This window comes from Schistocerca cancellata, chromosome 8, assembly GCF_023864275.1.
Source record: "Schistocerca cancellata isolate TAMUIC-IGC-003103 chromosome 8, iqSchCanc2.1, whole genome shotgun sequence".
Lineage (NCBI taxonomy): Eukaryota > Metazoa > Arthropoda > Insecta > Orthoptera > Acrididae > Schistocerca > Schistocerca cancellata.
In genome coordinates, this window is record NC_064633.1 from 35,250,171 (window position 1) to 35,322,259 (window position 72,089).

The 72,089-nt window shown below is 39.9% G+C and overlaps 1 pseudogene; it reads right to left on the reverse strand.

The window, feature by feature from the left end:
• Positions 1–71,180: 71,180 nt before the first annotated feature.
• On the reverse strand, positions 71,181–71,298 carry LOC126096133 (5S ribosomal RNA; annotated as a pseudogene).
• Between the last annotated feature and the right edge of the window lie 791 nt (positions 71,299–72,089).

Consider the following 72,089-nt stretch of genomic DNA (forward strand, 5'->3'; position numbering starts at 1 on the left):
GCTGACCTGGTCGACGCCCCGGACTCATCTACCTGGTACACTCTAGCCAAAGAGACAGTTCTACATCGGCTTGCACGCTCAACTGAGGCAGCAATACGGCAAGTGCTCCACGCTGAGCAACTAGGCAATGATAAACCTTCCCAGCTCTGGCTACGCTGGTCAGCGCCAATCTATTCCCTGACACAGCTCTTCTCGCCATCTGGTCAGATAAACTATCGCCTCACATCCGCTTTGCTCTGGCTCAAAGGCCTCCTGAACCTGTCGAGCAAAGAATGACGATTGCTGACAAGCTACATGATGCATCACTGCTCCACTTCGCCAGCCACTGCCTATCTGACAAGTCTCAGGTTCAGGCTCATCGCCCTGCAGCCAGATGTGGCCGGGGCCGTACTGTGCCGACCGTTCCGGGAAGCAGTAAACAAGCAACTGGGACAACACCAGCTCTTCGCGCAGTCATGCCCCCTCCTGCAACTGAACCTGCTGCGGCCAACATCACTGGCAACGAACTTTCCGCAGGAAATGCAACCGCACTACCCGTACTGTTACTTCCAACCATGGTTTGGTGAGGCGGCACAGAACTGCAGATCACCCTGCTACTTCCCAAACGCCAATCGCAGGTAGGTTCGGGTGCCGCCTCCTACACACAACATGACAGGTGCCCACCAGTGCTCCATTCTGTCTGGGGACGACCGGATAATTGTGGACGACTTTACATTAAAGGCATTTCGTCGGGATACCTTTTCCTAGTGGACACAGGCGCCGAAGTTTCACTGCTGCCCACGTCCTTAGTGTCGTTGAACATCCACCCTCATCATACTTCACTGCAAGCCATGAATTGAACTAAACTACAATGCTCAGGTTCAACTTCATACGTCGTCTCACTCTCTGCAAACTGCAAACTCAAGTGGACTTTTTTAGTGTGCAAAATTGACAAACCTATACTAGGCATTGACTTCTTGAGACACCATAAACTTTCACTGGGCCTAGTGCAAAACACTGTGTTTCACCATCTGTCCAAGACACACTTCCCCTGTGCTCTGTCGAGCAATGACGTTACAAGGAACAACGCATAAGTGCCTTGTCGAGCTTGAACACGTCACTCGCCTATGCAAGGGAAACTTTGATCTCTCCCTCTGGCTCCATGAAACACAGCTCCAGCTCTCTGATGCAGCAAAGGAATTACAGGCACTACAGCAAGGACAAAGCAAGGTCAGTAAGTGCGCCAAATCTGCTTGCAATCCCAGCAATTGAGCTTCCATGTGTTTACCTCCTGCTACCCCTCACAACTGTGCTATCAAGACTGCCATAACGTGTATTGACAGTTCCGGAAGGCCACACCCTCCTAACACGGCAGCATTTGACACTCGGCCAGACACAAGTGTGCATGCGCGACGAGCGTCACGTGTTCTCGAACTGACAACTCCTACCCCATCCCACGTGGACAGCATCTCAAACTATGCAACTTGGGCTCCTCCGCACCGCTGTGTGACCGCCACTGACAACACAAACAGTGCACTCGTACCAAGCGTTTTGCCTGTGACCGTGCTGCCACAGGCCACGCCTTCGGACAATGGACTCACTAGATTCACAAGCTCTACCGAGCTCACCCGACCATAGTGCCACTGCTTCGGGCCAGCGGCCATCTTGTCACGTTGACTCCTGGGACACTTCGCTGCCTCAGCTCCCGTCGGATCTGCCACGTGGCCCCAAACACCACAACCACGGCTCGCCAGCCCTACCCGCCACACATTGTAAACAAACCGCCTCCCGTGCCGCTGGCAACATTTCCATCGTCACCAACGGCACGGTTCACAAGCTTCGGCTCATGCCAGCTCCCCCGATCTCCAGTAAACCACGTCGACTTTGTCCCGAGTGCCTCTCTGACCTTAAAAAACAGATTTCTGAACTAATAAGCTCTGGCATCCTTGAACCCTATGCCAATAGCTGGTCTACGCCGATACACATGACACCCAAGAAAGACAGGTCATGGCGCATGTACAGAGACTACTATCGATTAAACGCATGAACAATTATGGACACCCAACATTGCCGAATTTACCAGTTCCCTTGCAGGTGTGACCACATTCTCTGTCATTGATTTCAAATGGGCCTACCACCAGATCCCCATGGCACCTGAAGACATCGAGAAGACAGCAATCACCACCCCGATTGGGTTATTTCAGGTTCGAATCATGCCCTTTGGTCTGAAAAACGCAACCCAGACCTGGCAACGCTTCATCAACGAAGTGCTATTCGAACTAAAATTCTGCTTTGCATATCTTGATGACATTCTTGTGTTCAGCTCCTCCATCGAGGACAACATTCGACATGTGCAAACTGTTATGAACAGTCTCACGGCAGCAGGCATCGAGACCAACCAGGACAAATTGCAGCTACATCAACCCGCTGTCACTTTTCTTGGTTTTCAGGTCTCTGCCGACGGCATTTCACCACCCCCTGAGAAAGTACAAACAATACTAAACCTACCCAGACCTTCATCATTCAAAGAGCTCTGGCACTTTCTGGGGACAGTTAATTATTATCGCCAACATCTATCTTGAACTGCGTAGATTCAGGCTCCACTGACAGATACCTTGGCAGGCACCAACACTTTTGGATCTTGGCCCATTCCATGGACCCCTGCTATGACTGCCTCTTTCACTGCCCTCAAAAATCTTCTTGTCGAGGCCTGCACCATCGCGCATCCTCATCCCAATGCACAGCTTTTCATCACCACAGACACCAGCGATACTGCCATCTGCGCTGTCCTTAGCCAGACAGTCGACTTCCAAACTTCGCCTCTGCAGCTCTTCTTGTGCATGCTCACCAATGCACAACAGAAATATTCTGCATTCAACAGGGAGTTGCTCATGGTCTACGAAGCAATCAAGCATTTTAAGACTGACGTTGAGGGACACCCCGTTCTATGTTTTAATGGACCACAAACCCATGGCTGCAGACATTACAAACCCGCCAGATGATCCGTCTCCACGCCGCTTCAGATACATAGACTTCATATCTCAGTTCACCACCGATGTCAGGCACATAAAGGGTGCTGACAATATAGTTACTGGCTTCCTTTCACGAGTTGATGCCGTCCATTCACTGTTAGACCTCTCTGAACTGCCTAACCTCCAACCCGCCAATGAGGAAACACAAAACCTGATTTCAGACTCTACCTCTTCACTACATGTAGTCCGTACCACATTTCCTGGCATTTCTGGTGAGATCTGGTGCGACGACAGTACGGGCACATTACGCCCCATCATCCCAACCACATTCCGTTGAGCTGTCTTCAACACACTGCATAATTTAGCCCACCCTGGTGTTCGTGCATCCACATGTCTCATAGCAGAGTGCTTTGTGTGGAGAAATGTCAATAAAGACTGCTAGCAATGGGCACGCTCCTGCCTTGTGTGCCAATGCTGCAAAGTACACAAGCACACTTCATCCCCCCTCAGCGCCTTTTCAATCCCTCCTGGGCGTTTCCAGCATATTCATATTGACATTGTCAGCCCTCTCCCCTCCCCTCTAATGGCTTTCGTTATGTTCTCTCATCTATCGACCGAACAACTCGCTGGGTCAAGGCTGTCCCCCTCCCCAAAATTACGGCAGAAAATGTTGCTCGATTTTTCGTTGAGTCATGGGTATCGCATTTTGGATGTTCAGCTATCAACATGACTGACCAGGGCAGACAATTTGAGTCAGCCCTGTTCAATGAGATTTGTAATATCTGTGGCATCCGGCGAATCCATACCAGAGCATATCACCTGCAAAGTAACGGGCTAGTTGAGTGCTGGCACCGCACTTTCAAAGCGGCTCTTCGATGCCATGACTCTCTATGGACAGAAGCCCTTCCCCTTGTGCTACTCGGCATTCATGCGATCCATAAGGAAGACCTCAAAGGTACAATAGCTGAGTTCATATACGGCCAGAACATTGTTCTCCCTGGTGAACTTGTGGCGCCAATGTGGTCGACACCAGCATCGATCTGAGTATCGTCTTTGAACTAAGCTAAAATTGTCTTTGGGCAGTTCCACCAAGTTAGTTCTTTGTAAGCCTTTCATGTGTTCAGGTGAATAAACGAACTACTGCAAAATGGGAGTGTTGTTTGGTGTAACCGACCCAAACTTCCCCCTCAAACTCAAATCCACTGTAGTAGAAATTGAAGCTGCATGTGAGATTGCTTGGGGAAGATTCAGTAGCAGAGGTGGGCATAAAATGATAATTGGATCCTTCTGTCACCCACCAGACTCAGTGAAAACTGTAGAGAAAACCTCAGTTCACTTGCTCACTTGCACATCGGAAATATATTGGATCTAATGGCAACAAATAGACCTGACCTCTTTGAGGATGTCCACCTGGAAACTGGTACCAGTGAACATGATGCGGTTGTGGCAGCGTTGGTTACCAAAGTACAAAGAACAACTGAAACAAGCAGAAAGATAAATATGCTCAGTAAACTAGATAAAAAATCAGTAGTGTCACATCTCAATAACAAATTCAAAACTTTCAGCGCAGAGCAGGAGAATGTAGAGGAACTCTGGCTCACATTTAACAGAATAGTTGACCATGCACCGGATAGATATGTACCCAGTAGAACAGCTCATAATGAAAGGGAATCTCCGTGCTCTTTCACAGAACCCAAAGAAACACTGGTCGCATGTAAAGGCTGTTAGTGGCACCCAACTTAAGTGTCTAGGCCCTAGAAAATGAAATGGGGACTGAAACTGAGGGTAGCAAAGCAAAAATTGAAATGTTTAACTCTATTGTCAAATGTTCCTTTGCAAAGGAAAACCAAGGAGAATTGCCCCTGTTTAATCCTCATACTGAAAAGATGAATGAAATAAATATTAGTGTCAGTAGTGTTGAGAAAAGCTGAAATTGTTAAAATTGAACAAAGCTCCAGGCCCGGATGGAGTCCTGTCAGATTCTGTACTGAATTTGCAGCTGAGTTAGCCCCTCTTCTAACTATAACCTATTGTAGATCCCTCAAGCAAAACACTGTGCCCATTTCTTGTCAAAAGGATAGGCCACAACCTTCTATGAGAATGTTAGTAGGAGTGATCCACAAAACTACCATCCAATATCTTTGACATCAATTTGTTTTAGAATCTTAGAACATATTCTGAGTTCAAATGTAATAAGGTATCTTGAATAGAATGACATCCTCAATGCTAACCAGCATGGTTTTCAAAAACATTGATCATGTGAAACTCAAACTCATGATATACTGAAAGCTTTGGATCAAGGCAACCAGCTAGATGCAGTGTTCCCTGATTTCTGAAAAGCATTTGGCTCAGTACAGTACCTATTGCCAAAAGTATGATCATATGGGATATCCAAGTGCTATTTGTGATTGGACTGAACATCTTTTGATAGGGAGGACACAGCATGTTATCTTGGATGGAGAGTCATTGTCAGACGTAGAAGTAATTTTGGGTGTACCCTGGGGAAGTGTGTTGTGACTCCTGCTGTTCATGTTGTATGTTAATGACTTTGCAGACAATATTAATACAAAATAATGCTTTTTGCAGATGGTGCAGTTATCTATAATGGAGTACTACCTGAGAGAAGCTGCATAAATATTCAGTCAGAACTTGATAAAATTTTAACATGGTCCAGAGATTGGCACCTTTCTTTAAATGTTCAGAAATATAAAATTTTTCGCTCCACAAAACGAAAAAATATAGTATCCAGTGACTATAATATCAATGAGTCACTGTTGGAATCGCCAACACATACAAAACCTGGGTGTCACACTTTGTAGGGATATAAAGTGGAATGATCACATAGGTTCAGTTGTGGGTAAAGCTGTTGGTAGACTTGAGTTTGCTGGTAGCATACTGGAGAAGTGCAATCTGTCTACAAATCAGTCATGTGACTGACCCTAGAGTATTGCTCAAGTGTGTTGGACCCATAGCAGGTAGGACTAATGGGGATATTTAATGCATACAGAGAAGGGCAGCACAAGTAGTCACAGGTTTGTTTAATCCATGGGAGAGTGTGAGAAAGTATATAAATTTTTTTTGATAATCGGCCTTAAGTGGTTACTCTAGGGATATACTTCGACCCCCGTAAGTATTTCTCACACAGAGATAATGAGCATAAGATTAAAAAAGTTACTGCATGGGCAAAGGCATTCAAACAATTGTTCTTTCCATGCTCCACACATAAATTGATCAGGAATAAACCATAATAACTGGTACAATGGACACACACACTTCCACGCACCTTACAGAGGTTTTCAGATGTAGAAGAAGTCAGTTCAAACCAACAAGCATTGAATTTGTGACCTGAACACAGGCCTTATACTATGTAGTCACCACCAGAATGAACACATGGTTTCCTCCTCAAGGATATTTTTAATGAATCACCAATACTTTGATTTCTTGGAAACTGGTAGATTGTAGACCTGGTATGTAAAATGAACAAAAATTCTTGTGAGAGTTGCTTTTGACTTGCCTCTGACTAGTATGGTAAAGCTAATCAAAACTGATGGATCACAGGTTCTGGCATCTTCTTGTTAAATGTTTGGTTTCCAATTTAGGTTCCTATAAAAATAAAACCTATCAATTTAGAATATTTCATTTCATTTACTAATTTTCCAATGAGTATTAATTGTGTCAATGTGGTCACACACTGTGTGATACATAAAGTGCTTATATTGTGGTTTTGTCTAAGTTCAGTGACAATCTATTTTCAGATAACCAGTTAACTAATTTGAAGTACTGAAGATAGTCCTGATTATGATGCATAAAGTGCACAGACAAGTATTTTTGATTATTTGATATACAGTTGTAGAGCAAGTTTAACCCCAATTTTGTGTTTTCGTGCAATCCAGGCTTAATAAACGCAAAACTGAGAAAAATGCAGAATTGAGGAAAACCCCCAAAATATGAGCAAAAACTTATGTAATTGGCATTCATGATTAAAAATCGTAACCCTCTCCAATATAATGTACAAAATCTGTATATACACTATGTGATCAAAAATATCTGGACACCTGGCTGAAAATGACTTATAAGGTCATGGTGACCTCCATCGGTAATGCTGGCATTCAATATGGTGTTGACCCAGCCTTAGCCTTGATGACAGCTTCCACTCTCGCAGGCATACTGTCAGTTATGTGCTGCAGGTTTCTTGGAGAATGGTAGCCCATTCTTCACGGAGTGCTGCACTGAGGGGAGGTATCAATGTCAGTCAGTGAGGCCTGGCATGAAGTCGGCGTTCCATAACATCCCAAAGGTGTTCTATAGGATTCAGGTCAGGACACCATGCAGACCAGTCCATCACAGGGATGTTATTGTTATGTAACCATTCCATCACACGCCATGCATTATGAACAGGTGCTCGATCATGTTGAAAGACGCAATCACTATCCCTGAATTTCTCTTCAACATTGGGAAGCAAGGAGGTGATTAAAACATCAATGTAGGCCTGTGCTGTGATAGTGCCATGCAAAACAACAAGGGGTCAAGCCTCCTCCATGAAAAACATGACTACACCATAACACCACCATCTCCGAATTTTACTGTTGGCGCTACACACTCTGGCAGATATGCACCAGGCATTTGCCATACCCACACCCTGCCATCGGATCAACACATTGTGTACCATAAATCATCACTCCACACAACATTTTTCAACTGTTCAATTGTCCAATGTTTATGCTCCTTACACCAATTGAGGCGTCGTTTGGCATTTACTGGCATGATGTGTGGCTTATGAGCAGCCGCTTGACCATGAAATCCAAGTTTTCTCACTCCTGCCTAACTGTCACAGTACTTGCAGTGGATCGTGGTGCAGTTTGGAATTCGTGTGTGATGGTCTGGATAGATGTCTGCCTATTACAAATTATGATCCTCTTCAGCTGTCGGCAGTATCTGTCAGTTAACAAACAAGATCAGCCTGTACATTTTTGTGCTGTATGTGTTCCTTCATATTTCCACTTCACTACCACATTGGAAACAGTGGACCTATGGATGTTTAGCAGTGTGGAAATCTCGCGTACAGACATATGACACAAGTGACACCCAATACCATTTAAAGTCCTTGAGTTCTGCAGAGTGCCCCATTTTGCTCTGTCATGATGTCTAATGACTACTGAGGTCGCTGATATGGAGTACCTGACAGTAGGTGGCAGTACACCTAATATGAAAAATGTATGTTTTTGGGGATGTCCAGATACTTTTGATCATAGTGTATATATGTGAATGAAATTAAATGTACAATAGAATGTTTATAGAATAATTTCTGGTAATGAATTTCATCAGTTTTAAACAATCACAGATGTGTAACAGCAAGTAAAAACTAAGAAAAAAAGATTGACAAATATGGTGAATTCATCCAAAAACTTTGAAGTACGGTAAAGGTGTCAGAATCTGACATGTGGAGATGTGAATTTTTGTACACTGTGTAAAATGTACATTTAAATGAAAGCTCAATCGCTACAGTTTCCCTTCATGCCTTCTATTGCCGCTGCCAGTCTTTACTATATTTTCAGCACATTTACAGGATTGATTTTCTTGTCTTAATGGTCTACTAGAGACAAGTGTGGCTACTACTGTGCGCCTGACATTTTGTCGCCGTAGTCTCATGTCGGTTTTGATTGGTCATTTTTGTTTACATGTTAGTGCCAAAATTACCAATGTGATACATGTCTGGTGTGCAGTGTGGCATCTGAATAATGAAAGTGAAGTTATAAGAGACTATTCTTTTTATGTAACAATCAAAATGTAGTAACAAATAATGACAATAGAGTATATTTATGACCAAAGCAGAATTCATAGTGCAAGTTCTTGGCAAAAGCCATTTGATAAATTCTCTACACTTCTGAGAACTGAAAGCTTAGTAAAAGTGTATTTTTGCTAGAAATATCTACTTGGCAAACACATCAAACAATAAATAGAATGTAATAGCGCCCTTTCACTTTGTCATTTGTATCTTGTTTTCTTGTTCAGTGTCAAATAAGAATGAAAATTATTTTCTTCCAGTATTTCTGACTTTTTCACTATTGAAGTAATTTTCATTAAAACATGCTTATCTATTTCTGGTCTTATTTATGAATAGTGTAGATTTTTTTCTGTAATATGTAAATGCTTCTGGCTTCTAGATACTTCATCTCTTCTGTGGAACACTAGTAGGTAGGAAAAAATATCAGGATCTTGTGTAACTTTTCATTGTGTCACAAAAACAAAGCAAGCAATGTAACAAAGATTAAGAAGATATGAAAGCAAAAACTCCATTTCTATAATAGGAGTGAGCTCGACCATATTACATTATAACTTCCAACGCTCCATAGTCCCTTGTCTCTGCTCATGTGCAGGGTGCAGCACACACAGAAATTTAGAACTCCACATTCAGCACAATCTGACACACAACAGACACACTTGCGTCATGGTTGGTTACAGATTTTCATGAGGGCACGAAAGGTGCTCACACTTCGAATAGTTGATTTTGACATGAAAGTCGCTCGTGTCAAACGAGCTTAGCATGGTGTGGTGGCTGCACTGAATGTGGGGAGATTTTACTGTGATCAAGCACAGTGAATGAAGCGTGAAAATAGCCTGTCTGTGCAGAATTTATTGCAATGTGTAACAAAATTACAACTAGTGGCAGACAACGATACACACACAGAATAAACAGCAAACAGCCAAAGGATCTAAAGACTGGAAGATAACACAGATCAAAGAAAAACAATGTAGCTTCTTTAAGATAACATTAACATTGTACCATTAACACCCTCCTTCAACGTTAATTATCAGCATTACAAAAACTAATTACAAGCTCTTAAGTAAGTCCTAGAAAGGCTATAATTCTTTCAAATTTTATTTTACTTAGTGGATTTGTTAGAACATTAGCTTGTTGGTCATTTGTGATAATGTGTGATAGGAAACTATGTCGATATCCTCATGGGTGCCCACGCTGGACTTTGGAGCATCATATTCAGTCATTTCAGAGAAGTACAGTCGCCAGTTCCAGAAAACCATATTCATCAACAACAAAACATCTCTGCTGAAGGTGGCTAATGGAAAATATGTAAAACCTACAGGAAGATGTGTTATTTGTGTTGGTATAAGGAACCATACACAGCCCTTAGAATTCATCATCTTACAAGAGTGTAGTCATGACATCATTCTCGGATGGGACTTTTTGAAAGCTTCTCAGGCAATTATAGATTGATACTTTACTAAAGTAGTAACAAACTGAAAAACAATTCTTATATGTGGAGACCTAAAATGGAGACAGATTCAAAATCTGAGTTGATGAACATATTAACAGCCAATAATCTGGAGATTACAATCCACTCCCCTACATGTGAAATGAATCATTCTAGGACTACTATAGACCAAATAATAATTAGTTACAAAAAAAATTAAATCAGCTGTAATTAAAGCTGGACTGGCAGACCATCATGCAGAAGCTATAAGCTTTTGTGGAAACAATAATTCATCCTTTAATTTTATGAGGAAGACTACACACATGGGCAGTACAAACATTCCAGATTTATCTCCAACAAGAATCATGAGTGTATAGTTGTTGTTGTTGTTGTTGTTGTTGTTGTTGTTGTTGTGGTCTTCAGTCCTGAGACTGGTTTGATGCAGCTCTCCATGCTAATCTATCCTGTGCAAGCTCCTTCATCTCCCAGTACCTACTGCAACCTACATCCTTCTGAATCTGCTTAGTGTATTCATCTCTTGGTCTCCCTCTATGATTTGTACCCTCCACGCTGCCCTCCAATGCTAAATTTGTGATCCCTTGATGCCTCAGGACATGTCCTACCAACCGATCCCTTCTTCTAGTCAAGTTGTGCCACAAATTCCTCTTCTCCCAAATCCTATTCAATACCTCCTCATTACTTACGTGATCTACCCACCTTATCTTCAGCATTCTTCTGTAGCACCACATTTTGAAAGCTTCTATTCTCTTCTTGTCCAAACTACACTCCTGGAAATTGAAATAAGAACACCATGAATTTATTGTCCCAGGAAGGGGAAACTTTATTGACACATTCCTGGGGTCAGATACATCACATGATCACACTGACAGAACCACAGGCACATAGACACAGGCAACAGAGCATGCACAATGTCGGCACTAGTACAGTGTATATCCACCTTTCGCAGCAATGCAGGCTGCTATTCTCCCATGGAGACGATCGTAGAGATGCTGGATGTAGTCCTGTGGAATGGCTTGCCATGCCATTTCCACCTGGCGCCTCAGTTGGACCAGCGTTCGTGCTGGACGTGCAGACCGCGTGAGACGACACTTCATCCAGTCCCAAACATGCTCAATGGGGGACAGATCCGGAGATCTTGCTGGCCAGGGTAGCTGACTTACACCTTCTAGAGCACGTTGGGTGGCACGGGATACATGCGGACGTGCATTGTCCTGTTGGAACAGCAAGTTCCCTTGCCGGTCTAGGAATGGTAGAACGATGGGTTCGATGACGGTTTGGATGTACCGTGCACTATTCAGTGTCCCCTCGACGATCACCAGTGGTGTACGGCCAGTGTAGGAGATCGCTCCCCACACCATGATGCCGGGTGTTGGCCCTGTGTGCCTCGGTCGTATGCAGTCTTGATTGTGGCGCTCACCTGCACGGCGCCAAACACGCATACGACCATCATTGGCACCAAGGCAGAAGCGACTCTCATCACTGAAGACGACACATCTCCATTCGTCCCTCCATTCATGCCTGTCGCGACACCACTGGAGGCAGGCTGCACGATGTTGGGGCGTGAGCGGAAGACGGCCTAACAGTGTGCGGGGCCGTAGCCCAGCTTCATGGAGACGGTTGCGAATGGTCCTCGCCGATACCCCAGGAGCAACAGTGTCCCTAATTTGCTGGGAAGTGGCGGTGCGGTCCCCTACGGCACTGCGTAAGATCCTACGGTCTTGGCGTGCATCCGTGCGTCGCTGCGGTCCGGTCCCAGGTCTACGGGCACGTGCACCTTCCGCCGACCACTGGCAACAACATCGATGTACTGTGGAGACCTCACGCCCCACGTGTTGAGCAATTTGGCGGTACGTCCACCCGGCCTCTCACATGCCCACTATACGCCCTCGCTCAAAGTCCGTCAACTGCACATACGGTTCACGTCCATGCTGTCGCGGCATGCTGCCAGTGTTAAAGACTGCGATGGAACTCCGTATGCCATGGCAAACTGGCTGACACTGACGGCGGCGGTGCACAAATGCTGCGCAGCTAGCGCCATTCGACGGCCAACACCGCGGTTCCTGGTGTGTCCACTGTGCCGTGCGTGTGATCATTGCTTGTACAGCCCTCTCACAGTGTCCGGAGCAAGTATGGTGGGTCTGACACACCGGTGTCAATGTGTTCTTGTTTCCATTTCCAGGAGTGTATTTATTGTCCATGTTTCACTTTCATACATGGCTACACTCCATACAAATACTTTCAGAAATGACTTCCTGAGACTTAAATCTATACTCGATGTTAACAAATTTCTCTTCTTCAGAAACGCTTTCCTTGCCATTGCCAGTCTACATTTTATATTCTTGAGTGTATAGTATAGAAAATATTTCTGATAAGTTTCAGACATTCATGAACATAATTAAATATTATTTTGATCTTATTTATTTATTTATTTGTTTATTTATTTTTTTCGTCCTGTTATTACATATTATACAGCCAGTGTACAAGTAATATAGAACAAGTCAATTGATGCAATTACGGTAGTACATTAACATTTATACATCACATGGCCCAGACATTGGTTTATTTTACAAGAACAATTATTCCTTGAGAAGAGGTTCAAGTGAATGCTCAAGAGAGTGGGATACATGGGAGTTCACATTTTCTCATCATGAAACAGATAAATTTACATGTTATCACCACAATTTCAGTTAAACTACAAGTAACAGCATCACACTTTATCTTTAAGGGAGTGCTTTTCTTAGGCAGTTTCCCCCACTCTTGTACATCATCTTGCTTCTCCATTGAAAGCCAAAACAATGCAAACCACTAAATGCAACAAGTGGATTACTAGTGGTATAAGGAAATCTCATGCTAGAAAACAGTACCTACACAATATTGCAAGAAGTTACAACACAACCCTGAAGTTTGATAGTTACTTCCAAAAATATATATCTATCTTAAATAAAATAATAAAGAATGCAAAGAAATGAGACAAAGACAAGTACATGGAAAATGCTTCAAACTGAACCAAAGCATACTGGCAAGTTGTAAAGAAAGAAACCAAATCTGACAAAAATAGAGTTAATAATATTCTACTAAAGGCCAGCTTGGAAAACATTAATAACCCAGAAGTAGTAACTAATATGTTTAATAACTATTTTATAAATGTAACAGAGAAACTACTACAACTGACCTCCAATAGAAAGCAGCATACAGAAACAGGGAAAAAAGTCTCAAGCAAATCAATGTTCCTATACCCAACAAATGTAGAAGAAGTACAGGTATAATAAAGAGTCTCAAGATGAAACACTCTGCAGGAGTGGATGATATACCTGATTTCATTATAAAGAAATGTGGGGACCTGATTACTGGGCTGTTAACTAACCTATGTAACCTATCTTTTGCTGCAGGAACTTTTCTTTGTGTTTGAAAATAACAAAAGTAAAGCCTTTGTACAAGAAAGGAAACAAAGATGATATGTCCAACTACAGACTATTGGAATTTTTGTCTGTTTTCTCAAAAATATTAGAAAGGCTCTTCAATAAGAGAATAACAGATGTCTTTGAGGATAATGGCATTATGTCAGAATCTCAACATGGATTTAGAGCAAAGTGCTCAACCGAATCATCAGTTCACTCCTTTCTATTAGAGGTGCTGTTAGCATTAGACAACAAAAAACTTACCGTGGTCATATTTTTAGATTTGTCAGAGGCATTTGACACCATAAATCATGACAAATTGCTACACATGCTAGAAAATCTTGGCATTAAGGGAACAGCTAACAACTGGCTCAGCTCTTAAGAACATGGAACAATATGCGTAAATAGATAAGGAAAGGGAAAATGTCATTAGGAAATATTTTTCCAAACTACTGACTGTTAAATATGGTGTGCCACAAGGATCAGTAATTGGTCCTGTTCTGTTCTTACTCTATGTAAATGACCTAAACATAAGCAATGACAGCAGTAAAATATTACAATTTGCTGATGATACGAGTGTTCTAATTACAGGAAACTCAGAAGAAAATCTTGTAAAACACTAGCTATGGATATACACACAGCACTAACAAAAAATCTGATATCACCCAGATAGAGCTATATGGACAGACAATTACCAGAACACCCTGTACCAAATTTCTTGGGCTTCATCTACTAGACAACTTGAAATGAAAAGCACATATTGAGCAAATGAACAAAAAATTAAGTACTCCTTGTTTTGTGTTGCTTACATTAAAAAATTGTACCAGCTACAACACTCTTCAGTGTGTGTATTATGCAGTCGTACAATCTCACCTCTGGTATGGGATTATGTTCTGGGGAAATTCTGGAGATACCATCAAAACATTCAAAATTTAAAAAAAATTATGAGAATAATGTAAGGGGTAGATAATCGCAAATCATGTAGACCATTGTTTCAAAAAAGGATGATCCTGCCTCTTCCTTGTATATACATACTTAAAAATATAATGCATTTAAAGCAAAACTTACACACAAAAGGATGACTCAAAATCATACAATACACAGCTATGATACAAGACAAAAACTGAATGTACATGTTCAATGTGCCAACACAAAGTTATTTCAAAACAGTTTTATAAATCCTAGTATCAAACTATACTATGCCTTACCAGATATCATTAAACACATACAAAACATTGGTCACTTCTAATCTAAATTGAAGTCGTCCTTGGTTGATCAATGCTTTTACACGGTAAATGAATATCTACAAAAAAAAATTTTTCTACCTTAACCCAATGTTGTCTCATACAGAAGAACATTTGTGTATTATCTCCTTGTATATAGCGTAACAACATTTATTTAAGTATTCATCATTATTGATGTTTTAATGTGTATTGTTATGTACAAAGGTATGCTATATGTAGAATTGTTAATATTAACATAAAAATCCGCATATCTCTTGCGCATTGTGCAGCTGCAGATTAAAATGGACCAATCAATCAATCAATCAAGAACATTGCGCACATCACACTCAGGAGCCATTTCGTTTGAGTACATACACATACCGGTAGTTCACTATTTCTAGACTGTCTTTCTGGACACTTGAGTGCTAATATTACACACAGTGCATTTAAGATTGCAGTAAACACTGATTTTTTATGTATGTCATACATTTTTTGCTCATTTTATGTTTATATTTGTAGAGCTAACACACTTGAAATTTATGCTGTCTGCCATATTGGCTGTTTGTTAACATCAGTTGTTATATGCTTATGGTGAAATTTTATCGCAATTTTGCCATGTCACCTGTACCTGAATCAAACGACTTAAGTTATGTACATTATGAGACTAATAAACCACAATTTACAATTTGTATAAAGTTGTGACATCCCTGTTTCTATGTGCATCTCTGTAGGATAGGAATGACAGGTTCTTCCTAATCATACCCAAATCTTTCATTTTAAAGTTATCACCCAATAACAGCTTTAAATTGTCAATTTCACTCTGGGGAGGCTATCAACAGATCATCAGTGTAAACAAGTAAGTATAATTTATCTCTATTTTCTGTCTTTACACACAAGCAATACTCAAAATCACTTCTTACAAATCCTAAGCCAGCTATTACTGTGTGAAATTTAATATTCAAATTTTTGGATGAGCCTTTTAACCATACAGAGCCTTTCTAAGTTTACAAACTTTACGATTCATTTTACTGCAGCATCTGGTAGGTAATTTAACATAAAAGTCTCCAACTATCTCTCCTTAGAGAAATGCACTACAAACATCCAGTTGATAGATGGGAAGTTATTCTTATTACAAAAACCGGAAAAATCCCACTGAAGTTAGTTTTGCTACTGGATTGTATATCTCTGAATAAGACAAGCTTTGTTGGAAACCTTTTGCTACAAGACGAGCTTTATAAGAAACAACATTACCTTTTTCATCTCTTTCTCATCTAAAAACCCACTTTGTGTCAATAACATCACAGTCATTAGGCTTACATACATAATCCCATGTGTTGTTTTCTTCCAGGGCTTGCAGTTTTCTTGCTATGTCATCTTTTGAATTTTTAGCTTCACTACTTGACAATGCTTCAGTGTAGGTGCTGGGTCTTCATCATTCACTGCTGACAACAGGTGCAACTCATAATCCTCCACGTAATTTGGGTGTTGAATTTTCCTCCTTGGTCTGAGATTATATGTCTTCTTGTCAGCAAAAACTACATCTTCCTCTGCATCCTAAAAACAAATGTCTCTGTTTTCAATGTCTTCACTGATTTCTTGTTCTTCTCTAGGCAGACTTTTACTTTTTTCCACAATGTCAGTCCTCATTTCTTCTTTCCATTCCTCTGAATAAAAGCTTTATCTATGCTCTTATCATCAGAACAAATAGCATCTGACTCTTTTACTTGAACATCAGTTTCCTTCTTTCTTTCTGATACTGCTGGTGGTAAGAAAATTACATCTCGATACACTTTAATTCTCTTTGTGGAAGATACAAATATTCTGTATCCCTTCACATCATTATCACAACCCAGAAATAAACCTATCTTGTTTTTGGGGTCTAGTTTCAGTCTATTTTCTTTGGATACAAAGACAATCACACAAGTTCCAAATATTTTCAAATCTGCTAAGGGTAATTCTCCAACATAAAAAGCTTCAACAGGAATTTCACCTTGTACAGGAATTGGACAATTTCATTTAGTACATAAGCTGCTGTGTTAATAGCTCCAGCCCAGAAATGTTTGGGCATTCATGAAATCACTAAATGAGTAACTTCTACCAAGGTGCTTCTTTGATGGGTTATGCCACTTCCACTAAAAAATGTACCTATGTCAGTATTCATAAACTCCAGTCCATTATCACTCCGTAAAATTTTAATTTTCAGACCAGTTTCTCTCTCAGTTTTTGCAGTGAAATTTGTAATCAAACCTTTAAGTTCATTCCTCTGTTTCATTAAGAATATTTTTCAATTACAAGAGTACACATCCTTCAAAAGCAAAAACGTCTTGTTCCTTCAAGCAAATGTGTATCCATGGGCCTGCAGACATCTGCATCAACCAGTTCAGATGAGGCATTAGCTCTTGACGAACTGACAGGGAAAGGCAAGTGATGTTGTTGATCTGCCAAACATTCTTGACAAGTGACAAAGTCATCTATGAAGCTCACTCTTTTATGTGGCAGAAACTCTTTCACATGTGTAATGCTCTGATGGCACAATTTCTTATACCAGACACTCAAGTTTGCAACACGTTTTGATAAATTGACCAGACCACTATCAATATTGACTGGCAAAAGCTCACTCACATCATTACTGTCAGCCAGGTGTGTGTTATACCCACATATGCCAAACAAACTATTGACATTTCTGATTGGGTTCTGTTTCATGAAAACAACATGTGATAAATTTTCTTCGACTGTGTGGCCATATTGTCCATAGTTGCTTTATAATTCATGAGGGTATATTTGTTCTATCATTGCAACTATACAAAATGCATGTTTTTTCACATGGAATATTTTGATTTATTGAGGTATGCTATCATCAACTTGTTGTTGTTGACACATTTGGATTATGAAGGAACTTCATCTTCTCTGTTCAAGAATTCTTACTGTACCTAGTTGACACTAAACACATACCTTTGTCTAACACAGCCCCTACAGAAAGCCAACTGAATTTCAGTACTCCACTAAGTACTGTTTTGATAAATTTATCTCTGTTCCATTCATACAATTTCACAGTACCGTGCTCAATCACATCAAGAAGCTTACCGACACCTGCAGTAACTTTCATTGAGGTTTGCACAATGTACAGTTTCTTAAACAGTTCTCTCTTATTGCACAGCACCTGTATCCATGATCCAATAATCTTTTAGGTCAGAGCCTTGATTTATACACATAAAGGCATTTATGTCCTGAACCTTTTTGCCTTCCTTTGATTTCAACAGCCTGCAATCTGACGTCAAATGACCTCTGTCCTTACAATAATTTCTCTCTTTGCTTTACTTTTACAGTCCTTTGCATAATGGACATCATTACCACAAGCATAACAGGTAATATTTTGCTGCTTGCTTACACTGGTCGGACTGATCATTTCTCTCTTCCTCAATGAGAAATCTTGAAGTTAACTCATTAAGCATTTACTTCTCAAAGAGGATGGACTCCCACACTGAACAGAAATGTTTATATCACTCTGGCAATGACATTAACACTTTTGTTATTATCATTTTTATCCAAAAGTAGTCTACCCACTTGCTTCAATTTTGTGTTGATTTCTTCTATTTTTGACATAACTGTAGCCACCAAGTCATCACCAAACTGAAGCAAGAAAAACATTTGCTGCTGTATGTGGATACTGGACTCTTTTTCATAGAAAGTCTTTAGTTTCTTCCACATGCCAGCTAATGCCATACATGAAAGCGGGTGAGTGAGTGGTGCTAATCTGTGACACAATATGTTCTTGTGCTTTTGCATCCTTTCGCAGCCATATTTTTACTTCAGCTTCATTCTCCTGTTGTGGCTTAGTAACAGTGCCACTCACAATATCTAAAAGACCTTTTCCTCTGAATATCACTTCCATTTGGAATTTCCACACAGCCCAACTGTTCCCTCCAGACAACTTTAAACACTGAAACTGATGCATAGATTGTTCCATTGCACAACGCCAACACTACACCAGTAATGTCAAATTATGCATGATACCATCAAAAAAATCTCTGTCACTACACTGAAAAACAGATTTATGAACCTGGGCCCATAACCTGTGATCAGGTGCAGTAAATGAAGCACGGAAATAAGCCTGTTTTTGCAGTGTTTATTGATATGTGTAATAGCTTGCAACTAAGGGCAGACAATGATACACACAGAGCTTAAACAGCAAAAAGCCAAAATATCTAAAGAATGGTAGATAACACAAATCATAGCAAACCACTGTTGCCTCTTTAAGACAACATTAACATTGTAGTACTAACAGTAACAAATTGCCTGCCAATAAGAGCTCAACAGCAGAAGTGCTTGATTTTCCTCGATTCTGACAGAATATTCTTCAAGACTCAGTGTTTGAATTTAAAAGGCTGGTAATCAGTACTATTGCTGAATACAGTACATTAGAAATACATGCAAAAAGACTAGACTGAGTTATAAGTGGCATAAGGAAAGATGGCGGCTGAGATCCATCAGTCACATATTGGCTCATTCCAGAACACTTAGTGTCGAGTATCCTGTTTTTCCATTTCTGCCACAACATAGCAGTAGTTGTATCATAACTGAGTGGTGAAGCTAAATGTTGCAGATTGTGTTGGCAATGCTGATCTTGGATTACATCAGCATGTCCTCTCTCACATCTCTCCTCTCTGTAATGGCCTAAAATATTCCCTTACCCAACACAACCCACAGTGCGAACCTTCTGTCTTTTTTGCAACTTGTAACTCATTCAGTCATATCAAATGTCAATAGGAAGTCAAGCGAGATATCGAGTAAGAATGCAGAATTGAGGTTTTTCAAAGAGTTCCTTGTGTGGAGGGAGTGGCCATGTATGTATAAAACAGAATTCCATTTGTGTCCGTAGACACATCATGGCAGTGCACTGAACAGATATTTGAATGTTCTGCAGGCACAGTTTAATTTAGTGAAACTATACTTCTAATTTTTGTTGTTTATAGGTACCATAACTCTGAAATTCAGAGCATTTCTGCTCAAGCTAGAGGGGGTTCTTAGTTCACTTTATAGGAAGTACCAAAACTTAGTTATATGTGGTAAATTAAATACCAATTTTGTATATGACAGTACAAGAAAAATGATGGTAGATCTCCTAAATTCATATGATCTAATGCAGATTGTGTTTCCTCCAACTAGGGTGCAGGGGAGCAGTAGCACACCCATAGACAATATTTTCATTCATTCTTCATTACTAGATGGGCATTCTGTTCGTAAAAGGGTGAATGGCCTTTCAGACCATGATACACGAATTTTAACACTAAAAGGCTTTTGTACTCAAACAAATGTCACATATAATTAAAACTATGTAGGAAAGTTAATCCAACTGCAAAAGAGAATTTCTTAAACCTCATCAAGGAACAAGAGTTGCAGTATGTTTATAGTGCCAATAACATAGATGACAAATATAATGCTTTCCTTAAAGCATTTATCATAGTCTTTGAGAGTTGGTTTCCATTAGAACATTATGAATGGGGTACTAGGTGTAAAAGTTGCAGTACAGCACTCGTGGCTGCTGCATCGCAGTCACGAAGTGGGGCCGAGGCAGTGCCAGATAAGTTTTAGAGTCTGATGATAAATTATGAATTTGTAGTTATAGCTTGAAGATGTCAAATATGGACAAATGATAGATACTGTTAATCTGAAGAAGGTTGAGTTATCCCAACTGAAACCTAGGTAAATTCTGGGTAAACAGTGCAACTGAGGCTGTTTGTTTTTAATATTAAAATTAATATTTATACAGCTGCTACCAGGGCTGCGAAATGTTGAAGATATTTAAATAATTAATTCACTGAAGATGAAGTAAAGTACTGTGCTGCACATGTTAGCCCTGTATTTAGCTATATTTGTAATTTTTCCTTTAAGAATGGTCAGTTTCCTGAATGATTAAAGTACTCAGTAGTAAAGGCACATTATAAAAAGAAAGAAAGGGATAATTTAGACAATTTTAGACCTGTTTCTATGCCATCAGTATTTACTAAAGTTATTGATAATACTGTGTATGTAAGGATAATTTATCATTTTATATCACATGACTTGCTATCAAATGTACAGTTCGGCCTTAGAAGTAGTTTAATAACTGAAAATGATATTCTATTTTCTCTGTGAGGTACTGGATGGGTTAAACAAAAGGTTTCAAATTCTATGCATATTTTTTTATTTAACTAAGGTGTTTGATTGTGTTGATCACAAATCATTGCTCCAGAAGTTGGTCCATTACGGAATATGGGGAGTAGCTCACAATTGGTTCACCTCTTACTTTAGCAACAGACAGCAAAAGGCCATTACTCACAGTGTTGAGAATGGGTGTGATGTGGGGTCTGAGTGGAGTACAGTCAAATGGGGGGTGCACCAGGGATCAGTGTTGGGGCCACCCCTGATCCTTATTTATATAAATAAAATACCCTCTGGTATTACGGGTAACTCTAAAATATTTCTGTTTGCTGATGACACTAACTTGGTTGTGAAGGATGTTGTGTGCAACATTGGCTCGTTTTCAAATAGTGCAGTTCATGACATAAGTTGACGGCTTGTAGAAAATAAACTAACGCTAAATCACAATAAGACTCAGTTTTCTGCCGTTTCTAACACACAATTCAACAAAACCTGACGTTTTAATTTCACAGAATGGCCCTATGATTAGTGAAACTGAACAGATCGAATTCATAGGTGTTCAGGTAGAGAGTAAACTGTTGTGGAAAGCCAACATTCAGGATATTGTTGAAAGACTTAATGATGCCATTTTTGCTATTATTACAGTATCTGAAGTGAGCAGTTGTTCGACACAAAAATTAGTCTACTTTGCTTACTTTCATTCACTTATGTCATATGGTATTATATTTTGGGGTAACTCTTCCCATTCGAAAAGGATATTTTTGGCTCAGAAATGGGCTGTTTAGACAATAAGTGGTGTAAGTTCACAAACCTCTTATCAATCCCTGTTCACAACTCTGGGTATTTTGACATTGGCCTCTCAAAATATATGTATTCCTTACTGTCATTTCTTGTTATGAATATTATCTTCTTCCCAAGAATAAGCAGCTTTCACTCAGTTGGTACTCGGTAGAAATCAATCCTGCATTTAGATCAGACTTCCTTAACTCTTGTGCAGAAAAGTGTGTAGTATACTGCTGCATCAATTTTTAGTAAGCTACAACAAGAATTCAACAATCTTAGTAATCCACATGCTTTCAAATCAGAACTGAAGAGTTTCCTAATGGGTAACTCATTCTATTCTTTCGAGGAGTTCCTTGAAAAATTTAGCTGATTCTTGTTGTATTGTTGATTGCATTTATTTAAACTTATGGCCAGACTTTTTTTGGGTTCATAAACTTTTTATTTTTATCTGTTATTACTTTTGTGTTGTAATATCATGTACTGACACTTTCCATGACCTTGGAGATTTGCTCCTCAATTTGGTCCTATAGAACTTGCCATGTAAATAAATAAATAAAAGGTAATTTTTAGCATTGATCTTATCAGTTTTTCACAGGGGCTACAAATTTATGGTCAAGAATAATGAAAATGTAAAAGCACACAACATAAAATTGAAGTTCCACTATATGAAGAACAGGAGCAGATCCAATGGTACAACAAGATTCTGTTTCATTGTGTGTGTTTGTTGGATTTCTTAACATGACACTTCACTTTCTTTCAATAATATAGCATGGAAATCAGTTACCAGCAAGAATCTGTGATGCAGCAGATTTGAGCTTCCCTAGGAGAAGTATTATCTTCACCCATGGATATTTCTCCAGGAAATACAGGACTTATCATATTTCACAACTTGACTGTGGATGACACGTCAGTAGTACGTCTCAGAGCCGCATAAAGTAGTACTTCATATATCCCATTACAAGTAGTTTGAGGTGCTGCCTCCTCTTGTAACTGAAGCTGACCCTGTGTAATGCACTTCACCTGATGGGAAACTTGCTATGTTCCATGTCAAGGGGAAAGAAATTCAGAAAGGTTTTGGGTCTGTTAATTGCAAGTTGTTCAAATGTAGAGTGAATAATAGTACCCCTTAAGGAAATGACATAAAGGGATAAGAAGGATAATTTCAGGACTCATTCAACAAGTTCAATAGGCTGTTCTGTCAGGCGTTGAGGAACAGAGTGCAATCAGCTGCAGCTGGTGGTGTGTGTCATGACAGAGAATGCTTGTCATCTGGGCTGCAGGGTCATACTTGGATGTTGGTATCCACATATCTGACTGTGATTGGGAAATAACAAGAGACTTTTTTTTAGATTAGGTGACTCTGTCCAGTGGAGCTTGCATATAATCAGGTTCAGAAAACTGACTGAAATCCGAAACTGACAGCAGAGAGATTATGGAGTTAAACTAAGTGCACATCGAAAGGATGGTGGTATATTAAGGCGGGTACACACTGAGCGCACCGCGCTGCTGCAGCCCACGCACAGCTGTGACAGGGAAGAGTGCGCCGTCCACACCCCACCACGCCGCTCCGAGGCACGCACTGTGTTCCAGTTGGAGCGCGCGCACGGTCTGAAGATGGAGCAGGCCGAAGCCCCGTCTAAACTGAGCGCGCACCAACGCGCCACTTCCTTTGATGTACCAACAACAGCCAGAAAACTGTGCAGCGTGGCACGACGCGGCGCAGCGCAGTTCGCCATCCACACTGAGCGTGCAGAGCCCCGCCCAGCCGTTTTGCGTGGCGCGGCGCGGCGCGCTCAGTGTGGACCTGCCTTTAGTTATAGCAGTCAGCAAACTCATTTCCACTATGACAGGAGAGAGAGAGCATTTTGGAAACAATTAGTATTAAGAGTGAGCATAAATGTACATTTGTGTCCTACTGATCACCAGTTTCACCATCAACTGAAACTGAAAACTTTAGAGAATATCTCCACTGTCTTATACTGTACTTATGCTCCCCAAGCATACCATAACATTAGAGAAGAATTTAATCATAAAGTAATTCATTGGGATGATTACAATTTTAGAAATGCTGGGTATGACAAGACAGCTTGTAAGACAATACTAAAAGCTTTCTCTGAAAACTGTTTACAACAAATAGTTTATAAGCCCATCATGCTAGGTATATATTAAACCAAGTGGCAACAAATAGACCAGTCCCCTCTTTGAGGGTGTCGATGTTTATATGTGTCAGTGACCATGATGCAATTCCACCAAAAATTACTACCAAAGCATAAAGAGCAGTTAAAAAAAGTAAAAAGATTCACATGTTGAGGAAGCTAGATACTTTTAAAGAGAAAGTGTCACATCTCAAGAAGGAAAAGTGAACCATTTACCTCTAGGCAGGGACAGTAACTGTGACCCAAGTCGAAAAGAGTAGTTGACAAAATGCTGGATAGATATTAACAGTGTTCTATGCCTCTCAAGTTGGGACTTGCCTGCTAAAGGACCATCAAGCCATTAGTGACCAAACTCATGTAACTCTGCTCTGTCACATGCTACCTCTACCTCTGATATCCGGACATGCAAATAACCTTTCTTCACCAGCCCTTGCTGACATCTTGCATCGCTGTACTGCATAATCAAATGCATCTGCTCCTTCATTCCTCCCTCTCTCTCCTCTCTCTCTCTCTCTCTCTCTCTCTCTCTCTCTCTCTCTCTCTCTCTGTCTGGCTGGCTGTCTGGCTGTCTATCTATCTATCTTCCGCAGTTGAAGGCTGAATGTTAGTGAAATAAAGAGAAAGTAGTGATACATAACTGACGTGGAAATCACATAGCCTTATCTGAAAAATAGTACTTTACATTGATGAAATATTATACAGCTTATAATACTTCTACATTTCTACATCTATACTCTGCAAACCACATGAGGTGCATGGCAGATGGTACATCCCATTGTACCAGTTATTAGGGTTTCATCCTATTCCATTCATGTATGGAGCACAGAATGAATGATTGTTTCAGTGCCTCTGTGTGTACAGCAATTATTCTAATCTTATCCTCAAAATCCCTATGTGAACAATATGTAGGAGGTTATACCATATTCCTAGAGTAATCATTTAAAGTTGGTTCTTCAAACTTTGTTATTAGACTTTCTCAGGATAGTGTATGTCTATCTTCAGGAGTCTTCCAGTTCGGCTCCTTCAGTATCTCTGTGACACTCTCCCATGGATTAAACAAACCTGTGACCATTTGTGCTCCTCATCTCTGTATACATTCAATATCTCCTGTTAGTCCTATCTGGTACAGGTCCCACACACTTGAGCAATATTCTAGAACTGGTCACATGAGTGATTTGTAAGCAATCTCCTTTGTAGACTACTTGCACTTCTCCAGTATTCTACCTAAAAACTGAAGTCTACCACCTGCTTTACCCATGACTGAAACTAAGTGATCATCCCATTTCATATCCCTATGAAGTGTTGCACCCAGGCTCTGGTATGAGTTGGCTGATTCTAAGAGTGAGTCATTGATATTATAGCCATAGGATACGATGTTTTTTTGTTTTTTGAAGTGCAAAATTTTACATTTCTGAACATTTAGAACAATCTGCCAATATCTGCCCAACTTTGAAATATTATCAAGATCTGACTGAATATTTATGTGACTTCTTTCAGATAGTACTTCATTATAGATAACTGCATCATTTTAGTATTAATATCATCTGCAACGTCATTAATATAGAATACAGACAGCAAGGGTTCCAACACACTTCCCTGGGGCACACCCAAAGTTACTTCTACATCTGACAATGACTCTCTATTCAAGATAACATGCTGTGTCATCCCTAGGAAAAAGTGCTCAATCCAGTTACAAATTTCACTTTATACCCCATACGGCCATACTTTTGGCAACAAATGTAGGTGTGATACTGATTCAAGTGGTTTTTGTAAATCAAGAAATACTGCATCTATGTGATTGCCTTTCAGTATATCATGCTTTCAGTATATCATGCAAGAAAACTGCAAGTTGGATTTCACATGATCAATGTTTCCAAAATGCGTGTTGGTTGGCACTGAGGAGATCATTTTGTTCAAGATACATCATTACATTTGAACTGTATGCTCTGAGATTCTCCAACAAATTGATGTTAAGTATACTGGACGGTAGTTTTGGGGATCACTCCTAATAACATTCTTATAGAAGGGTGTGACCTGTTCATTTCACAAAGACTTGAGCACAGTGTTTTGTTTGAGGGATCTATGCTTGATTATAGTTAGAAGAGGGGCTAACTCAGCTGCAAATTCAGTGTACAATGTGACAGGGATTCCATCTGGGCCTGGAGCTTTGTTCAATTTTAACAGTTTCATTTTTTTCTCAACACCACTGACACAAATACCTATTCCATTCATCTTTTCAGTGGTATTGGGATTAAACTGGGGCAATTCTCCTTGGTTTTCCTTTGTAAAGGAAAATTTGAAAACAGAGTTAAACATTTCAACTTTTGCTTGCTACCCTCAATTTCAGTTCCCATCTCATCCACTAGGGATTGCACACTGATCTGGGTGCCTCTAACAGCCTTTGCATATGACCAGAATTTCTTTGGATTCTGTGAAAAATCGCATGACAGTATGCTGCTATCGTAGTCACTGAAGGCATCATGCATTGTTCTCTTGGCAGTCAAACAAGTTTTACTCATCATCTCTCTATCTATACACCTATTATGCAGTAATCTCTGTTCCTCTAGAAGTTTCTTTATGTTGGGTTGAAACATGGCAGCAATATGTAATCTCAGTGACTTCATTCATTTTCAAGTCCTGGAATCACAACAGCAGATCCAGATAAGAAAGAAGGTTGGAACATATCATGTCTGTGTTTAGTCTTTTATATTAAGATCAACTGGTATGAACTACATTGTTATACAAGCTATCAATCATGACATATTTCATTTTTGATTAAGAACTGCAATCAGAATTTGCTATAGCAAGTGAAGTCTCAAGGCATTCATTGTCATAAGGTGAGATGACTGAGTGCTTGAGAATGGCAAGTCATCATGCAGCAGGAGGGTTTAGAGCACAGCATCGAAAACTTTCTGGAGGGCTCACTTAAGAATATGGAAGGCAAGAACTAAAGGATAGATGCAGTTTTCAGAGACAGACACCCCTCAGAAACAAGCAAGTGGACCCATCCCAGGTCTTGAAGCCTGGTAAAAGGAAAACAGTCCATCCAAAAATTATTTTTTTAAGAGTCAGCATGAAGGGAAAACTATTTCATGTAATGTTCCGAAAGAGTCTCTAATGAAGGAACTGGTGTAGGACACTATATGATTAAAAGGAAAAATGTTAGTAAATTATAAATAGGATGATAGACCTGAGTGTAAAGAAAACATTTGGATTTTGGATGAAAAAGGAACTGTGTCATATGGCACTTGCAGCTCTGTTGCATTACATGCTTTGTATATGTCCATTTTATGTCAACAAAGTTAGAAGACACATAGTCATGAAGGCAGTGCTTTTAATTGGTGGTGTTACATTATATTTTCATGGTGACAGTATATTTCAGCTATGCAAAAAGGTAGTGTAATGAACAAAGCTTATGTTGCGTAATATGCCATCATTCAACCTAAGATTGGTAAGTTGGATGATGATGATTATCTAGCTGGACACTGTCTCAGTGTTGTTAATAGATCATTGCTGATGACCTTATGGTCATGGCTGTGAGGTTAGATTATTTTGTGGCTTGGAGAAAGTCATATGACTTCTGGCCAGCAGAACCAAAACTATCCTGACATTTCATTTTTAAGTCTCACATGGCAGGACAGTAGTGTTATCGTGATTTTTTCATCAAAAGTTATATGTATAAATGCTGAAGTCTCTTGGCAGCTGAAATTAGTTTTCTGTCATGTAAGCTCCATGGAAGTAAGTGATAATGAATATTTTCTATTTTTGATGTGTCCCATATTTCATGTACACCATATTCCCATTTAGACCTCTCTATATGTACTCCCCAACTTGCACGCCGGTTTGAGTGGTATGCACTTTCTGATACATATTCGAGCGACCACTTCCCGTGTGTTATCCATCTCCTACAGCATACCCCCTCTCCGTGCTCCTCTAGTTGGACCATCTCCAAGGCAGACTGGGGGCTCTTCTCTTCCAGGGCGACCTTTCAGGATCAAACCTTCACAAGCTGTGATCGTCAGGTCGCACACCTCATGGAAGTCATTCTCGCTGCTGCTGAATATTCCATCCCTCACCCTACTTCTTCTCCACATCGCGTACCAGTCCCCTGGTGTACCGCAGCATGTAGAGACGCTTTACGTGCTCGTCGACATGCTTTACGCACCTTTCAATGCCACCCTACAGTGGCGAATTGTATCAATTATAAACGATTACGTGCTCAGTGTCGTCGTATTATTAAAGAAAGCAAGAAAGCCAGCTGGGCTGCTTTCACAGGCACCTTCAACAGTTTTACTCCTTCTTCTGTTGTCTGGGGTAGCCTGCGCCGGCTATCTGGCACTAAGGTCCACTCACCAGTTTCTGGCTTGACGGTCGCGAATGACGTCCTTGTGGCCCCTGAGGATGTCTCCAATGCCTTTGGCCGCTTTTTCGCAGAGGTTTCGAGCTCCGCTCATTACCACCCTGCCTTCCTCCCCCGCAAACAGGCAGAGGAGGCTAGGCCACCTAACTTCCGCTCCTCGAACCGTGAAAGTTATAATGCCCCATTCACCATGCGGGAACTCGAAAACGCACTTGGCCGATCACGGTCCTCCACTCCAGGGCCTGATTCTATTCATATTCAGATGCTGAAGAACCTTTCTCCTGCAGGTAAAGGTTTTCTTCTTCGTACATACAATCGCATCTGGATTGAGGGACATGTTCCCGCATGCTGGCGCGAGTCTATTGTTGTCCCGATTCCTAAGCCGGGGAAGGACAAGCACTTGCCTTCCAGTTATCGACCTATCTCGCTTACCAGCTGTGTCTGTAAAGTGATGGAGCGAATGGTTAACTCTCGATTGGTTTGGCTGCTCGAGTCTCGACGCCTACTTACCAATGTACAATGTGGATTTCGTAGGCGCCGCTCTGCTGTTGACCATCTGGTAACCTTGTCGACCTTCATTATGAATAACTTCTTGTGGAAGCGCCCGACCGCGGCTGTGTTCTTTGATTTGGAGGGCGGGCATTCTCCGCACCATGCATACATGGGGCCTTCGCGGTCGCCTCCCTCTTTTTATTCGTTCCTTTTTAATGGATCGACAGTTCAGGGTACGTGTGGGTTCTGTCCTGTCAGACACCTTTTGCCAGGAGAATGGGGTGCCACAGGGCTCAGTTTTGAGCGTCACTCTCTTCGCCATCGCGATCAATCCAATAATGGATTGCCTCCCAGCTGATGTATCAGGTTCCCTTTTCGTGGATGATTTTACCATCTATTGCAGCGCGCAGTGTACACGTGTCCTGGAGTGTCGCCAATAGCTTCAGTTTTTCTGCCGAGAAGACGGTCTGCATTAACTTCTGGCGCTACAAAGAGTTTCTCCCACCGTCCTTACGACTCGGTCCCGTTGCTCTCCCAACCGTGGAGACAACCAAATTTTTAGGTCTTACATTTGACAGGAAACTTAGCTGGTCTCCACATGTGTCATATTTGGCTGCCCGTTGTACCTGTTCTTTAAATGTCCTCCGTGTTCTCAGTGGTATGTCGTGGGGAGCGGATCGAACCATCCTACTTCATCTATATCGGTCGATCATCCGCTCCAAGCTGGATTATGGGAGCTTCGTATACTCCTCTGCACGGCCATCCATCTTACGCCGCCTCAACTCCATACAACATCGGGGTTTACGACTTGCGATCGGTGCGTTTTATACTAGTCCCGTAGAGAGTCTTCATGCTGACGCTGGCGAATTGCCACTCACCTACCGGCGCGATATACTGCTTTGTCGGTATGCCTGTCGGCTACTGTCAATGCCCGACCACCCGTCTTATCGTTCCTTTTTTGACGACTCTCTCGACCGTCAATACGGGTTGTATGTCTCTGCCCTGCTACCCCCTGGAGTTCGCTTTCGTTGCCTCCTTCAACACCTTAATTTTTCACTCCCTGCAACCTTTCGAGTGGGCGAGAGCCACACGCCACCTTGGCTCCAGGCTCAGGTCCGCGTTCACCTTGACCTCAGCTCACTCCCAAAAGAGGTTACCCCCGGTTCAGTCTACCACTCCCGTTTTGTGGAACTTCGTTCGAAGTTCATCAATATGACCTTCATTTATACAGATGGCTCTAAGACCAATGACGGGGTCGGGTGTTCTTTTATTGTCGGGGCACAAAGTTTCAAATACCGGCTCCATGGCCATTGTTCGTTCTTCACAGCTGAGCTCTTTGCCCTCTACCAGGCTGTTCTTTACATCTGCTGCCACCGACATTCTGCTTATGTCATCTGCTCCGATTCCCTGAGCGCCATCCAGAGCCTCAGTGATCCGTATCCGGTTCACCCTTTCGTGCACCGGATCCAACGCTCTCTTCGGCAGCTGGTGGACATCGGTTCTCCGGTTAGCTTTATGTGGGTCCCTGGCCATGTCGGTATCCCTGGGAACGAAGCTGCAGATGCCGCGGCCAAGGCTGCGGTCCTCCAGCCTCGGACAGCTTCTTGTTGTGTCCCTTCGTCAGATTGTAGCTGATGGTCCGCCACATTTTAATGTCCTGTTCGGATTTTAACACACTGCGTCAAGATCTTAACCTGCCATGTACTTTAGATGCCATTTTAGTGGATGACCCACGAGCAGCTGCTCGTGTTCTTCGTTTTATCAATTTGACAAACCTCTCTAAGGACATTTGATGATGCTGTCTTTTAATCCTATGCCTGTCAGTCTGTCTTTTATTGTGTTTTCCCTTTTAGTTGTTGTTTTAAACTTGTGCCTCGCGGTGCATTCTTAACGTAGTCAGGGCGCTAATGACCATTGAAGTTGTGCGCCCTAAAACCACAAAAAAAAAAAAAAAAAAAAAAAAAAAAAAAAGTACACCATGAAACACTACACAATGAAATAAAATTCAGTTCAGTTCAATTCTGATGAGTACCACTTGTAGCTTTACATAATTGTTGTAACTAATGCATTCAACTCAAATTAGGGCTCAACAATATATTAAGACTTCACCAGAGTAGTACGTTATTTATTTTACAGAGTTGTGTTAATGCAATACTTAATCAGGTTTCATATATTGGAGTGCAGCATGTGAACAACTATGTAACAGGTAAGTTTAACAAGTCAAGGTTGTGCAGTTGGACTCTGAGTACACAATATGAGTGGGAAGATGGATGGATATGTGTGTGTGTGCGTGAGTGCATACCTGTCCTTTTTTCCCACCTAAGGTAAGTCTTTCCACTCCCGGGATAGGAATGACTCCTTACCCTCTCCCTTAAAACCCACATCATTTTGTCTGTCCCTTTCCTTCCCTCTTTCCTGATGAAGCAACCTTGGGTTGCAAAAACTTGAACTTTGTGTGGCACCTTTTCCTGCATCAGTAGTACATCACTGACATGAGATGAGTGGCCCCATAGTAACAGCCCATAAGATATATGAGACTGAAAAAGGCCAAAGTAAGCTGTCCTGAGATATTTGTTGCTTACTAGATCAGATGTGATAGGACACCCTTGATAACTTTTTGCAGACCTGGTTGATATGAGTTTGCCAGTTAAGTTTGGAATCAATGTGTATTCCAACCAGTTTTATGGATTTTTGTTCTACCTCGTTAGCCAGGCCCAACTGCAGATGATGAGTTTTCTCTGGATTACATAGAAGTTTGTTAGTCAAGAACCAGTTTAGTGTTAAGGTGAGAGTGTCCTGTGATTTCTAGCATAGCTTTGATAAATCTTGATCTGTGCTGATTAAGGTTGTATCATCCACATAGCAAATAACTGACTCACATAAGATGGCAAATCATTAATTGCAACAATGAAGAAGAAAGGACCAAGGACAGAGCCCTGAAGTACGCCAGATGTGACATCATTCATAGAAGAGGGTCTTTTTTTGAATTGACACAAATTGTCTCCTGTTACGTAGATAAGAGTTGATTATTTCTAACTCTGTATTGTTTATACCACAATACTTTAGTTTGGCTTGTGGGATGTCAAAGGGGATACAATCAAATGCCTTGCTCTGATCAAAAAGTTCAAGTGAGACTGTTCATTGGCAGCTTGTTTGGAAAGTTTAAGGTTGGCTTTGTAATGTTTTTTTACATGTCAGGTAGTCTTCATAATAAGTATCATTTTGTTCTGTCCCACATTTGCCATTGTTTTTATTCGTTTTGTACAGTAAAAGCATCTTTTCCTGGATAATAGCAATGTCATCAGTGTACCATTTAAGTTTTTTACCTTTTCTGTTTGGTTTAGTGCTGTTTCTTTTCATTGGTGAACAAGAGTACCATAAGTCAGTATATGTCTTAAGGAAACTATTAACTAGAATTTCAACAATTGATTGATCTGTGTCATATTCATAAATAAAGCCCTCGTTTACCTTTCTGAGGGAGTCTGTGAATAACTTAAGATATTCCTCTTTCTGACATCTAACCCATGTCATGTCTGGCTTCTTATTTGCAACCTTATAATTCTTATCTGACTATGTATACTGGTATGTTAGGAATAGAGGATTGTGATCTGCAAAATATTCATCTGCAATGCATACCCTATATAGGTTTCTTGTAAAATTAACTATAATATTGTCCAAACAGGCATTTCCACATGTCGGGCTATAGTTAGTATAATATAGACTTAGTGATCTGAGTAGGTTTAAGAATGTTTTTGTGTTGAGTTCCTCTGTGTCTAGCAAGTCAATGTTAAAATCACCACATATTGCTACATTTGTTTTGAGTTTTAAGATCATCTGTTCAAATTTCTCAAAAAATATGTTAACATTACCGTTTGGTGATCTATACAAGCTAACAATTACAATATTTTGATTTAACAGTCTTATACAAGTAAATTCGCTATTTAATTCTGAGGAGTATGAACTTACATCTATTTTAGAGAATTGTATACATTGTCTGATAAATATTGCAGTCCCTCCATTTTTTCTCTCGTTTCTACACATGCCAGAATGTACTTGTTAGGTATGAACAAATCTACTTGATTTCTGTAAGTCAGTGTTCTGAGACACACAGTACATCACATTATTATTATTATTATTATTATTATTATTATTATTTTACAAAAATGTTTTGACTCTAACAGCTTGTTCCTATGGCTGCAAATACCAGTTACCCACAATAAGTTGATAATTCAAATGGTGCCTGTCAAGAATGGCATGCCTTGCCACCATATTAGGACTGCTGAAGAGTGACAAACAGTGAGGGGAAGGCAGCATTGACTGTTTTCCACAGTACTGCCACCGTTTACGCTTAACAATGTGGACTGTAATACTTTACATGTAGGGGCAGCTTAACAATGGCAGCATTCAAGAGATAAATCAATATATTTAAACTACTGTTAGTTTTCTTCTCTTCTGGCAGCAACAGTAAAATTGTCAAGTCATTGTGGACAGGCTGTAAGTAATGGATCACACATGGAGGCTGAACATAAAATTAAACTGTTGAATAAAAAATAATTACTACCACTGATCACAAAGAATTAAGTGTATTCTCATAAGTAAATAGTCTTGGCATGCTACTGATCCTGTCATGGTAAATACTATCATAGAAGATGAATGAAAAGCAAACAAAAGGACAAAGGGAACCCTACTAACAACAGATGACTGTCCATTTCATGCTGCATGAAAGTGCAAAACTAATATAGGGTGCATTGAAATATTTCCATACATATTTTGATTTGAGGGATGGAATACATGCATTATAGAAATATGTGAACACTGAAAAGAAAGCATACAAATCAATGCTAAATTACCTTGTGAGGTGCAATGCACTGTTGCTCAAAGTAAATGGTTCTGGCACAGAATTCTCACATAAGCAAGCAATTGCATGTACTTTGATGGCTCTGACTTCCAAATGCAAAACTTTTGCAAGAAGTATGCTGTTTGATTAGGTGGAAATTCAAAAACCATCTTCCAGAACAAGAATGAGGACTTACAAACATAAATTGTGAAAGTGAGGTGAGAGCATTAAAAGTACAATGAACAAATTGTGGCGGATATGTTCAAACGTGACATGGTGGGGGGCGAAGGGGTGGGGGGGGGGGGGGGGGAGAAGAGCAGGTGGACAGAGAGAAGACAGCACAGAAGGTGGCAGCAAGAGATGGAGTGAAAGATAGATAGATATGGAGAAGTAGATAGGCAGAGGGCAAAGAGGAGATGGGCTTAGAGGGGTTGAGGAGGAGACAGAGCAAATGGTGGGGAGGGGTAAAAGGACATAAGGGGAAGTAGCAGATGGGCAGAAGGGGAGAAGAGATGAACAGAAAAAGGGAAAGGAGAAGATAGACAGAGAGAGTGATAGAGTGACAGTGGCAGGGGGCAGGGAAGGGGGGGAGGAGTGTCGATTTTTGGACAGAGAGAGGAAAGAGGAGAAGATGCACAGTGAGGGGGGAGGAGTAGATGGGCTAATAGAAGATTTTACACATCAGTTTCACTAACCCTTTCCTTACTGCATACTGACTAATAGTAACTGATGCATTCTCTTTGTTCCCATATGTTGTTTGCTGTCTGTCAAACTTCAGCCTCTGCCACTGTGGCTGCCCTGTTGAAAAATTTTTCAATTGGAGAACTTCCAGCAATGTTTGTCTCTGATAACAGCCCTCAGTTTGTATCACAGAATTTGCCTCCTTCTGCAACACCTGCAGGATTCATCACATTTTTGCCCTGCCCTTCCACCTGCAGTCCAATGGTGAGGCTGAAAGCTTAGTTAGCACATTCAAAGCACAAATGAAAAAGTATGTGAACTGGTCCACGTCTGACACTACCTTGGATCAATTTCCGTCCCTATCAGTTCACACCTTTTGGGAACAACAGCCTTGCTGAACTGCTCCACAAGCATCAACACTGGATGGTCCTGCTTTTCCTGCAGTCCACACACGGATGCTGACCCACACAGATGTCATCCCATTTCTGGTCTATGTAGCTGTCTGGGGATGCAGGTTTGGTCGCCGCCCAAATGGATTCCTGCCATCGTGCCCCGATGCCGTGACTGCTGTCTCTGCAATGCCCATATGGAGGAGGGCCTTTGTGCACGTCATTATGACCAGTTGCATCTGTGCTTGGGCAACCGTACAACCCTGGCCAGGACACCAACATTGCATCACAGTCTGTGTCGCTCAATGGATCACGTGATGTGGCTGGGTCCCTGCCACGACATACAAGGGGTCCCCCATCCCCAATACACAGGACTCACCACAATTTTGCCCCGCCTTTCCACCTGCAGTCCAATGGATGGAGTGGGGGGGGGGGGGGGGGGGGGACGTTGGAGGTGTTGGACAGAGAGAGAAGAGAGGAGAAGACGGACAATGAGGGGGGAGGAGTGAATGGGCAATGCCATGTACATAGCAAATTTGGAGATTTAAAAAGTGGGGCCTGTACCACAATAAAAGGATACTAGAGAACAGTAAATAGTATTGTTATGTGGGGGAAATTGCAAATGTGATTAATGCAGACTCATCTAAATGAGTAAGCCTGATGAAAGACCATACCAGATACTTGGTGTGTGCTTGATATAGTTTTGGAAGTCTGGGGACTAAGTATGTTCCAAAGAATGAAAGTTTGGTTCTTGTTTTGAAACAGAGATGACTCTTTTTAATGATTTTTAATTTTTGCAATTAATTTTGTTTTATTTCTTTCCTGTTCCATGTTTAGTTTTGAAGTTTTTATTTTAATTTTTTTGTTACATAGTTAGCTTTGATTTTTTGCATGTCAATCCATTAGAAATACTCAACCACTGTTAGTAAATACTGTTGAATATCCTGTTAATATAATTTTCATCAGATAGTAGTTTTGACTACAGTGAACTTGATGTGTTGGTGGTTCTTGCATTGCGTGCTGATGTTGGTTATTGTTCGAGTTTGTTTGCAAGTAAATTCATAGATAATATAGTTACAGTACATGTGGATGAGGAGGTGGAGTGAAAAGACAATATATACTTTTTTTTTTTTTTAATATAGAAGTCATTTGGAGAATTTACGATCAGAATAATGTCTATTGTTACATTCCATTTTGTTTTTTACAACTACTTTAAAGACAGTAATAATTATTTATGGCAATTTGTTGATGTTGATAATACTGTTTTCTTTGCAAATCTTGAGGTTTTGGAGAATCATGTTGTGACTAAATAGAACAGCTTAAAGTTGTGATAATGATCCAGCACAGAGTTCTATGTTAGGTTAGTATGTGCCAGTTTTGGTGTGAATTGCAAAACTAGTGAATGTGGAAGGGAGGCTGGAAAGGTGGGGGGGAGGGGGGGGGGGGGGGGTAAGAGTGGTGATAGTTTTTTTTGTGAGTTGTAGAAGCCAATGAACATGAAACAAAAAAATTCTGGTTGTGGTGACAGACTGATATCTAGCGAAGACCAAGGTCTAGGCTAGGTTGAAATGTGACAGTTTTGTTGAAACTTGGTGCAATCAATGAATGGAAATGCCGTGTGGCTAAGGCCTCCCGCCGGGTAGACCATTCCCCTGGTGCAAGTCTTTCAAGTTGACGTCACTTCGGCGACTTGCGTGTCGATGGGGATGAAATGATGATGATAATGACAACACAAACACCCAGTCCTTGAGTGGAGAAAATCTCCGACCCAGCCGGGAATCGAATCCGGGCCGCTAGGTAGGACATTCCGTCATGCTGACCACTCAGCTATCAGGGGCGGGCAATCAATGAATGAGAAAGCGAAAGAGTTAACTGGGGTACAGAATGATCTCCTGTTTAACCCAAGGTCTAGGTTCATTTTGAATTTCATGATTTGATTGCGAATTGGAGTAACCAATGAACGTGCAATAGCGAATTGATGGTTGTGGTGACAGACCGATCAATAGCATAGCTGGATGTCTAGCTCAGGTTTGAATATGACAGTTTGGCTTTGAGTTGGCAAAGCCAATGAATGTGAAATATCTGCTGTGGTGACAATCTATTGACAATCCATGGTATTCATTTTGTTGGTTGTGCAGCGCATGTACAAGAAATGCAAGAAGTTGTGTAGGAGATGCACTGTCGAGTATAAGGGAAGTACAGTCAGCTGACACAGAAACAGGCAAATGTAGTCGAGGAAGACAAACAGCAAGAGATAACTGCTGAAGAAAGAGCAGAAATTTTGTGGAAATTCCTTGATATATCCATAAGTGGTCATCAAGACTGACCATATGATCAAATTGGGAAATTCTGAACATGATACAGTATGAAGAAGGATATTGAGGACTATGTTATTAATTGTGCTAGTTGTCAAAAAAACAAAATACGACAAAAATGCCATTGATTACAACACCAGCATCAGGAGTGTTTGATAGGCGTGATATTGATATCATTGGTCTGCTGATGGTAACACACACAAATAATAGATATGTACTAACATTCCAGGATCCTTCAACAAAGTTCACTGTACAGGACACTTTAACAAATTTCACTGTAGCAGAACTGAAAGTGCAGACAAATGAATAAAAACCATCATTCACTTTTCTTTGTACATGATTTTGTTTCACTCTCTTGTATGTAGAAAGATGGATAAGATGTATTGCTCAAATTATGATGTGCTATGAGTGTTTTGTATTATATGTGATTTCTGAATATCAGGAGACATAACAACAGTATTAAGTATTTTTATTGAAGTGAAGTGGAGCCAAGTTGGGAGGATTTCCTTCATCTTGAGAGGCACTGGCGTCCACAACTGAAATGTAGGAGAGGAAGTCCATGGTCCTATTTCATAAGATTAACAGAAGTATAAGAGCTTTATCCTTTAATTTTTTTCCATTTCAATTATATATCTTTTTTTTATTGTTATAATACAATTGGTGACCTAAGTGCCACGACTTCAGGGCACCGGTAGTAAGTAGGGTTTATTAACTATTGTTATGGTAAGAAATTTCTATGACACTGTTATTAGTCATAAAAACTAATTTTCTGTGTTTTCTGTTTGCATGAATCACATCTAGGAGCAAATAAAGCAGAAAGGAAAAAAATTGAGGAGAAAATTTTGGAAACACATAAGAATTGGACCCAGGTACATAAAATTTTTCATGGTAAGTTGTTTTGTTTGGCGCAGCAAAGGTAGGATTGCTACGCAAGTTGCTTGCAGAGTTATGCTTGATAGCACCTCTTTTGATGTAGATAGAAACCTTTTCCTCATTATTCCCTTCCTTGAATTTTATTGTTGAAAATCTACAGGAATCTTTCATTGTGATACACATTGTCAGTAAAACATAAAGAAATGTGACACAATAGTTTGTGCATCATAACAGACATAAAACAGGCTTTGACATTGCATAAATTACAATTATCAAGTGTAATGATTAGCATACGAAATTTTACCATTTTTTGTGAAATTATTATTTTTGCATATTCACACAACATGGCAGAAAAATATATGTCCATTGTTGATAGCAATAACAAAAATGCAATCAGCCAAGATAGCGTAGAACAATTGAAATTCAGTCGCCATGCATGCCTACTGCAGAAAGTTTAAGTAGGTCAGAGATGAGTGTTGTAGGTGTGACAAATGATAGTGACATTCCACAGCAGAATAACCTTGATGACACAATGTTTAGAATTGACGAGACAATGTCACACATCTTCCAGAGTGATATACCACTTATGAATGAAACATTGGAGAGTGATACAAATATGAATCTTGACAACGTTACAAACACTACTTGTTCACAACACAAACATTAACTTGGAAAGTGCAGCTGACAGCAACAACAGTAGTACAACTGATGCAGTGCTATGACAGTTATTACCTAATATAAACACATAATTAGATAATATGAACACCAATTTCAGTGACAGGAAACAAGACATGAATACAAAATTGATAATTTGACACAAGATATGAACACAGTAAAACAGCAATAAAACACTGTTACACAAGATCTAAATATAATGAAACAAGACCAGAAACAAGTATTCAAGGATTTGCAAGACATGGTCTCACAGAAGTTCAATGACTTAGCCAAAAGTTTTTGCACTGAAATTGACAAAAAATTGAATGATATGAAAAAACAAGTAAAGCATGAAGTACTTTCTGAAGTTAACAGTAACATTACAGAGTTAAAACAGAAGGTTGATTCTTTTAATGACCAGCACAATCTAGTAGAGGAACAGATAAAGAAAATCACAGGCGCGAACACAACTATTGAAGCCAGACAAAACCAGTTGTGTTCAACAGTAAAAAAGCTAATCACTGTCATTAATAAACTAAACAAGGACTATGAAGGTGTACATCTACCTGTAGAGAAGCTTACTTTAAGGGCAGCAACTTAGATGTTGACTCAGCATGTGCTGAGAAGGAGAGAGAAAAGATCAATGAAAATCTAAGTGATATCATTAGTCAAGCTGAAGTAGGTATGTTAGATATAAGAAATACCAATGCAGAGAAGTTAGTAACCAATTGTAAGTTATACACAGATGTAGTAGAAAAAGCTATTCAGAAAAATGAAAATGAAATAGTGAACAAGGCAAACATCAACCTACAAGCCGTGAAAGGTAGAATCTGCAATCTTTTAGAGGAAAATATTACTGGATCTCAAAATGTGCATGTAAATAAAACACAGGCAACAGTGAACAAACCACAGCCTGTCAGTATTTATCCACAAATTGTCACAAGTCCTACAGCAGGCACCAGTAACAGTTGTAGAGTTCAAAAAGTAAACATACCCATAACTCTAACACCCGAGCAGTTACAAACTATACCACAGCAACAGATGAACAGTGATGCATTACTCAATTTGCTATGAAAAAATAGGCCTTGGTTATAGGATTTTAAGTATCAGGAGGACTTTAATAACATTGAGCAGACATCAGTCAATGCAAACATTCTTAGCCACCCTGACATGTCCAAGGATTTTTGTCTATGCACAGATGCCTCATCCCAGAGTCTGGGGGCGAGAGGAAGAAGGTACAGAAGTACCCAAGGTCATCAGTTTTGCTACTTTAACATTATCAGAAGCAGAAAGACCTTACTCTGTGTCAGAATTGGAAAGTTAAGCTGTAATATGGGCATTAAAAAAGTTTGAATATTTGTTATTGGGTAAGAATACCAAAGTTTAATGTGACCATCAGTCACTGTTATTTCTTTTAACACATAAACTATTGCACTGTAGATTAGCTAGGTGGTGTCTATATTTACAAGAACTCAGTTTCAAGATCATTTATATTACAGGAAGTCAGAATGTCATTGCAGATGCTTGTCTAGGTTACCACAAGGTTTAGAGGAATTTAGTGAATTAACAGAGCAAGATGCAGAAATCAAAACATTATTAATACAAGGTAAAACACAACAGTCTGATTACCATAAGTTTTGTATGTAAATGAAAATTATACAACAGTAAGATCACAGATGGAGAAAAGTCACACAAAACCTTAAACAAGATAAAGGTGGAAAGGTAAGTAAATGGTATCAGGAGTACAAGGGCATTTTGTTTTATAGGAAGCATGAAAACTCTGATCAGTGGTGTATGTGTATTCCTGAAGATTATATCGATGAATTTATAAGACACACACATATGAAGTATGGGGACATTATGGAGTAGGCAAATGTACTGAAAAATCTGAGGTATTAATAAAGTGTGCAATATGTCAAAAATCAAAACAGTCCAATGTGTCAAAAATAAACTGAGCTGCACCCAATACCCACAAAAAAACTCTCTAGACATAGTATCCCTGGACATAGCTGGTCCATATCCAAGAAGTAAAGGAGGAGCAATATACATAGTGGCACTATAAGATATTTTTGCAAAACATATCAAAATGTAAGCCATTAAAAATGCAACAGCCACAAATATAAAAAAAGAACTGAGGAAGACTATTTGAGCAACATAGGTAAACCAAAGGTACTACTAACTAATAATGCTTCATGTTTCATTTGGCAAAAGTGAAAATAATGTATGACTTCACAGGGCATAAAACATGTGTTAGTAAGCTTTTTTCACCCAGAAGCACACCCAGTAGAACGAGTCTTTAAAGAATTTAACCAGTTTATTAGGACAGATACCCCTCACAAACACACCCAATGGGTAGAATGTTTAACTTCTTTCATGCAAGTTGTCAATATGCCTTCCTCATGCTTCAACAGGTTTTACTCCTAGCAAACTGATATTCTGGACAAAACAAACGAATGAGTGGGAGTCGTCCATACCCAAGGAACCCACTAAAGAAATTACACTACAAGACAAAGTCAAACAAGCTATGATTTCACTCGAAAACAGGGCCGAGTATAGAAAGAAAATTTATAATAATAAACTGAAACATGTTACACAATTTTCTGAAAGGCAATGAGTTCTCTTATAAGTGCACGCTAAATTGACAAAAACTGGCAAACTGAATAAGAAGTGGCAATTACTCTATTCAGGATCATATACAGGGTGAGTCACCTAACGTTACCGCTGGATATATTTCATAAACCACATCAAATATTGATGAACTGATTCCACAGACCGAACGTGAGGAGAGGGGCTAGTGTAATTGTTTAATACAAACCATACAAAAATGCACGGAAGTATGTTTTTTAACACAAACCTATGTTTTTTTAAATGGAACCCCATTAGTTTTGTTAGCACATCTGAACATATAAACAAATATGTAATCAGTGCCATTTGTAGCATTGTAAAATGTTAATTACATCCGGAGATATTGTAACCTAAAGTTGACGCTTGAAACCTCCAACTTTCAGTTGCGTGTTGTAACAAACACAGGCCACAGCAGGTGAGCAGCATCTGCAGGGACATGTTTACGATGATGACCGTGTTTACGAGTGTGGCTGTAGTGCACTGTTGTGGTTTGATCTAGCTGTCGCAGTGTCCGCATGTAGCACTTGCTGCTATTGTTATTTTGCATTCGTCCCTGCACGCAGACCAACTGTAGTACACCGTGTTACCAGACATCTATGATAGTGTAGTGTTGTAGGAACTGTGACCATGGTGTATTCGAACTCTGAAAAGGTGGAGATGATACTCATCTATGGCGAGTGTCGACGAAATGCAGCTGAAGCCTGCAAGGTGTATGCAGAACAGTACCCGGACAGAGAGCATCCAACGTGCCGCACATTGCAAAACATCTACCGCCAACTGTATGCAACAGGTATGTCTACATCTACATCTACATTTATACTCTGCAAGCCACCCAACGGTGTGTGGCGGAGGGCACTTTACGTGCCACTGTCATTACCTCCCTTTCTTGTTCCAGTCGCGTATGGTTCGCGGGAAGAACGACTGTCTGAAAGCCTCCGCACGCGCTCAAATCTCTCTAATTTTACATTCGTGATCTCCTCGGGGGAGTATAAGTAGGGGGAAGCAATATATTCGATACCTCATCCAGAAATGCACCCTCTCGAAACCTGGCGAGCAAGCTACACCGCGATGCAGAGCGCCTCTCTTGCAGAGTCTGCCACTTGAGTTTCCTAAACATCTCCGTAACGCTATCATGGTTACCAAATAACCCTGTGACAAAACGTGCCACTCTTCTTTGGATCTTCTCTATCTCCTCCGTCAACCCTATCTGATACGGATCCCACACTGATGAGCAATATTCAAGTATAGGTCGAACGAGTGTTTTGTAAGCCACCTCCTTTGTTGATGGACTACATTTTATAAGGACTCTCCCAATGAATCTCAACCTGGTACCCGCCTTACCAACAATTAATTTTATAAGATCATTCCACTTCAAATCGTTTCGTACGAATACTCCCAGATATTTTACAGAAGTACCTGCTAGCAGTGTTTGTTCCGCTATCATATAATCATACAATAAAGGATCCTTCTTTCTATGTATTCGTAATACATTACATTTGTCTATGTTAAGGATTAGTTGCCACTCCCTGCACCAAGTGCCTATCCACTGCAGATCTTAATGCATTTCGCTACAATTTTCTAATGCTGCAACTTCTTTGTATACTACAGCATCATCTGCAAAAAGCCGCATGGAACTTCTGACACTATCTACTAATCATTTATATATATTGTGAAAAGCAATGGTCCCATAACACACCACTGTGGCATGCCAGAAGTTACTTTAACGTCTGTAGACGTCTCTCCACTGATAACAACATGCTTTGTTCTGTTTGCTATCTTCAATCCAGCCACACAGCTGGTCTGATATTCCGTAGGCTCTTACTTTGTTTATTAGGCGACAGTGCGGAAGTCAAGGAAAATAGCATCTACCTGGGAGGCTGTATCTAATATTTTCTGGGTCTCATGAACAAATAAAGCCAGTTGGGTCTCACGCGATCGCTGTTTCCGGAATCCATGTTGATTCCTACAGAGTAGATTCTGGATTTCCAAAAACGACATCATACTTGAGCAAAAAACACGTTCTAAAATTCTACAACAGATCAACGTCAGAGTATAGGTCTATAGTTTTGCGCATCTGCTCGACAACCCTTCTTGAAGACTAGGACTACCTGTGCTCTTTTCCAATCATTTGGAACCTTCCGTTCCTCTAGAGACTTGCGGTACACGGTTGTTAGAAGGGGGGCAAGTTCTTTCGCGTACTCTGTGTAGAATCGAATTGGTATCCCATCAGGTCCAGTGGACTTTCCTCTGTTGAGTGATTCCAGTTGCTTTTCTATTCCTTGGATACTTATTTCGATGTCAGCCATTTTTTCGTTTGTGCGAGGATTTAGAGAACGAACTGCAGTGCAGTCTTCCTCTGTGAAACAGCTTTGGAAAAAGGTGTTTAGTATCTCAGCTTTATGTGTGTCATCCTCTGTTTCAATGCCATCATCATCCCAGAGTGTCTGGATATGCTGTTTCGAGCCACTTACTGATTTAATGTAAGACCAGAACTTCCTAGGATTTTTAGTCAAGTCAGTACATAGAATTTTACTTTCGAATTCACTGAACGCTTCACGCATAGCCCTCCTTACGCTAACTTTGACATCGTTTAGCTTCTGTTTGTCTGAGAGGTTCTGGCTGCGGTTAAACTTGGAGTGAAGCTCTCTTTGCTTTTGCAGTAGTTTCCTAACTTTGTTGTTGAACCACGGTGGGTTTTTCCCATCCCTCACAGTTTTACTTGGCACGTACCTGTCTAAAACACATTTTACAATTGCCTTAAACTTTTCCCATAAACACTCAACATTGTCAGTATCAGAACAGAAATTTTCGTTTTGATCTGTTAGGTAGTCTGAAATCTGCCTTCTATTACTCTTGCTAAACAGATAAACCTTCCTCCCTTTTTTTTATATTCCTATTAACTTCCATATTCAGGGATGCTGCAACGGCCTTATGATCACTGATTCCTTGTTCTGCACTTACAGAGTCGAAAAGTTCGGGTCTGTTTGTTATCAGTAGGTCCAAGATGTTATCTCCACGAGTCGGTTCTCTGTTTAATTGCTCAAGGTAATTTTCGGATAGTGCACTCAGTATAATGTCACTTGATGCTCTGTCCCTACCACCCGTCCTAAACACCTGAGTGTCCCAGTCTATATCTGGTAAATTGAAATCTCCACCTAAGACTATAATATGCTGAGAAAATTTATGTGAAATGTATTCCAAATTTTCTCTCAGTTGTTCTGCCACTAATGCTGCTGAGTCGGGAGGTCTATAAAAGGAGCCAATTATTAACCTAGCTCGGTTGTTGAGTGTAACCTCCACCCATAATATTTCACAGGAACTATCCACTTCTACTTCACTACAGGATAAACTACTACTAACAGCGACAAACATGCCACCACCTGTTGCATGCAATCTATCCTTTCTAAACACCGTCTGTGCCTTTGTAAAAATTTTGGCAGAATTTATCTCTGGCTTCAGCCAGCTCTCTGTACCTATAACGATTTCAGCTTCGGTGCTTTCTATCAGCACTTGAACTTCCAGTACTTTACCAATGCAGCTTCGACAGTTTACAATTACAATACCGATGGTCGTAACACGCAAACGGGTCCGTAACAGGCCCGTCACAGGAGAAGCGGGTGCAGTTGGTGTGTTAGCTGCTGTTGCCATGAACCCACACATGTGTTCACGGGACATTGCAAGAGCCGTTGGACTGAGACAAAGTAGTGTCATGCGCATACTGCATCGTCACCGCTTTCACCCATGTCATGTGTCTCTACATCAGCAATTACATGGTGATGACTTTAATCATCGAGTGCAATTCTGTCAATGGGCATTAACAGAGAATGTGTTGCAGTTCTACCTGTTTACCGATGAAGTGGGTTTCACAAACCATGGGGCAGTGAATCTACGGAACATGCATTACTGGTCCGTGGACAATCCTCGCTGGCTCAGACAGGTTGAGCGACAGTGAGTGTCGACTGTAAATGTATGGTGCGGAATCATTGGTGACCACCTCATTGGTCCTCACTTCATAGGAGGGGCCCAAACAGCTGCAACATACATCACGTTTCTACAGAATGATCTGCCAACGTTGCTCGAAAATGTCCCACTGGAAACGCATCAATGTATGTGGTATCAGCATGATGGTGCACCTGCAGATTCCACAATTAACACTAGGCTGACCCTTGACAGGATCTTCGACGGGCGTTTCATAGGACGTGGAGGACGCATAAATGCCAGCCGGAGTGGCCGAGCGGTTCTACGCGCTACAGTCTGGAACCACACGACCGCTACGCTCGCAGGTTCGAATCCTGCCTCAAGCATGGATGTGTGTGATGTCCTTAGGTTGGTTAGGTTTAAGTAGTTCTAAGTTCTAGGGGACTGATGACCTCAGAAGTTAAGTCCCATAGTGCTCAGAGACATTTTTTTTTTTTTTGACACATAAATTGGCCAGCCCGTTCTCCTGATCTTACACCTCTGGACTTCTTTCTGTTGGGTACGTTAAAAAAGAATGTGTACTGCGATGTGCCTACAACCCCAGAGGATATGAAACAACGTATTGTGGCAGCCTACGGTGACATTACATCAGATGTACTGCGGCGTGTACGACATTCATTACGCCAGAGATTGCAATTGTGTGCAGCAAATGATGGCCACCACATTGAACATCTATTGGCCTGACATGTCGGGACACACTCTATTCCACTCTGTAATTGAAAACGGAAACCACGTGTGTATGTGTACCTCACCCCTCATGGTAATGTACATGTGCGTCAGTGAAAAAGACCAATAAAAAGGTGTTAGCATGTGGACGTAATGTGCTGTTCCAGTCTCTTCTGTACCTAAGGTCCATCACCGTTCCCTTTGGATCCCTACGTAATTCGGTGCTGTCCGATACACACGATCGAACAGCGGAGGAGTGGTACTCAAGCGTCAACTTTAGGTTACAATATCTCCGTATGTAATTAACATTTTACAATACAACAAATGGCACTGATTATGTATTTGTTTATATGTTCAGATGTGCTAACAAAACTAATGGGGTTCCATTTAAAAAATGTAGGTTTGTGTTAAAAAACATACTTCCATGCATTTTTTTTATGGTTTGTATTAACCAATTACAGTAGCCCCTCTCCTCACGTTCGGTCTGTGGAATCAATTCATCAGTATTTGATGTGGTTTATGAAACATATCCAGCAGTAATGTTAGGTGACTCACCCTGTATAATTTCCAAAATACCTTACTCTGGAATGTACAGATTATTGTATGAGAAAACAGGGAGGGATAAGGTTCTCCATCCTCTCAAAGATATAAAAGCTTTTGTAGAATGATGAAGCAAGGTACCATTTTTCCTTCTATCACAAAATAGTGTATTTTAGGATAAAGTAATGTGTATAGGTATAAGTAATTCTTTTGATTTGTACATGTAAGCAGAAAATCAACAGGAATGAGAAGTAATACACTGCTTCATGCCAAGCGAAAGTATGAACAAAATTAGCTTATGGCTCAGCTGTGTGCACTCAACAATATGCGCTGATGTCAGTAGTAGCAGAGGAGGCATTCAACTGGGTGCATGCGCAACAGACTGGCAGAAGGGCAACCAAATAGGAATGTGATAGGTACAAGTAACTTTCAAAAACAAAATAAACAGAAATACTAAGCAATTACATCTACTGTCTAAGAACTAAGGAACCTATTGATATATGTACACACAGATTTAATTAAATACTAAGCTATATACAACATATTTACAAGCAAAAGGAGGCATTACGAAGAAGAATACGAGACATGTAAGTTAAGGAGAAATGATAAAATACTGTAGGAAATGTCAAATAGTTCTCTTTGCAGGGTAAATGATCATAAAGGGTAACAGAATAAATGAATGCCTATGATTTTAAACAAAGTATGGAAATATCTGCAGACAGATGTAATGACCAAATGTATCAGTGGTCACCGAGCTACATAATGCAATTAGTTTTAAGTTAGATTTAAGTTTTCTTCTTTCAGCAACCAGTGCATCATCACAGCATAGAAGAAGAGAATTACATTGAGAGTAGCAGGTACCAAATCGAGAAATGGGTTGCACCTCGAGTAAACAAGTTAGTTGTAAGGATATTTATACCAAGATCATAAGACAATGAAAAATGAAACTACGCATTGTCACAGTATAGTTCCATAACATTTACCAGTACCTATTCACTGCAAAGTGCACATAAACATTTAAGCATGTGATTTTACAAAAACCAATTGATTTTTATCGTGTCACATAAAAGCATAAATAATGACATTTCCATGCATTAGAGAAAGATAAGTCTATGATGGTTGAAATTCTTTCATAATTAACACTAAGCTGCATGTGAATTGAAGTAAATAGCACTAGTGCATGAAGAAACAAGATGATAGTACATGAATGATTAGTCAGTACACATCATTTCCTTGAAATAAAAGTTCCTTGGCAACTAGTCCATGATTGTACAAGAAACATTTCTACATAAATCCTTGAACAAGTAGATGAGTATTTCCTTTCTCCCCCCCCCCCCCCCCCCATCCCCCACACCCACCCCCCACCCCCCAAACAAAGGAGGCAGCGCCAAGTGTAGTTAGGTCAGCAATGCGTAGTGTTTTGGTTCTGGTTTGAATGTTTTTCTCCCTCCCCTACCTAAGGAATAAATGAGCTCCCATAAGTGATAAAAGGCTATCTATAAAATGAAGTATAAATGTATCATATGCTTGTAACATCCCATAATAATGAATTATGTAATTAATTTGTATATGTGTTGTGAATGAAGATAAATTAAAACTAACACACAAACTGTAGTAACAGAACCCAATTAATGAAAAACTTATTACATTTTAAAACTTAAGAAATTTATGTTTGTAGTATAAGCAATGGATGGAATGTCAGCCATAGATATAATCTCTCATGTTATATATTGTTGTAACTCAATACTCGTATGAATTTTCATTGGAAACCAACCCATGTAAAGGGGTGAACTCTAAAGACAAGCAATTTATACAGTGTGTTGGATGGCTATATGTGTCTTTCAACAAAATGGATGGTGAATTATGGTGACATTAACATGCGTGTGCAATGAAGCAATCTCCGAGTATTGTGTCTCACAACACTCGATACATTAATAAGTGAACAATAGTTGTTCAAGCCAGTACTTACCTTATCAACAGATGCTGAAACTGTGAGTATGATGGGTAACAATGATGCCCAGCCTGTAAGAATGGAGGACTTCTGCCACAGTGTCAGATTTTGAACGATAAACACACACACACTGCACCCAGAATGAAGACAAATCCCATGACAATTATTTAATATGTAATACTCAGGTGAAAGGATGACACTCAATATGAAATTACACTAAGAAAATGAGTGCACACACATGCGATGGAAGCAACTAGCATGTTGGCCTTTAGCAGCTCATGTTTAGCCACCAAACCTACTAGTACCTAAGTGCAAAACCCAGAAGTGAGGCCGAAGCAAATTGAACATTATTGTCAGTACGCTAAATTCAAATATGTACACTCCTGGAAATGGAAAAAAGAACACATTGACACCGGTGTGTCAGACCCACCATACTTGCTCCGGACACTGCGAGAGGGCTGTACAAGCAATGATCACACGCACGGCACAGCGGACACACCAGGAACCGCGGTGTTGGCCGTCGAATGGCGCTAGCTGCGCAGCATTTGTGCACCACCGCCGTCAGTGTCAGCCAGTTTGCCGTGGCATACGGAGCTCCATCGCAGTCTTTAACACTGGTAGCATGCCGCGACAGCGTGGACGTGAACCGTATGTGCAGTTGACGGACTTTGAGCGAGGGCGTATAGTGGGCATGCGGGAGGCCGGGTGGACATACCGCTGAATTGCTCAACACGTGGGGCGTGAGGTCTCCACAGTACATCGATGTTGTCACCAGTGGTCGGCGGAAGGTGCACGTGCCCGTCGACCTGGGACCGGACTGCAGCGACGCACGGATGCACGCCAAGACCGTAGGATCCTACGCAGTGCCGTAGGGGACCGCACTGCCACTTCCCAGCAAATTACGGACACTGTTGCTCCCGGGGTATCGGCAAGGACCATTCGCAACCGTCTCCATGAAGCTGGGCTACGGTCCCGCACACCGTTAGGCCGTCTTCCGCTCACGCCCCAACATCGTGCAGCCCGCCTCCAGTGGTGTCGCGACAGGCGTGAATGGAGGGACGAATGGAGACGTGTCGTCTTCAGCGATGAGAGTCGCTTCTGCCTTGGTGCCAATGATGGTCGTATGCGTGTTTGGCGCCGTGCAGGTGAGCGCCACAATCAGGACTGCATACGACCGAGGCACACAGGGCCAACACCCGGCATCATGGTGTGGGGAGCGATCTCCTACACTGGCCGTACACCACTGGTGATCGTCGAGGGGACACTGAATAGTGCACGGTACATCCAAACCGTCATCGAACCCATCGTTCCACCATTCCTAGACCGGCAAGGGAACTTGCTGTTCCAACAGGACAACGCACGTCCGCATGTATCCCGTGCCACCCAACGTGCTCTAGAAGGTGTAAGTCAACTACCCTGGCCAGCAAGATCTCCGGATCTGTCCCCCATTGAGCATGTTTGGGACTGGATGAAGCGTCGTCTCACGCGGTCTGCACGTCCAGCACGAACGCTGGTCCAACTGAGGCGCCAGGTGGAAATGGCATGGCAAGCCGTTCCACAGGACTACATCCAGCATCTCTACGATCGTCTCCATGGGAGAATAGCAGCCTGCATTGCTGTGAAAGGTGGATATACACTGTACGAGTGCCGACATTGTGCATGCTCTGTTACCTGTGTCTATGTGCCTGTGGTTCTCTCAGTGTGATCATGTGATGTATCTGACCCCAGGAATGTGTCAATAAAGTTTCCCCTTCCTGGGACAATGAATTCACGGTGTTCTTATTTCAATTTCCAGGAGTGTAATTAACTATGATATTATGTATACAATCTCTCAATTTCTTGTAGAACTTTGACATATATAGGGTAAGCTGACATATCCATTCCATTAAGTAAAAGAGAAGCCAACAAATAAAGGGCATCAACCCCTATCAGCAAATGTAAATAAGAATATGTACATGCAAAATCACTGTATGTCTCCATGCCGTGTCAACATACAGCATGGGGCAGTTGTGTAGGTACATGGTGAAAGGCACCCGGATATGGTAAAGTTAAAATTTATATTAAAAAAATAATGAAAACAGCGATAATGACAGAAGCAAGGACCAACGGTAAGTGTCGGCAAAGACATTTATTATGCATCCGTGGTAAAGTGCGCAGACAAATGAATAAAATCCATCATTCACTTTTCTTTGTACATGATTTTGTTTCACTCTCTTGCATGTAGAAGGATGGTTAAGATGTATAGCTCAAAGTATGATGTGCTATGACTGTTTTGTATTATATGTGATTCTGAATAACAGGAGACATAACAACAGTATTAAGTATTTTTATTGAAGTGAAATGGAGCCAAGTTGGGAGGATTTCCTTCATCTTGAGAGGCACCGGTGTCCTTGGAGTCAGTTTCCTGCATCTACAATTGAAATGTAGGAGAGGAAGACCATGGCCCTATTTTGTAAGATTAACAGAAGTATAAGAGCTTTCAGAAGATGACAAAATAATTAGAATAGCACAATCTCATACATGCAGAACATTTACTAATAATGCAATTGTACTATCCTCTACATTTTCCATTTTAATTATATATCATTTTTTTATTATTATAATACAAGTACAGCATGCAGACTGTTAACGACTGGTAGGGTACAGACCTCCTGTTATCATCCACAATCGAATGGAGTATTGGAAAGGTCACACCAAACTATAACAGAATTCCTAGGATACTATATCAACAGGGCTCAATCAAATTAGGATGAATGGCTCCCATTTGTGGTATTCATGTACAATACTACAACCCATATAGCCACAAATTATACACTATATGAGTTATTTTTTGTATAACATGTAGTATACTGGGTATTTGCAGAGAGATTCCACAGGTGTTGCTTATAACAATGTACTTGAACTAAAATAGAAAATGAGTCAGATGTATCAATGTGCCAGGGATTATAATAAACAATGTAAGGAGAAGAACAAAGAGTACTACACTGAAGTGCCAAACAAACTATTATAGGCATGCATATTCAAATACATAGACATGTAAACAGGCAGAATATGGCACTGTCTGTCACAGTTGTTTCTGCTGCTACACTGGCAGTTTAACAAGATTTAAGATAATATAAATGTAGTGTTACAGTTGGTGCATGAGCAATGAGGCACAGCATCACCAAGGTAGTGATGAAGTGGGGATTTTCCCCACACAACCACTTCAAGAGAAAACTATGAATATCAGGAATCCAGTAAAACATCAAATGTCTTACATCGCTGTGGCTGGAAAAATATCCTGCAAGAATGGGACCAATGATGACTGAAGAGAATCATTTAAGATGACAGAAGTGAAACTCTTCAGAAAATTGCTGCATATTTCAATCCTGGACCATCAACAAATGTCAGTGTGTGAATTATTCAATGAAACATCATTGACATGGGCTTTTGGAGCCAAAGGCCCACTCGTGTACTCTTAATGACTGCATGACACAAAGCTTTATACCTCGCCTGGGCCACATGTTGCCTGGTCAGACGAGTCTCATTTCATATTGTATCTAATGGATGGATGTGTACCACTATGGAAACAACCTTGTGAATCCATGGACCCTGCATGTCAGCAGGGGACTGTTCAAGCTGGTGCATAAGTTCCACAATCATACTGCAATCATTGATGAAGACATTAATCATCCAACAATTAACTGGGAAAATTAAAGTTTTGTTAGTGGTGGGCATGATAACACATCCTGTGAAACTTTACTAAGCACCTTCTCTGAAAACTACCTAGAACAGATAGTTAGAAACCTATATTGGATCTAATGGCAACAAACAGACCTGACCTCTCTGCTGACATCCACATCCAAACTGGTATCAGTGACCATGACATGGTTGTGGCAACAATGATTAACAAGGAATAAAGTATAATTAAAACAAGCAGAAAGATACATATGTCCAGGAAACTGGGTGTCATATTTCAATGAGGAACATGAAACTTTCAGAACAGGGCAGGAGCATGTAAAGGAACTCTGGCTCAAGTTTAAAAGAATTGTTGACCACGCACTGGATAGATATGTACCCAGTAGAACAGTTCATAATGAGAGGGAACCTTCATGATATACAGTCACTGTAAAAATTCTGAAGAAACAGAGATTACTGCACAATAGATGTAAAACAAAGAATAGGGCTATAGATAGAGAGATGCTGAATGAAACGCATTTGGCTGTCAAGAGATCAATGTGCGATGCCTTCAGTGGCTGCTGTAGCAGAGTATTGTCAAGTGATGTTTCACAGAACCCAAAGAAATTCTGGTCATATATAAGGAGAGTTAGTGGCATCAAAGTTAGTCTTCAGTCCTGGTAAATGAGACAGGAACTGAAACTGAGGGCAGCAAAGCAGAGGCTGAAATGCTTAACTTTTTCAAAAGTTCCTTTACAAAGGAAAACCTCAGAGAATTGCCTCAATTTAGAGCCGTACCACTGAAATGACAAATAAAATAGGCATTAGTGTCAGTGGTGTTGAGAAACAGCTGAAATCGTTAAAGTTGAACAAGGCTCTAGGTCCCAATGGATTCCCTCTCAGATTCTACATTGAATTTGTGGCAGAGTAAGCTCCTCTTCAAACTATAATCTACTGTAGATCCCTCAAACAAGAAACTGTACCCAGTTCTTGGAAAAAGGCACAGGTCACATCCATCTACGAGAAGGGTAGAAGAAGTGATCCACAAAACTACTGTCATCAATTGACATCAATTTGCTGTAAAATCTTAGAACATATTCTGAACTCAAACATAATGAGGTACCTTGATCAGAATTACCTCTTCAAAGAGTACCAGCATAGATTATGAAAATATTGATAATGTATTCCTGATTTCTGAAAAGCATTTGACTCAGTACTGCCCCTACACTTAGTGTCAAAAGAATGATCATGTGGGGTATCAAGTGAAATTTGTTACTGGATTGAGGACTGTTTGGTAGGGAGGACACAGCATGTTATCTTGGATGGAGAGACATTGTCAGATGTAGAAGTAACTACAGGTGTGCCCCTGAGAAGTGTGTTGGGATCCTTGCTGTACATATTCTATATTAATGATCTTGCAGACAATATTAATAGTACAACCAAGCTTTTTGAGGATGATGCAGTTATCTATAATGAAGTGCTACCTGAAAGAAACTGCATAAATATTCACTCAGAGCTTGATAAGATTTCAACATGGAGCAGAAATTGGGAAATTGCTATAAATATCCATCATTTTGATTTGCAGCTCCTTGTATTGGCCGTGTTTGCAGTTAAGGACAGTTTCTCAGTACTGAGAAAAATGGTGTTTCGCGTAACTGGTAGGCCTCACATCCAACAATTGCTCTAAATGTTCAGAAATGTAAAATTTTGCACTTCACAAAACGAAAAAACATAGCATCCTACAACTATAATATAAATGATTCACTGTTGGAATCAGCCAATTCATACAAATACTTGGGTGTAACACTTTGTAGGGATATACACTCCTGGAAATGGAAAAAAGAACACATTGACACCGGTGTGTCAGACCCACCATACTTGCTCCGGACACTGCAAGAGGGCTGTACAAGCAATGATCACACGCACGGCACAGCGGACTCACCAGGAACCGCGGTGTTGGCCGTCGAATGGCGCTAGCTGCGCAGCATTTGTGCACCGCCGCCGTCAGTGTCAGCCAGTTTGCCGTGGCATACGGAGCTCCATCGCAGTCTTTAACACTGGTAGCATGCCGCGACAGCGTGGACGTGAACCGTACGTGCAGTTGACGGACTTTGAGCGAGGGCGTGTAGTGGGCATGCGGGAGGCCGGGTGGACGTACCGCCGAATTGCTCAACACGTGGGGCGTGAGGTCTCCACAGTACATCGATGTTGTCGCCAGTGGTCGGCGGAAGGTGCACGTGCCCATCAACCTGGGACCAGACCGCAGCGACGCACGGATGCACGCCAAGACCATAGGATCCTACGCAGTGCCGTAGGGGACTGCACCGCCACTTCCCAGCAAATTAGGGACACTGTTGCTCCTGGGGTATCAGCGAGGACCATTCGCAACCGTCTCCATGAAGCTGGGCTACGGTCCCGCACACCGTTAGGCCGTCTTCCGCTCACGCCCCAACATCGTGCAGCCCGCCTCCAGTGGTGTCGCGACAGGCGTGAATGGAGGGATGAATGGAGACGTGTCGTCTTCAGCGATGAGAGTCGCTTCTGCCTTGGTGCCAATGATGGTCGTATGCGTGTTTGGCGCCGTGCAGGTGAGCGCCACAATCAAGACTGCATACGACCGAGGCACACAGGGCCAACACCCGGCATCATGGTGTGGGGAGCGATCTCCTACACTGGCCGTACACCACTGGTGATCGTCGAGGGGACACTGAATAGTGCACAGTACATCCAAACCGTCATCGAACCCATCGTTCTACCATTCCTAGACCGGCAAGGGAACTTGCTGTTCCAACAGGACAATGCACGTCCGCATGTATCCTGTGCCACCCAACGTGCTCTAGAAGGTGTAAGTCAACTACCCTGGCCAGCAAGATCTCCAGATCTGTCCCCCATTGAGCATGTTTGGGACTGGATGAAGCGTTGTCTCACGCGGTCTGCACGTCCAGCACGAACGCTGGTCCAACTGAGGTGCCAGGTGGAAATGGCATGGCAAGCCGTTCCACAGGACTACATCCAGCATCTCTACGATCGTCTCCATGGGAGAATAGCAGCCTGCATTGCTGCGAAAAGTGGATATACACTGTACTAGTGCCGACATTGTGCATGCTCTGTTGCCTGTGTCTATGTGCCTGTGGTTCTGTCAGTGTGATCATGTGATGTATCTGACCCCAGGAATGTGTCAATAAAGTTTCCCCTTCCTGGGACAATGAATTCACGGTGTTCTTATTTCAATTTCCAGGAGTGTAAAATGGAATGATCACATAGGTTCAGTTGAGGGTAAAGCAGGTGGTAGACTTTGGTTTATCAGTAGAATACTGGGGAAGTGCAATCACTCTACAAAAAAGACTATTTACAAAGCACTCATGCAACCAGTTCTAGAATATTGCTCAAGTGTGTGGGTCCTGTACTAGATAGGACTAACAGGAGATATTGAACATAAACAAAGAAGGGCAGCACGAATGGTCACAGGTTTATTTAATATGTGGGAATGTGTCACAGAGATATTGAAGGAACTGAACTGGAAGACTCTTGAAGATAGACATAAAGTATTCGAAGAAAGTCTACTAACAAAGTTTCAAGAACCTGTTTTCAATTATGGCTCCAGAAATTTACTACAACTGCCTATGTATCACTGACATAGGGATGATGAGCATAAGATAAGAATAACTGCTGCTTGCACAGAGGCATTCAAACAATCATTCTTCCCATACTCCATATGTGAATGGAACAGGAAGAAACTGTAATAACTGGTACAATGGGACATATGCTATGCCATGCACCTCATGGTGGTTTGCAGAGCATATATATATATATATATATATATATATATATATATATATGTGTGTGTGTGTGTGTGTGTGTGTGTGTGTGTGTGTGTGTGTGAGTGCGAGTGTGAGTGTATACCCGTCCTTTTTTTCCCCTAAGGTAAGTCTTTCCGCTCTTTCCGCTCCCGGGACTGGAATGACTCCTTACCCTCTTCCTTAAAACCCACATCCTTTCGTCTTTCCCTCTCCTTCCCTCTTTCCTGATGAGGCAACAGTTTGTTGCGAAAGCTTGAATTTTGTGTGTATGTTTGTGTTCGTTTGTGTGTCTGTCGACCTGCCAGCACTTTCATTTGGTAAGTCACATCATCTTTGTTTTTAGGTATATTTTTCCTTCGTGGAATGTTTCCTTCTATTATATATATATATATGCAGAACTTCAGGGGAAAGCTGATGAGACAGAAACAGTGACACATTTATTGGTATTGTAAACAGAAATTAACAGGCTTGGGAATAAGTGATTAAAAGGTACAAATGTAGAAATGTTAAGAAGGTACAAATGTAGAGCAAGCTTTAGAATGGCTTGTTAACAAGATCCAGAAATTGCAAGGGCTAGTTGGAGAATTAAGCAGACATGAGGTACATAGGAAACAAAGTGCCTTAAATTTTGCGAGTGAAATCAGTAAAATATTATTTGGGACATTAAATGAACAGGGTGCCTCCTATTTCAAATAAAAGATTGAATTAACTGAAAATAAACAGAAGCAATTGCTTAAGTTGACCAAAGAGCAAATAACAGTAGTAAAAGCAACTTTCATGAGTTCCAATCATACAGTAGTTAGATTTGCACATTATGAGGAAATGATTCTTAAAAACATGTAAAAGCTCCATAGGTATGTGAATGAATATGCTAAAAGTACTGATTAAAAGATACAGCACTTAGCTGTGATCACCACAGTTAACCAATTATTCGAAATGACAGTCACAATTGCATTATTTATTTTGCCACCAACCAGTTTCAACCAATGATGGAGTCATCTTGAGGGCAATTTATACCACTTGGTTGCTCGCTGTAGTCGTCACCCTGCCTGTGCACGGTTGGTACCAACCAAGAACACAAACTGTGCAAATTCAAGTAATGAATATAATAGAGGAAAACATTCCACGTGGGAAAAATATACCTAAAACCAACGATGATGTAACTTACCAAACGAAAGCGTTGGTATGTTGACAGAGACACAAACAAACACAAACACACACACAAAATTCAAGCTTTCACAACCCATGGTTGCTTCATCAGGAAAGAGGGAAGGAGAGGGAAAGACGAAAGGATGTGGGTTTTGAGGGAGAGGGTAAGGAGTCATTCCAATCCCAGGAGCGTAAAGATTTACCTTAGGGGGAAAAAAGGACAGGTATACACTCGTACACACACACATATCCATCCGCACATATACAGACACAAGCAGACATATGTAAAGGCAAAGAGTTTTGGTAGAGATGTCAGTTGAGGCGGAAGTACAGAGGCAAAGATGTTGTTGAATGACAGGTGAGGTATGAGCGGCGGCAACTTGAAATTAGCGGAGGTTGAGGCCTGGTGAGTAATGGGAAGAGAGGATATATTGAAGGGCAAGTTCCCATCTCTGGAGTCCTGATAGGAGATGGGAGCTCAGGTGATGGGAACTTGCCCTTCAATATATCCTCTCTTCCCATTACCCACCAGGCCTCAACCTCCGCTAATTTCAAGTTGCCGCCACTCATTCCTCACCTGTCATTCAACAACATATTTGCCTCTGTACTTATGCCTCGACTGACATCTCTGCCCAAACTCTTTGCCTTTACATATGTCTGCTTGTGTCTGTATATGTGCGGATGGATATGTGTGTGTGTACGAGTATATACCTGTCCTTTTTTCCCCGTAAGGTAAGTCTTTCCACTCCCGGGATTGGAATGACTCCTTACCCTCTCCCTTAAAACCCACATCCTTTCATCTTTCCCTCTACTTCCCTCTTTCCTGATGAAGCAACCGTGGGTTGCGAAAGCTTGAATTTTGTGTGTGTGTGTTTGTGTTCCTATCAACATACCAATGCTTTCGTTTGATAAGTTACATCATCTTTGTTTTTAGATATAATAATCCAAGTAATGAAATACACATACTTTTAACAGGGCAATGTACAATGCAGCACAGTTGTGTATTTGTGAAATGAAAAATGCATCTTTCCATTCTATCTCGTGACAAGTAATAGTGATAGCACCTGTGCTCAGAATGGTATCACAGACTTAAAAATGTATGTGCAAAGGTGAAAAAAGACAGTTCCAGTGTAAAATATGTAAATGGTTTTAATGAATTTTTAGTGCTAGGAAAAGTGCACATTATATGTAAAGTAGATAGTAATTAGCACCTTAATGTAAAGATATACAATGAAAATGTGTCAAACACTGGTATATCTGAGTAAAATGGTAGACTGCATTAAATTTTACAGCAAATTCAAGCTTGCCTTAGGAGGTTTTGATGAAACAGAAAATTCCACGAATCCAGGATATCTAATTGATTTGATGTCAGAACTGGACTGCATCTAGAAGAAGCACATTAAAAAATTTAAAAACCAGATCTTTTTTTTTTTTTAGTCTGTGCAAAGCAATTCAAAACAAATTGCTGGAACTAATTTGTGAGGTACACTTCAATCTCATCAGGAGTGAACTATCAAACACAAATACCCTAACAATCAAAGTTGATGAAACCACTGACTGTGCAAATTTGTCACAGCTGTTGTAATAATTGAGTATGAGCTACTGGGGAAAATAAATGAAAGATTTATTGCCTTTGTACAACCAAAAAGTCAGACTGCAGCTGTTCTCAGTGAGCTAGAGAAAATGAACATAAATGAACACCTGAGAAACTGTTAGCTCAGTGTTACAGTGGTCCTCCACAAATGGCCACAAAAGTGGAGTTCAAATCATGTTACATGCACCAGTCAAATTTATTAATTGAATGTTGTGTGAAAGGCAATAAGTAAGTGCAGATCTTTTTCAGAAACTCTGAAGAAATTTCTACCCTATTTTCCCCACTCTCTTGGCAGAATGGTGAAGAAACATATTCCCACCTCTCCTCAGGCCATCAGATTCATTTTCAAACCACAGAGCATGAACACTATATGAGTACCAAAAGAAAATTATTGAGTGTATGGAGTAAATGACTGATGATGATACTAATGATTACAGGACAATAAATACAGATAAGGGACTGAAGGGTTTCCTGCAAGCTGACGATATCCTCTTCTGGTATTTTTATCTCTCTCTTTCTCGTTTTGATAAAGTAATGCCTCATTGTTTCATTCTGTACAGTCAAGAACAGCATAGGAACACTGACACAGTGAAAGTCATTGAATATGTATCTCACTTTGTAGCTTCTGTCCTGCTTGTCAGTGCCTCACTTGACATGGCCATCAGTGGAAACAGGAAGAACCAACTGCAAATTGCAGATATTTCACTGAATCAGTCCAGGCGGGATTAGCTGAGTGGTCTAAGGCGCTGCAGTCCTGGACTGTGCGGCTGGTCCCAGTAGAGGCATGGGTGTGTGTGTTTGTCCTTAGGATAATTTAGGTTAAGTAGTGTGTAATCTTAGGGACTGATGACCTTAGCAGTTAAGACCCATAAGATTTCACACACATTTGAACTTCTTTTTTTACTGAATCAAGAATGGTGTGTGCACAGGATGTATGCAAATGCATCATGACTTAGATCAGTAATTGATTCATTCTTAATGATCACTTGTCAATTGTACAGCTATTTGAACCATCATTGTTTTCAAAACACAAAATTGTTTTCCACAAAAATGAACTGAGATGTGCTATTAATTTGTTTAAATTACAGTCCTCAGACTTATGTCATGAACTGAATGTGTCATACAGCCAAAAGGATTTTATGTGAGTGTCAGGTGCTTTGACCATGTTGAATTTTCTTTCTGAAAGTAATTTTCCTGAAAGCGTTAAACTTCTGCAGATAATAGTAACCTCCCCAGTGACAAGAGGGGTGGAAGAATGCTGCTGCTCTATGTTAAAGTGAGTGTCAACATTTGTGCATTATACTATGAATAAGGACAGACTTTGCACAATTACAACATTCATAACTACTGAATCAGCCGAATTTCAGTGAAAGGGTCATCTCCCATTTTGCAGTGCAGAAGGGGAGACAAGCTGATTTAATCTATAAATAAATCCACTAATGTAAGCAAAGGCGCATTCATAGACAACAAGAAACAATTCTTTTGTTGTAACTATCAATTTAGCTTAAGAAACTGACTGAAAAAAAGAGTGATGACATATTTAGCCACTGATGTCACATTTTACAAAATGCGTCTTTCTTACTATTGTTTTTTGTGTTAAAGTGTCATTTTATGAGGCTTGAGCACAAGAAACCATACTAAAAGTAACATATTTTAGAGAGATCTTTAGTGAACTGAATCACCTACAATGCACATTTTCACAATACACAAATATAAATATGTCAAATTTGGTATGCAAATTAACATTTGGGTCATTCATGTCAACCAATCACAGCACAAGACCTGTGACATGACAGAAACATGACTGTTTCATCACACAAACTCGTCATCACCGCAGTTTGAGCATACAAAACATTAAACATGAGAAGCTTAGAAATGAAAACACCAAAAACATTAAGCATGCAGTGAAGCTAACAAGCACCACAATAAAGATCTTTCTGAAATGTGCCTTTTAGTATGATTAGTTGTTGCACACTGTCAAGAAATGTGATGTCGGGGGGAATAATAAGTTACCTATAGATTTTATCTTGGAGTTAGCTTTTGATGTTATTTAGGGGTTGATTCTGGAAGTCCAGTATGTAAACATTTGTTGTCCCCCTCCCCTTCCCCCTGAAATTTTGGTAGTGGTGACAAATTAATCTGTAGGGTAGCCTGAGGTCTAGGTTAGTTCCGATTGATAAATCTCGCAGCCTTCCTCAGTATGGAAACCACAAACCATGCGTGTTTAGGATGTATGCTGGCCATGTCTGTGGTTCACCAGTCAGATCCTACTGCATCACATACCACATCCTGACTGTCAAGTCATCGTATAGGTATCAGATTCTGACCACTTTAGCCATACCCTCTTAGGACACACCAGTATACTTAACTCAGTTACTGCAACTCGTATCAGTGGTATAGTTTGTACCTTCTAAGAAACTGTTACTGTATTAACTCAGAAGATTAGTACATTTCCATTGTTCTTTGGCTATCCGAACACCTTCTTTCACTAGCGGTGTGCACACACCTACAGCATGACATAACACTTTTAATAGAGATAACCTGAACTCTGAGTTTACCCCCAAAACATTGCTGCCATCATAACAGTGACAAGTTACTTGTAATAAGGAATGTAATAGAAAGGTAATGAAAGTTTAGCAGATCAGAATACTGCCAAAGACAGAAATCAGAGCTATGTACTAGTAACCCTATCTGCATTTCTCAAGTTGTTTTTGATATCCAGCTTTTTGAAAAATTGTACATAGACAAAATAACTGCTATAATAATGAATTTTATAGCACAGACACACAAGTACAAAACTGGTTCTAGGTTCTTTCGTGTGACGCCACGTGTATAGACTGAAGTTTAAATTGCTCGTCACTATTTTGTGAAGTTTTAGTTCTGAATTACTTATTTTAAAATTCATTTGTGTTAATATTCACTGTAAAAGTAACTTATTAGTGGATTTTCATTCATCTCAGTCATTCTTCCTGTGTTGTTGACTCGAGTGGTCTGTTATTCAGGATTGTGCTTACATCGTTCGTCCAAGCCTCATGCCTCAGTAGCATGTTTACATTTTACAGCATGCAGTTGCAGTTGAGCAGTTGTAAAGTTAAGTACTGACAAATTCATTTGTGCACAGTTATACAGTTATTAAAATTAATAGTTTTAAGAAGTTTTCATGCTGTTTGTGGCGAAATAATGATTTAATAAACTTTTGGAAACATTCACTTGCTGTGTTTTTTAGAGTTTTCTGTGCCTTGAAGTCATTTAGTAAATTTTGTACTTTAGTTTTGCAGCTGATGTTTCTTATTGTTTCTAGTGAAATATTTTAGTAAAATTTTCATTCAGTGTTTCAACTTCATTGAGTGTTCCAGTGGCTGCTTGAATTTTTGGTTTCAGCTAATAATTTTGTGTAGTTTTGTTGGTATTAGTTGTGGTTTAGTAGCATTAATATAAGTAGTTGCTTTCTTAGTACAGAGAGAGTTTCGAGATCACTATTGCTAGTTCTATAAATAGTTATACCTGTGTTACTAAACTTAGATAACATAGCCGTATAGTTTTTTTCCAGTAACTGTAAAATTTCACCATGGGTGAAAAGTATGGGCTCTGTCATAGGTTTCTAAGAAGTGGGTTATAGTATGGGATTTGTTCAAAGTATTTTCATTGGTGGGAATGCAGTGGGGAAGCCAGGGGGCATTCTAACAAGATCCTCTCCTGGGAATACAGAATCTGTAGTAGAAATAAGTTGACAGAGGAGCAGGAGCATAAGATCTGTGCCCTTCAGGTGCAGTTACAACCCGCAAAGGAGGAATTACATAGGTTGAGGAGGGTGAATGGTGCTGGGGAATGGGAACTGGCAGTTGGCAAGAAGGCAGCTAGGAAGAGGAGGTATTCAGACAGTTGTACTTTGTGTATATGCAATAGATTTGACCAACTGTCAGAGTTGAGTGGAGAGGTGCTTCTTGTAGCTTTAGGTGTAGGAAACATCCAGCAGTCCTCAGCAGTTAGGTGGCCTAGGTCAGTTGCAAAGTCTTACAGATAGAAGAAGGGTCTGCTGTAGTAGAGGTGTGAGCCAGCAGTTGCAGGAAGTGTTGGGGAGTGAGTACCCGCTCACCAGCATTGTGAAGCCTAGTGCAGGGTAGGCTCAGGTGACTGACAGCATTGAGAGTTGTGTAGGAATTTTACAAAGGAGGATCAGGTAGTGATCATGGGTGAAGGAGGGAACAGTCTTCATAGGGCTGGGGAATATGATGTAGGTGCTGACTTGGTAAAGATAGCTACTCAAACTGGTGGCACTAATGTGCATTTAATGCAACTGTTTCAGTGTTATGATTGGCGTCATCTTAATGCAGCTGTTAGGCGCGTTAACATGGAGCTGGAGAGGGCACTGATGGCAGAGGGCATGGGTAACATCTCAGTGGTGCCAGTTAAGTCTATCATTGGATCGGGTTTCAGTAGGCATGGCCTGCACCTAAATAGGTATGGGAAGGAGAGGCTAGCAAAGCTTATAGGTGACAGTGGTGTGTGGTGGTGGGATTACTCATGAAAAAATTCCTGTAGTAGTTGGTGTTAGAGCTGCATCTATTTTAGATTGAAGTCAGCTGATAGGTATACCTACTTAAAGGAAGTGCCTCTAACTAAGGTCTCACCTTAAGAGGACATAATGCTTCTGTGTAGAGAAGGAATTAGCATATTTCATCAAAATATAAGAGGTATTAGAGATAAAGTTAGTGAATTGCTTATAGACGTTGATCCTGAAATTATCGGTATATCAGAGCACCATTTAAATAATTTGACAATTCAGAGGCTTCCTTTACCGGGGTACAGATTAGCTGGCTGTTTTTCAAGGTGTACCCTGAGGGGTGGGGGAGTGGCCATGTATGTAAAAAACAGTATTCCATTTGAGTCCATAGATGTATCACAGTGCTGCACTGAACAGGTATTTGAATGTTGTGCAGGGGCAGTTGAATTTAGTGAAACTAAACTTCTAATTGTTGTTCTTCATAGGTCCCCTAACTCTGACTTCAGAGCATTTCTGCTCAAGCTAGAGGGCATGTCTTGATTCACTTTATAGGAAGTATCAGAAATTAGTTATATGCAGTGACTTCAATATAAATTTTGTATATGATGGCTCAAGAAAGAGGATGTTGGTAGATCTCCTAAATTCATATGATCTGATGGAGACTGTGCTTCTCCCAACTAGGGTGCAGGGGAGCAGTATTTTTGTTCATTCTTCATTACTAGATGGGCATTCTGTTAGAAGAAGGGTGAATGGCCTCTCAGACCATGATGCACAAATTTTAACACTAAAAGGCTTTTGTACTCATACAAGTGTCACATATAATTACAAACTATGTAAGTAAGTTAATCCAACAGTAACACAGAGTTTTTTAAACATCATCAAGGAACAAGAGTGGCAGGATGTTTATAGTGCCGACAACATAGATGACAAATATAATGTTTTCCTTAATACATTTCTCATGCTCTTTGAGAGTTGCTTTCCATTAGAACATTTTAAATGGGGTACTAGCAGTAAAAGGCAGCCTGGGTGGCTGACTAGTGGAATAAAGATATCATGTAGAACAAAGTGGGAATTATATCAAAATGTTAGAAGTAGTCACAATCAAGCTACAGTAGCCCATTACAAACAGTACTGTAAGGTGCTTAAAATTTTTATTAGGAAGGAAAAGGGTATGTGGCATGCAAATAGAATAGCTAATTCACTGGATAAAATTAAAACATATGGTCAGTTGAGGAGGAAGTGTGTGGTCTGCAGTACAAGGTTGATGATATAAAGTCAGTTCATAGTAAAAATATTTCTGTTACTGATCGTCTGCCTCTGTAGCGTAGCGGTAGAGTTACCGCCTACCACGCAGGGGGCCTGGGTTCAATTCCCGGCAGGGGACTGGGTGTTGTGTGTACATCATCATTTTCATCATCATTGACTCACAAGTTGCCAATGTGGCGTCACCTAAAAAGGACTTGCAATATGGTGGCCCAACTCCCCCGAATGGGACCTCCCAACCAACAATGCCATATGATGATTTTATTTGTTTATTTATTTTTTGTTACTGATAGGTGAGATAGATGTACAGCATTTAACACTCATTTTCTGAGCATTGCGGGTGAATTAAATAAAAACTTAGTTTCTACAGGGACTCTGAAATACTCCTCTTTCACACAGACAAGGGAGAGATGGAGTCAATAATTAAATCACTGAAGACTAAGGACTCTCATGGATATAATGGAGTGCCTAGGAGAATATTAAAGTACTGTACTGCACATGTTAGCCCTGTATTTAGCCATATTTGCTTTAGGAATGGTCAGTTTCCAGAACGATTAAAGTACTCAGTAGTAAAACTGCTTTATGAAATGGGAGAAAGGGATAATGTAGACAATTTTAGACCTATTTCTATGCCATCAGTGTTTGCTAAAGTTATTGAAAATGCTTTGTATGTAAGGATAATTGATCATTTTATATCACACAATTTGCTATCAAAAGTACAGTTTGGCTTTAGAAGTCATTTAACAACTGAAAATGCTATATTCCATTTTCTCTGTGAGGTTCTGGATGGGTTAAACACAAGGTTTCAAATGCTAGCCATATCTTTTTTTTATTTAACTAAGGCGTTTGATTGTGTTGATCACAAATCATTGCTCCAGAAGTTGGTCCATTACGGAATATGGGGAGTAGCTCACAAATGGTTCACCTCTTACTTTAGCAACAGACAGCAAAAGGTAATTATTCACGGTGTTGAGAATGGCTGTGATGTGGGGTCTCAGTGGGGTACGGTCAAGTGAGGAATGCGCCCAGATCAGTGTTGCGTCCACTCCGGTTCCTTGTTTATATAAATGATATGCCCTCTGGTATTATGGGTAACTCTGAAATATTTCTCTTTGCTGATGACACTAACTTGGTAGTAAAGGATGTTGTGTGCAACATTGGCTTGGGTTCAAATATTTCATTTCATAAGTTCATGGCTTGTAGAAAATAAACTAATGCTAAATCACAGCAAGACACCGTTTTCTACAATTTCTGACACACAATTCAACAAAACCTGATGTCTTAACTTCACAGAATTGGCATATGATTAGCGAAACTGAACAGATCAAATTTATGTGTTCAGATAGATGGTGAACTATCATGGAAAGCCCATGTTCAGGATCTTGTTCAAAGACTTAATGCTGCCATTTTTACTATTAGAACAGTATCCAAAGTGAGCAATCGTTTGACACAAAAATTAGTCTACTTTGCTTATTTTCATTCACTTATGTCATATGGTATTATATTTTGGGGTAACTCTTCCCATTCTAAAAGGATACTTTTGGCTCAGTAATGGGTGGCTCAGGCAATAATTGGTGTAAGTTCATGAACCTCTTGCCGATCCCCTGTTCACAAGTCTGGGTTTTTTGACATTGGCCTCTCAATACATGTATTCCTCATTCTTATTTCTTGTTAACAATATTAACTTATTCCCAAGAATAAGCAGCTTTAACTCAGTTAGTACTCAGCAAAAATCAAGCCTGCATTTGGATTGGACTTCCTTAACTCTTGTGCAGAAAGGTGTGCAGTATACTGCTGCATCCATTTTCAATAAGCTACCACTAGAATTCAAAAATCTTAGCAGTAACCCACGCGCTTTCAAATTAATACTGAAGACTTTCCTCATGGGTCACTCCTTCTATTCTGTCGAGGAGTTCCTTGAAAAATTATGCTGATTCTTGTTGTACTGTTGATTGTGTTTACTTAAATTTATGGCTTGACTTTTTTTGGGTTCATAAAAGTAATAACAGATAAAATAAAATGTTTATGTTGTAATTTCATGTACTGATATGTTCCATGACCTTGGATAATTGCTCCTCAGTTTGGTCCTACAGAACTTGATGTGTAAATAAATAAATGTACCAAATAACAAGCAAATTAGGCACAAACGAGTTGATCTAAACAAAACTTTTGACCTGAACAAAGACCATAGAGAATGAAAGTCACTGCTAAACATGAAGCAGTACTAACAAATTTTGAGTGCAATCTCTTACTGTCTGCAAGAAGCCAGTATTCTTTGGGATTTCATGATCAATATTCATATGAAATGTGTATGAAATTTGAACCTCTTATATTATATGCACATATTTTTAAATTTTTCTTTCATGCTTCATTCTATTTATGACTATATTGCAATTAAAAAATGCACATTCCATACTTGTTCCACCATTTATTGGTAATTAAATATTATCGTTCCCATTAATGGTTTTATAAATTATATATTTGTGTCTACCACAGAAATTGCATTTATAATAGCAAAAGAACAAATCACTTCTCATTTAGACACAGCATCCAGGTTACCAACACATAACCAATCTTAAAGAACTACACTCTCTCATCTTACAACAAATCTTTGCATGTATCTTAAAGCTATACAAGTACAAACATATAAAAGAATAATATAAAGATAGAGATAAAATTAAATATATTGATTATAACAAAAATTATAAAATCTCCGAAATATTTTCATAGAGTAAGAATCTGAACACACTAGATCATTTTTTATCATTATTTAAGACAGATTTTATTCAGTAATTTTTTAATTTTTGTAATTTGTTTTTCTGCCTTATGAATGGTGTACATATGCCATTTTAAATATTAAAAATAAAACTCACATTAAAACAAATAACAAAGATCATAGCACTTTCTATGACTTAAATAGAGTTTAAAATTGACTATCAGGTACACAGCATTAGCAAAATTATAACATATAAAAAAGCTGAAAATACATTAGACCAGACTAATTTTAGAACTAAAGTGACCATCCTAATACATTTTACAATCAAAACACTGAGAAATTATCTGAAGTTTCATGATATTTTTGTACTTGAAGCAAAGAATTATGTCTATAAATACAAAACAAACATCTTGTAATTATCAATGAGTGGCAAGACAGTCTTACAATACTGACTCCAAATCAAAAATTTTAAATTTACTTACAGCAGAAACAATAAAGAAGGGGAAAACATCATTCCAATGGTAAGAAAAGCACATATATAGTTTAGGCATATAACATTCAGTTTATGCAGGACTAGCCCAACAGTTGTACCAACAAGTAAAATTATATTAACAATCATGGTCACAAAGAACGGTAAAGTGGAAGTATAAAATATGAGTGTAAGATAACAGGTAAACCGGATATAGTGATATGTAATGATAATGCCTGTATAGTGGACAACAATAAGAATTTAAGGCATACTGGAATATGATATGAATTCAAACTATGAGGCCTCAATAAATTTTCAGGTGTAAGACAAGTTTGTAATAGAAAATGATGTAAGTGGAGGTCGTCTATCTATAATAACAATCTTTGGTAGACATGTTGGAACCAACCAGAAAAATAAAAAGGAAGAATAATATATTTATCTTGCAACTAACATTTAAGATGCTTATATGCTTCCAAAATGATAATTTGATCAAAGGAACAAAAATAGAACTACAAACCCTCTATAGAAAGTGTCCAAACTATTTACAAAATTTCAAAGCTCAGAATAATATACTAACTAGTAGAAATATAGACTGGAATATCATTGGCTGATACTGCAGAATGTTAATATTAGTGCTTAAGCCAATTTGGATGGTTTAAAAAGGTTCCTCTCACTGTGAAGAAGAAATTGTAAAACAGCAGTTCTTTGAGATGTGTGGACTAAGAAAATGAACAACAGCAAGGTAATGATCAGAAAGTTAGAAATAGATCAAACAGTCATGTAGGAAAACAGAGTTAAGGAAATAATCTACTAAGATTATTGAATAATTAGATCCATACACTATTTGGCTAACATTACAAGCAATGCAATGGACAAGCAGGACTGGAAATTACTGTTGGGCTAGAATGAGTTTGGTCACAGTCATAATACTGTATATTGACTTGATAAAAGGATAACATAAGTTCAAGGAAAACAAAATTCAAACTGATGTAAGCAAAAGACAGTCATAATAGTTGAGTTGTTTGTTGATATCTGCATGAGTTGACTAAACCATTGCGACATATTATCCACACAGATCTCATATACAAGTACAGTTACACCATGAAAATACTCTCCAGTATGTAGTATTCACATGCTATGAAAAAGATGTTGGTACTCTTAACAGCACAAAAAGCTAAAGTGCATAACTGACTGTCAAAAATGCAGTAAAACCCCAGTTTTATGTTCCTGGATTTATGTTTTACTACTTCTTACATTCATTTTTGTCAGTCCCAGCAGAAGTCCTATTCTCTCAATGCTTTTCCATCATTAATGATTCTGTGCTACAACATTTCCACCATTTTAAGTTTTTTGACATTAGCATCACCTTTAACATTGATTTTCATACATATTTCTGCAAAAAGTTCACAGTATTCCCATTCTTGAAACAAAGCAGAAAACACAGGCTATATGCAGAGTTACTGACCATGTAATGTAGCATTCATGTGCTAAGCCAGATTTTCACTGTCAGCATGCTGGGTCATGGCTGCCTGTATTATTCATTTGCAGTGTTTGGAAGGGTGGGAAAGTATGCTGAGTCACTGCATTAACGACAATCATGATGTCAACAGTTGCTCTAGTAGCAACCTTCCTTCTGCTCATTGCATTGTGTTACAACAGCTTTAAGTTAATTTACCAGTCATTTATACAAATAAACACCACTTCTGAAGATAGCTGTCTCTATAATGGGTTTTCATGAAGGGGTTTTGCTTATGCATGAAGTACTCTACTCCATACCAGGTGCACAGTCTTAGGGTGCTACAAATTGATGTCAGACATAAACATTCCTCCTCAAGATGCTCTGCAACATGACAACAATTTCTATCCTCTTTCTCACCCAAGACATCCCTAAACTGAGTGACCTCCTTGTTGGCAACAAGCTGTAGATTTCGTGCCTATTGTTCTCTATTTACAAAGACTGCTAACTTTATTGTTCTAACCAATATTGTGTTATAAGTTTTGTTTATCATAATTTTATAATGATTATCAGTACTACGTCTCACATTAGAACACATATATCTTTTTACAGTGGTTTCATGAAAGACTTTTGCTTCCAAGTTGCTGATTTTTTAAATGAGCAAACTTTAAATTTTTTAATTTCATAGTTTGAAAATATAAAGAGAATGACAGTAAGAGTAATTTATTCATTTTTCTCTTGTTGTGTTTCCATGCTTTCTTGTATTTTACATTTTCCCATATTTTACACTTTTCTGGGTCAGTCTGTTGGAAAGTTTAAAAAGTGAGTTTTACTGCATCTTAAATAATTCTGTTAACCATGGGTGATTGCCCCTCATATTCCAAACCTCCAAATAATCCTTAATGACTTTAATTGCATGATGATCACAATGGTTTCAATGAAAGAGAAATTTTGTGGCAATAACTTCATATTAGAACGCAGACTATTATTTGATGCAGTAAAGATGTTAAGAGGTGCTCGATTCAGTCAGCATCAATGTATAACTTGATATGCAAATAATTTTCCATCTATGACAACAAAGGAAATTCCTGGATGGAAAATTATATAAAATAATGGGAAGTATAGTGGACTGGTGTGTGGGGCACAGAAACATGTAATAGGAAACAGTTAACACTAGCCTTATGACTCTTGCTCTTTTTCTAGCATGCTTGTTTGTGTAGATGTGTGTACCCTTACTAGAAAAAGAGCTATAGCTCAGAACCTAGTGTTAACTGTTTTCTATGGTGTGTGTGTGTGTGTGTGTGTGTGTGTGTGTGTGTGTGTGTCTAGCTCCAGTCTGGTATGGGTAAGCTGTTGCCTTCTCCTTATTTTACGTAATTTTCTGTAGAGCACTTCAAAAGCCAGAATGTAAGATATAAAAACTGCTGATAGAATAATAGAGATAAAAATAATAAAATTGTGTGGTAATATTGTTCAATGTAATTTTATGTATTGTGAAATCTTTATAGCAAGAATTCTAGGATGGATACAATAGTAAAAATTAGGAAAGACAATCACTCATATGAAAATAAATTATGGGTGTCACATAGACACATGGTACACCTAATAGATCAGAAAATCATATAACAAACCTATTTGGAGGGTGAAATGAATCTACACCATTACCTGATCAAGAATAGTTGGCAATATATCTCTGCTTAGTGAGCTGTTTGATTCCATTCATATTTTGTTGATGTTTTTTTGAAAATTGCATATCTTGTTTTCATTATAGGAGTTTTCAGTATCATAATGTTGTCTGGCAACAATAATTTGAAATTTCATTATGCTTAGGAATAGTTAATTGTTATTTTCTCCATAAAATATGTTTTTGTGCTGGTTACTGTTTTCCTTATAAACGTCATCTCAGAACTGCTGTTATGTTATCTTACAAGCTCTTTGGACCAATGAGGTGGACTATCTTTGTTTTCCACATTATAACTTTTTTGAAAGAGTCTCTGCATTTGGTTTGAGGAGGACAGACATGGGAAGCCAAGTCTGTGAATTTCTGTATTATGAAATGTATGCCATAACATCAAACTGTATCGAGAATGTTAATGTTTGTATTACATCAGAACACCTCTCCGTCCGAACAGGCCTCGGAAGGCCCAACGGTACTAACTGGCTGCCATGTCACCCTCAGCCCAGAGGCGTCGCTGGATGCGGATATGGAGGAGCATGTGGTCAGCACGCCGTTCTCCTGGCTGTATGTCAGTTTATGAGACCGAAGCCACTACTTCTCAATCAAGTAGCTCCTCAGTTTGCCTCACCAAGGGCAGAGTGCACCTCATTGCCAACAGTGCTCGGCAGACCAAATGGTCACCCATCCAAGTGCTAGTCCAGCCCGACAGTGCTTAACTTCGGTGATCTGATGGGAACCACTGCGGCCACTGTGGCTAGGCCATTGGCGTTTTAAATGAGAGAGAGCAGAAAATATAAAATCAGTGAACCTTAAAAGCAGAGTCTGATTGGAAAGTCATCATTTTAACCAGTGTCATTTATTACGTAAGTGAGGAGAATCATATTATTACCCAAGTTGAATTCAAGAATATAATATGATCGTCCAACATTAACAGATTTATGTTCTTTTCATAAATGTGTCAAGACCAGGAGCTCTGAAAGAATCATAATCTGAATTTCACAGGACAACAAGCTGAGTGAACAATTTCTATGAGAAATCAAGATGAGTATATTTATTGACTGCTGCTTACTGCCGCAATAAACTTACGGTTGCCCTGTCTCCAACTCTGTTTTCCTACTTAAAATAATATAATCTTCTATGTTAAGTGATGCTAACAAGTATGTTGAAACTTGGTTATCTTCATTTAATTATGATCATGGTTACTGAACTGAGGAAACGGAGTTTTACAAGGGAAACAGAAGTCTGCATTCTTGTGGTTTGGTGTGCGAGTGTGTTTTGGATCTGACACAGAGAAAAAGCATACTTATGCCATAAAACAATAATATTGTAGCTCAAATGATATTGTGATTTTCTTGATCTGTTACACATTACATGTATCACATACTGATGTGCCACACACTAATTACTTGCAGATGAATGGTTGCCTTTTGATATAATAATTTGTTCACAGAAGCTATAAAATTATTGGTAATGATTTCATTTATTTGACATGCTGAAGATGTTACTTAATAATAAGAAACAAGAAGCATCTAAGACTTTCATAGAAGTTAATAGGAAA